The sequence below is a fragment of the Dermacentor silvarum genome, chromosome 11 (genome assembly GCF_013339745.2).
Source record: "Dermacentor silvarum isolate Dsil-2018 chromosome 11, BIME_Dsil_1.4, whole genome shotgun sequence".
In the NCBI taxonomy this organism is placed as follows: Eukaryota; Metazoa; Arthropoda; class Arachnida; order Ixodida; family Ixodidae; genus Dermacentor; species Dermacentor silvarum.
The window spans coordinates 107,973,290-108,039,949 of record NC_051164.1 but is presented as its reverse complement, the minus strand read 5'-3'; the positions used below and the strand labels follow the sequence as shown (position 1 = coordinate 108,039,949).

Here is a 66,660-nt window from a genome sequence, read left to right as displayed (position 1 = left end):
TGCAAGTCCCTATACCCAACTTACACTATCAAAACATATTTCCCTCTTTGTAATGCAAAACTGCTCTCGAGGGAAACATACAGGAGTGAGTTCCATTCGGCATGCATCGATTTTGCATACTATACTCCAGCTTCTACAGCTACACTTGAATGTTGCCGATTCGGCACATTTCGGTTTTCCGTCGTTTCACATTGCGAAGAATCAATGCCTACAAGAACAGACCAACCATGAATAAAGGCCGTATAGTTCGACATGCGGCAGAACGTAAATTTCGATGCCGAGGCTTAGTACAGGGCAACAATCTTTCCATGACGTTCCCCTTCGCGATTCAAGCGACGTACCACTTTATTCAAGGATGACCTTTGGCTCAGAAAAATTGAGTTTACGCAAAGTTGCGGCATAGCACAAACTGCATCGTTATTAGCTACGTTATGAGTGCGCGGTGAAATTGACCAAACCTGCAGACCTACGGTGACATGAAAATTCCGCATGTCAACGCGCACTCAAACAACAATTTTTCAAAATATTTCATACTCTTGAACATGGCCAATTTACCCGCCGCGGTGGTTTAGTGGATATGGCGTGGCATTGTTAAGCACGAGGTCGCAGGACGCAATCCCGGCTGGGGCGGCCGCATTTCGATAGGGGCGAAATGCAAAAAACGCCCGTGTCCCGTGCCTATGGGGGCACGTTAAAGATCCCCTCGTGGTCAAACTTAATCCGGAGTCTCCTACTATACGGCGTGCCACATTATCCAATCGTGGTTTTGGCACGTAAAACCCCAGAATCCAAATCAAAACAAGAAGAATTTGACCGGAATGAAATCGTCATTAGACTCCGTATGGTGGAACCCCGTGCACACTTCTGTCAAAAAACAGATGGCTGTTTAGAATCATATGGTCATCGATTTTTATCAAAGCTTGCAGTTAGAAGGTAAGGGCAGGAGCGCCCGATAGACGATGTACAAAAATGAAACATACCAGCAGAAAAAAAGAATGAATGAATGACTCAATCAATCAAACAATCAATCAAAGGGAAAGTCATTCGTTCCTGTTTGGTTGTTTGATTCCAGGAAGCCAAGACACTTCACAATAGGGAGTATTCGTGTGACCTCACGCAAAGAATAATTTTGTCCTTTCAACAAAGAATAATTTTGGCGAATAATTTTGGTGCGGTGGCACGAACTTCTTTTTACCACCAGAAAAGAAAAAGAAAGCAGTCGCAGTCGTTATTGGTGCTCTCGGTATAGGTTATTTTGATAAAATGTCACGCAGCAGGTCGAAAAACAATGTCAGAGGGACATCAGAACAACGCCGGTGATCAAAGAACAACGAGGCACGTGAATTCCTCTTGATTTTCAGGCCTGCGCATGGGACTGGAGATAACTCTTTATCTAGCAAACCCGTAGGGCTCTCTGTCCTGAAGGGACGGGAAATGCAATACGCTCGCTTGCTTACCCGAAGGAGTTATCTTTGCGTCCGGAATCACACAGCTGCTGCAGCTCCTTGCTCACATCATCCCCTGCGCCCTCTTCGCGAACAAATGTCTAAAATGCGCCGGAGTGGGGCCGCCACCTTAAGGAAACACACACACACGCACGCACGCACCCACCCCTCCCCCCCGCCACACACACACACACACATGTGCATAAGGGTTGAGGAGGGTGCAGGATGGGAAGGAATAGGCTACGAACCGGTGACGAGCAGGCAAACTGCATAAGCCAGACGTTAAAGTTACCTAAAGTGACCAACTAAACTTATGTTTCGAAAGCGCTTGCTTGTGGCGCTCGAGCAGGTTTTGTCGTATGGGTCGAATGTTATAGGAGTAGCCTGATTGTGTAAGCTTTATTCACTCGACACGGCTCTAACTACAAATGTGCTAAGGTGTGGTGATGTTTCTACATTCGATTTTGGAAAATGAGGAGCGGAAGCAGCAAACTCTGCACTCTGAACTTTGTGTTTGTCTTTTTGCGTTTTTTTTTTTTTTTTTTTTGGGGGGGGGGGGGATAAAACGAATCTCTGAGTGCAGCGTTCGTTGCACCCACTCCCTTCACTGCGTTTTGTTTTGTGCGTGCACCCCCCCCCCCCTCCCTTTTCAACGCCCGCGCCCCCTTTTCCTTCGCCCCGACCGAGGAGTGATCGATCACCAACTTAACGAACTTCATGTCTAGAGATCGTGAAGTCTGCGTGACTTTTGCAGATGCGGGTCACTCGTACCTAGTGAAAATGATACCTTGTCTAAAAGGAGATATATCGTATAGTACGCGAATACATAGGCAGCGTCAAATGAAGACTCTGACCAATCTCCGTCCGCATTGTCTGCACGCTGCCAGAAAGTTGAGATTCCTCTGCAGTATAGAATGAAGACGGCCGTGCACAACATTTAACTTCTTCGACGCACTACACTTCGACATACTACAGTGTAGTTTCAGAAACGCCGTTAATTACTGAGCAATCTTCGATGACATATTTTGACAAGCCCATGCACCTACCGACTTGCGAACAATCCTTGCACAAAAAGCGTTGGCGTGTCAGCGTCGAAGAATGCGATTTAAGTTCGCCTTTATGTGGCCAATTTATGATAAATAAAAGGATTTGTTTATGATTAGTGGGCCACTGAATATCAGAAGCTGAAATTTAAAAAGTAGTCATGCCTGTAGCGCTGTCACGCGAAACCTGAGACGGCGATGCAACGTGGTTATGGAGCTGCGGGCACGTAGTGGTCTTCGATGTCTTGTGTTTTACTATCATATAAGCGCACCCTCGAATATAATGACGTAACCTGCCGCGGTATATCAGTCAAGTCGTCTCAATTACAGGGATTTGCGTGCCAAAACCAATAAGTGATTATGAAGCACGCCGTAATGAAGGAGTCTGAATTAACTTGGACCACCTTTGGTTTGTTAACGTGCACATACATTTAGGTAAACGGGCGTTTTCTGCATTACAGGAGTGCCTTTGCATTCCGCCCTGATCAAGATGCCGCTTGCGCGGAGGGGATCGAGCCCGCGACGTTGAACTCCGCTGCGCAACGGCTTAGCCATAGCCAGAAGACGATTCTTCAAAGAGTCTTCGTCGCCGTCCGGCGATACTTTGCCCTCAGGGAGGCCAACTTAGGAATACATGGGCTTACTTTAGGACAAAGTAGCACACATCGACTAGCAGTGGCCGATTATCGGCTCGCTCGCTTTTCCTTTCCACCTCTACACACTATTTTAAATACCCTTGCGAATTGGGGCGGTTCCCTTATTTTAGGTCTCATCGCTCAGATTCTACCAATCAGACCTTTTCAAAGTAGGCGGGACCGTCAGCAATCTGCGCGAGTGTCATGCACGTGACCCCCGGGTTCCAACGTGGGTGGCGTTCACTGCATGCAAGGCTGATTATATAAGCCAGCTTAACTCCCAGGTGGGCAAAATTAATTCAGAGTCCTCCACAACGGCGTGCCTCATAAACCACTGCGCAGATTCTGGTCGTTGAACCACAGAGTTAACATTTTATACAAAGTAATAAATTTGTACAACAGTGATACCAAAAAAAAAATAATAAAACTTAATGCCTGAAACCTCATCGTACAAGTGCAGTTTCTTGAATCAACAATGGAAAGAGGTTTCTAAAAAAGCGACAGACGATGATTCTGGGAGCTGACTTAACAATTTACTAAGCATTAGTCCCATCCCATAGCGCTACCGATAAATTAGTGTGGCGAATACAGGAAGAAAGGCCATGCAACGTAAATGATATAAGATCCATGTGCTCCAAATGGCCTAATCGAAGTGCAGTTTGATCGTGTAGCCCAGAGTAACGGTGATCAGAAAGTGACTGTCATGTTTCTTATGTTAAAGTTCAGAGTACTAGGATGGAATTCGAGTTACGCGATGGTGTTCAGGACAGACTGATTCACAGGCATACTACAAGCAGACTATATTAAAACGTCAGCAGTACATACTTATAGTTGATACAAGCCCTTTTTCTTCGGTTTGCTAAGTGTGGTAAAAACGATGTGCAACAAGGATTGCCAAAAGAAAAGAAACCCCGTCGCTAGAAGACAGCATTACCATCGCTTGCGCAGGAAATCCAAATCATCAGGCAACAACGCTATCGATAGTTGCTTATGCGCGTTTCACCAGGTACGTGGATGCACTCAGCCTACTTTGGCTTACGCTCTGTGATTGGGCGGGTAACCTCGTCCTTATATCTGCCTACCTGGAATGACAGTGTCACCAAACATTCGGTCGCGAACACAATTCTCAGAATGGAGTGCTAGAAATCAGTAAGGTGCCAGCTTCTTCACCTTGCTGTTACAGGCATAGGCAGATCCTTACAAGCATAGGTAGCGGTACAAGGTAGATAGAGAAGTTTTGAGGAAGAAAAAAATAATATTAAGGAGATGTATACAAAAATATTAGAGTGCAAAACATGTATAGCATACCGGATTAAATCAAACAGGCTAGGTGACTTTTTGTAACTGCCCCGTTAAAAAGTGATGCAATAATCATCAAAATAAAGAAGTCATCATCATGTTGTGTTCTCTTAAACGTTCGTTTATACATCTGCTTGTCGCACTCTTTAATGTGTTGAAGCCCAAAAATAACTGGAACGCGCATGTATTTCATCCCACACATTGGGAAATAATATCTCGAAACTGGTGTCATCCTGGAGATTCATTTCAAGTGGATACACTTTGCAAACTCAGCGGCTACATATAGTAAAATTCTATATGTGGCGTAAAGTAATAAATGAATTAATTAGTGAATTCAGTAGTTGAATATGTGCTTGGATATCTTGTTTTAGTAATACCAGCCTCTCCGAATAATCCAGCTCAAGGACAAGAATTATGCTATCTGCCTTTTGTGACTTCGGGGTGAAAGACGAGAGATGGTCTCTTGGAGCAGACGAAAATGAAATTAAAAGCTTTATACAATATGTCCAAAGATAGCAGAAAATGGTGTACATGTCGTGGTAAGAGCGCTGCAGACCGACTGGGTGACTGGTGGTGACCCTCTCATCTAACAATGGGCCGGTTTGCCGACGCAGGCTCGTGGCGCCGAACAAGGTGGGCGGTGTGGTGACGTCACCCACGTCACGTTACTTTTCGTTAGCAAACAGTAAGGTGTTGGTGACCCTTCCCATGGTGACCTTTCCCCGTTTCACGTTGAACAAGGCACTTTCGAGTCATTAGTACTGGGTCCTTCAACCAGTCTTACAGAATGCGGTGGACCTCAAGTAAGCGCACTGAGTGCTCGCTCAAAAGATGTGTGGCCCAACACTGCCACAGGAAATTTCCAAAAATTCCGGGAAACTTAAACATGATCACCGCGTATTACCGCTGTTTTACTCATGGCTGCGTAGTTGATGCGCAAAGCGAAGATGGTGCAGTAAGCATCAATGAAAGATCACAGTTTTTCGGGCTCCTTCTTTCCTTATGTTCGTTGATAGGCCAAGGGTAATGGGGAGGCAGCAGATTGCGATATCGGTGCGGCGATCTTCTCAATAGCATTTACGACAGATATGGCTTCTTATCTTTATTGGAAACGGAAACTCCCAGCGCCTCTATTGGAACGTCAAGGTCACGAATGCAAATGGCAGGCTTCGAAGCTGAGATTTCGGAAAACAGTCGCGCCGAAGTCTCGCGTCTGTTCCGTATCTAGCATCAATATTCCAACCCTTCTTCTACAAAAGTTACAACACCACTAAATACAATTCGAGGCACCTGGCCGACGAGAAACGTGCTGCTCGATTGCTCACGAGAGTGCTGCCGGGTGCAAGCGACGAAACTAGTTACGAAACGTCGCCGAACGCTCCGGGCTGTATCTCCGGTCAAGCAACCTGATTATCAGCGGCGCACGCGCTCGCGGCCGATAACGAGAAAGAGGGGCTGCCTCCTCCAACTGCCCCCACTTCGAAGCCTCCTCACCAGTCCGCCCTCCTCCCTCAAGGACTCCAAGTGACAGGAAGCGCCGGCAGAGCTCGCCCGGTTCTCTCTCCTATTCCCCCTCTCCTAACTCGCCACACGCAGCAGCCGTGTCAGGAGCATTTGTCGCGAGATAACCGCCTGTCGACGCATCGAACTACCACTGCCCTCTCCTTGGATCTGACCTGACCCTCTGGTTCTAGCTTTCTCCAACCGCTGGAAGCCCAACAAGCTGGAAGAGCGTCGTGGAACGCTTGTTAGCGCTGCGCCACCCGCTGTGACTCCCCTGCAGTGCTTGTTGCACCGTGTCTAGTCGACGTCGTTCTTTCGTGCAGTGTGTATCCGTACAGAGGCCGGGTGCTGAGCGTGTACAGTGGTGAAGTTCAAGGTGGATCCCTGACGCGGGAAAATGCAGTCCGCTGCGCGGTTTCCGGATCAGCTGAGTGTGGATCCGCCTGATATCGAGGTAGGTATAGCTAGCCGTAGTCAAATCTCCTCTCCCATCCTCCTCACGTTTACTCTCTCGGCCTTCGTGAAACTGGGTCAATCACTCGACCTTGCTCTCATTTCCTTCCGGATTCGAGGAGGCATGGCTAACGCTCGCTAAACCTTACGTTTGGTATATAATACATTGTTTCATGGCATCTCGAAAAGATGGCGTGGATCCTGTCAAACTATTAGGAAAAATTCCTCAGGAGTGTGGGCCTTCACGTGGCGCTCTTAATTGCCATCCAGTCTAATTTTGTTGCGTGACCTCCGTCATTTGGCTTTACATTGAGACCACCAGCGCGCGCTGCTGTTTTTTAGGTTTCAAAACACGTCGGCAGTTTAAGCTTTCGCAACACATTGAGAACGGTTTCGTAGTAGAGTAAATGCTACGTGCACGCATGCACGCACGCCTATCGGCGGATAGGCGTATCCGTATCACCTCATCTGCAGCACGCTATCTTGCAAAACTTTCGTGCTTCCAGTTCACGTTCTGATTTTTGATGACGCATCTGCTCAGGAATTCTCCAACTTGGACACGCACACTGCCAGGGCATTTACTGTGTCCCCGTATGTTCGTCGTCGTATTCCATTTAAGCTAATTTTGCAAACAGAATTCCAAAAACAAGATAGCTTTTTGCATTCAAGCTCATTTGTACCGGCGCTCCTGTGCTCATGAAGATCACTCTGATTAGGAGACTTACTCCTTCGCAAGGTTCATACACTTGTAGCTAATATGCTACTCCTCCTCACGTTTAAAACTTGTTATGACGGTCAGCACGGCTTTTTTTTTCTTTTCTGTTGTCGCTCAAGCGTCTGTGCAACGCTGCACGTACTTGGTGATACCGAACAAGTGAAAGCAGACCCTGCAAACGGCAGCGTTGCCAGCGGAAACTCGAAACCTAAACACATGTGGGTAGCGAACTTTGCGGCGAGCGGTCGCTACTCCTATTGCGCTGAACATGTAGACACCCAAGGGCGGAGAGGAAAGCACGTGCTTTGTGTGGCGTTTTCCGACGCTTGTTTGGAATGCACGGCTGCGCCGCTGCCAGCCACGGCCGCATCGTGAACTGGCTGGCAGGCAGCCCAAGAAAGCCGGCTGCCTGGCAACAAGCTTGACGGTACAGAAAACGGGTGCAGGGAGCCCTTCGGATATGTAAACTTCGTCGCTGCCCGGCTCTCATTGCGACGGTTCACAGTGGACAAGAAAAGCTTAGACATGCTCGTTTGCAGCATATTTATGAAGTGTTCAGGATCTTTGCGTAGTTCGACGGCAGTAAGACCAACTATCAAGTGCCACGCATCATTAGAAAACAGTGCTGAGCTTTCGTTTAACGCCTGTCAGTTTTGCCCTCATGGCCCTCCTTCTGGAATTCGCAAAAGCCCGTCCCTGCTGCCCTATAAAATATGCCCTATAACCATAAAATCATATAAATTTATATGACAAGATACACATTTTTATACAGGACCACGTAAAATGACATGAGACATATTGATTTTTTATGTGTGTTGAACGTAAACTGATCGCCTTAGAAGGGAGAGAAGTGTCCCGTCGTGGTTTGTAAAGCTCTAGTTATTGCTCAGACAGGTATATACTTCTATTAAGAAATATTCGAAGAATTAAAATGCTTCTCGATCGCCGTAACTTACGGACCAAACAATTTATGAGCAAAACATAGCTTTTCTATACATAGTTCTGCAGTTATTAGATCGCATGCACGGTCACATTTCATGCCAAGCGAAAGTCAGTAGGCTGAAAGACAAGACCCTCCGCAGATGTATGCCAACTTTATAACTGATACGAAGAGACCGAAGCACTACATAAGCGAGTTCTCACACTTGTAGGAAGTACTAGGGGTCGGCCTGCTCCCTGACGGCCTCGCTCGAACGCAGCAGTCGCTGCTGATGAGTTTGAGTACGTTCGTTGCTGATTATTGAATTAAATTCTGGTGTTTCACGTGCCATAAACATGACCTGATTATGAAGCACGCCTTAGTGTGGTCTCGTGATTGATTTCGATCACCTGGGGTGCTTTAGCGTGCACCCAATGCTAAGTACGCAGGAGTGTTTGCATTCCGCCTCCATCAGATTGTGGCCGCCGCAGCAGGGATTGAACCACGTGACCTCGAGCTCAGCAGCCCAATGCCATAGCCACTGAACTGCCAAGCAGACTGTGTTGCAGTACTTGCAGTACCATGACGTCAAATCTCACTACCACTAGCCATACAAACACTGACCTGAGCTCCAACGTGCAACCGGTATAAGGCGACTTGAAAAACAAAATAATTCGGATTATCGGTTAAAAAAGTAGCCCATGAAGTTGTCTATTCGAATGAGTTATGCACAAGGTAACTTTTTAATCAGTGATCGTTAGGTATTAAGTCAAATGTAGGGCTCCAACACACGTTGCGATTCCTTTACATTGGATATTAACAATGTGCCGTCGCACGCCGCCCTTTACCGCCGCCTAAAAACTCACGGGGAACACTCCTTACGACTTCGCTATAGAAAAGAAGAGATGACTTGTTCTCAGCTTGAATGGAACGATTCGAACGCTTATCGCGAAGAGAAACCTCTCACGGAGTTGCTGTAATCGTATCCCTTCGCGTGGCGCTTGACAAACCTCTTTACGTTCGTTCCAAAGGCGGAGAGCCGGAAGTGCATATCATAACAAGGCAATCTACAATATTACACTGGGTTTCGCGCCGCTGCTACATTGCAACACTATCACGAAGAATGAGCGAGTCGTCCTTATCATGGTCCTCGCTGTAAATCAGTACCTAGTGCCTTCGCACGGTCTTTGTAACCGCAGATAAAAAGGAAGCCATTTTTTTGCGTTCTGATAGATGTCCGAATTTCTTTTTTGGTTAACCCTGTTTTCTTTGTTCCCGAAAACATATTATTAAAAAAAGCGCTAGGCAGATAACTTCTGTTTGTGATAAAGAACGAAAACGACTAACGCATTTTCTAACGCATAAATATGGGAGCATATCTTCCTTGCAACTGATATCTCGGCATGTATCGGTCTTGTACTATGGCTATCATCTAAGTTATTGTGGGGCGCGCGAGGGGGGGGGGGGGGGGGGACGCTATCACATGACTAATACTCCCGACATTCGTGAACCAAGTTTGTCTGACCATTCGACCATAGTCTTTTCTCTATTCATTGTTTGACGCGCTTTTTCTTTTCTTTCTTTTTTTTGAGCTCATCTATGAATTAAGAGTAGAGGAGCAGTCGGTGGCGCCTAGCAGGCACCATCATCTTCTTGCATACAGTTAGTAAAAAAACTCGACACACGGTACTCCAAAGGCATTTGTACTAGGGGACATCTACCGGAAAGGCATTTACGCAAGGTGACACATGACAAAGCATCACGTTTTTGGTAAGGGCCCCTTGCAGAAAGGGAGATATTCAGAGAGAGAGAGAGAGAGAGCAAGCGAGAGAGGAAAGGCAGGGAGGTTAACCAGAAGTCAGTTTCCGGTTTGCTACCCTACACTGGGGTGGGGGATAAAGGGGTTGGAGACAGTGCAACTTCTTTATGAGCCTACAGACGTAAATCCATGGGCAGCTTTTCAACAACATTAAAACACGATGAAACACAAGGTTGCCTTACTAATAATTTTGGTGCCCGAAAATCTATTACTTAGCAGTGAGGTAATTTGACCAATTATTGTATTTGTTTCTGACGTTTCGTCAGTTTCATTCTAAAGAAGCAGCTTCATATGCTTTGCGGTGTTGCTTACTGAAAACGCATAAAGAAGACCGCGCCGAAACTTCTTTAGGTTTAGGGTCCTTCAACGTAAAACAAAGGCACTTACGTCAAAGGAAGCCGTGTATCAGGGGTATAACAGACTTATCAAATGACTTTACCGACGCAAGTACATTGCAAGAGCCCGAACTGGTTCACCGCTGATTTATTAACTCGTTTTTATTCGTGTTACTGTGCAAAGCAGCGGGCCCGCTTTCGTAACATAGACATTAAGGGAACGGTTCCTCGCAAGACGATCGAAACATGTCAATGCATCGATTATGCTCAATCTCCTTTTCATTCGCAGAATATACTTGCGCTCAATCCACGCGTCAAGCAGACAACGACGATAACGCCCAGCGCCGACACAAAGCGAAACAAGCAGCACTGGAAGAGGAACAGCGATAAGAAGTGCAACGTAAGTGCATGCGACTATCTCGTGCAGCCTCATCACATCTTCACAGTGTGCCACATTTTGTTAACTTTATCTTCAACGAGATAGACTTGACGGGAGTAAGAATGTTCAATTTAGAAGGAACCTGTAGGAGGTAATTATATCAACCTTGTAGATAATGCAAATGCAGTGAATGGCATTCGTTAAAGTAGGCGGTACATTGCCGTAAAAGACACGCAAGGTTTCTCATAAAAGAGAAAGAGAAGAAATAAAGTATAATATTACTGATATCTACCAAACAGCATTTCGTTCACTTTCCGCTGTTGTCTAAATAAACAGAATTACAATATATCTGTGGGATACAACAGTGCTTTTTATAAACCTGGTGACTGTCTTTATCAAGGTGAAAGCTTCGGGCTATGGATAATTCCTGAAAAGTATTTCTTATGAGATTACGCAGCGGCTAATAATAAAAAAAAGAAATGGCGCATTATACTACGCTGCCACTGAAGACTTTCGCCTAGTTGTGAAAAGACGAAAATTACAACTGTAGTGGCGATAGGAAAACAGCAACAATAGTGATGACCGTTTCCTCGAAGATCTTCTAAACCTCCTTATAGTTGCTCGAACGACAGCATTTCAACGATAGTGGAACGATAGCATTTCCACACACGTCGCATTTCATTGAGCATGGGTCGATTTGCATGCGCATGCTCATTGACTAGTAGCATTAACAATTCCTTTCTCAATTATACTTCGCCTGAACTCTAGTGCAATGAAACTGATTTACAGTCTTAACTTAGTGAATTGTACGGAAATGTTGGCTATTGACTCGTCGGCTTCTCCATCTACTATCTGTCGTTGAATGACTAAAGGAACGATAGCACAATATTAAACCAACAAATTACAGCAACAATGCAGTTTCGCAGGACATGCACTTGTCATTTTCCTTTTTATCACGCATGATTATTGCTTTCGGAGCTACAGATTTAAGGACGTTTTGAGAGCGGGATAGTTAGTGCTCCATAACTAGTAAACTTAAAGCCTGAGAAAAAAATGCAGGTACTACAGGATGCATACGGACAAGCGCTAACTTCCAACTAAACTTTACCTTGAAACGGCACGATTATATGCGAAAAAGTAATATGCACTTCCTATGTAATTCTTATGGTTCTGTGATTTTGTATCAGACACGATCCTTTATTTCAGAGCTGCAAGCCTCTGGAGAAAAACTTCGACGACATCAAGCACACCACGTTGAGCGAACGTGGTGCTCTAAGAGAAGCAGCCAGGTAACGTTGATAAAGAAGCAGAAATTCTGCCCAATGAGCGGCCATCTCAGTGCGTCCCACAGTTCTTTCAAGCGGCAGGAGAGAGAGGAGTTGACAGGACAATTAGTGCGTAATATGCAAGTAAATTTGAATGGAAACAGGTTGTTTCCATAAACAATCACGCATGCATACATGCCTACTGTCGGAAATATATCAGGTACCTTTTCTCCCTGTAACATGTTTGGGCACGATGGGTGAAAAATAGCAAAAACGAGCAAGCAGCCACAAAGAGAAAAATAAGAAAAATAAGAAAACGAGAGAAAAATAAGGCCAACAACGTATGCGTAATTATGAAGCATAGGCGAAATTTTCTGCTGTACTTAAGTTACAGGTTTGACACATAATGGTTGTCTACTTATTTGTCCGGTCTGCTGGTGCTATTATGACATTGACCGCGCTACAGCAACTGGCCGGCACTACTACACTCCCGACAGCCCTTATTTGCTATTCACGCGAGAACTATTCATACTGATTAAATCGCTAAAAATAAAGCGGACATGGTACTCAAGTGCATCGATTCCACATTCGCTAATGCCATCCGTTTACCGTTGTTCTTACAGGTGTTTAAAATGTGCGGATGCTCCGTGCCAGAAAAGCTGTCCCACGCAGCTCGACATCAAAGCATTTATCAGCAGTATTGCGACAAAGGTGGGTGCAAAGTGTCGCTGTTACTGCGCGTGATCACTTTCACTAAACATCCCGTTGTGATTAAGATTAGGAGAAAGGTCTACCTCGAGATGAACTCCCCGATATTCCTGTTTAAATAAACGCCAAACTTACAAAGCTCTCCGCAGAGCAGCAGTGAATTAATTTGTATAAAACTGGTTGCATGTAAAAGAATAAGCCTGATTATACCGATTGAATGAAGCAGAATTATTTACAATTTAAATTCTTTTAACAATCCGTAACTCTGTAACGAAAATAGACATCACATTTCTCTAAACTGCATCTGCTTAAGCATTCGAAGCATAGGAACATGACTTATTATACGCCACTCTGTCTTATAGCACTCATTTGTAAGTAAAACTTCTGCAAAACCTTGCAAATGCAACTATTTCACGTAGGCTGTAACCGCATATAAGCAACCATCCCATACATTAATGTAAAGAATGCCCGAATGGGCAAATTCAGATGTCCACCATGGCTATGAGGATCGGTAAGCAAAAATAAGTTTCTCTCTGATAACATGTATCTATCAGTCAGACAGTCAGATAAAACAGCGCAGTAGCAGGACTATGCAGTGAAAGACAAACACAGGCGCTAACTATCAACTGGTGGTTCATTCAAAGGAAGTACTTATGTACAGGTCGGTGCACATTTCAAGGAAACACTCTTTATCTGCGGCTACCACATTGCTGGCGCTCTAGCTGCAAATGCGGACTGAAGCAATATCGGTGCGCTACACATGGCTACAGAGAAATGCGTGCGCTAGCGATCACACCTCATCTGCTACAAAGCCAGGTGATCGTACGCATGCAAGAGGGAAAATAGGAACCGCACATGCACTAGAGTCATCTGTTGCCTTTAAAAGTGGGCCGAACTGTATACATAGATGGCGGAAAGGTATCAAAATAGCCAGCGCCACATCTGTGAGTCAACAAAGAAAAAATTCGGCAGAAGCTCAAAACTGCTTACGTGGGGGAATGCGAAAGCCTTTTACCGTTTGTAGACCTCGTAACGTCATGAACACGCTCATTTTATACACTCATGACGTGGCGTCATCTCCTCCCCATTCTCTGGGCCGTCACGTGCCCAATTACACACGCGTTAGGCCACACCTTTAGTCAGCCACATGGCTGCGACTTGACGTGTGTAGCCAGAGCTTTGGAGCCGCGATGGCGTCGGGGAAGCCTGCTCGTCTCGCACCCCGGTAGCCCGCGTTCGATTCCCACCCAGACCGAAAGGCACCAAATTTTCTTTCCGAAGGCATGGAACCTTCCTAACAAATGTGATGTCAGTCACAGCATTTATTGACGTGTTTTTGTTCTTTGCGGCGTAGGCCATTTTTGGCACGCCGCAAATTCGTCGGTGTGGTTGCGTAATGGGTTATATAATGCTTTCGCATTAAAGCATTATGAAAGAACGGCAGACCGGCTCGGAATGCTGCTCGACCCACTCTCCCAACTTCACACTGTTGTGCAGAGGCAGTCGTCAGGGAAAGATGTTCTAAACGTACGAGAGAAGTGTTCATGAATGTATAACACTCGCTGTTCATGGGACAATGCTAATGTATTCGGCTGGAGCATGATTCGCGCCTTTGCGTTCAACACATATCAGTCAAGAACTTTATTCAGGTCCTGAGGAGATTTAAGCCGTTGGAGATTCCACGCGGGGAGCTCCTCTGGCCGAAACCGTAGGCGACGCCCAAGTCGGGACGGGAACGTGGTGACGCTCCGCCATATAGGATATTTTATTTCACCACCAAAATGCAATCACGTTCCCAAGGAGCAGCAACACAGTGCTCGTGGTAGAATGGGCCCAAAGTCTGCACCCATCGCCGATATACGAACAACTGGTGAACTAAACACCGTTTCAATCAATAGTACTGCGCATAGGCGCCAACCGTGAAGTCTGTAGCCCCTTCATGCGTGGGTGCCGTGTTGCAGCTGATATTCAACGCGACTGTGCATTTACGTACATAATTATTGCAGCATAGTTCTATATTACGCGATTACATAACTGTATATTATTGTAAATAATAAACAAATGGCAAGTAATGTGGGAAGAGAGAATCCTGCCCACTAATCAGGCGATATTTGCAAGAACCACGCACTTTATATTTATCTTTAATTTATTTCTAAATTCCAAATAAACAATATTTTTTATTATGGTTTCCCTGACTTCACTGTCTGCCTGATCAAGGTTGTAACTGTGAATGTACTCTGTAATTAATTTACACTCCTAAAAGTGAGAAAAGGGTACAAATGTGTTTAATTCACACCCTTACACCCACAAAGAGGCTAAGGGTGTGAGTAATAGACACATTTACGCCCGTTTTCACATTTAGGCATGTAAATTATTTTACAGTGTATAACGCGTATAACTACAATGATTGTATCACTGTGAATTCGTTTAACTGCGTATGAGACCAATTTCACGTGTTTTTTTTGTTGTTGTTATGTTTCCTTCACAGAACTATTATGGAGCAGCAAAAGCCATCTTCTCGGACAATCCCTTGGGCCTCACCTGCGGCATGGTTTGCCCGACGAGTGACCTCTGCGTCGGAGGGTGTAATCTCTATGCTTCTGAAGAAGGGCCCATTAACATAGGAGGCCTGCAGCAGTTCGCTACGGACGTAAGGACTTCGCTTTAAGACAACGCCTTTAACAAACCAATTATGTATTGCTTATATCAGTGAGTTACAAAGCGTCCTGAAGTTCACGCCGAAAGTGAGTGTTAATAGATGTGCTGAAGCGCAAATTGGCCCGGCACGCAAACGCAATTGACATTTCGTTCCCTTTTGGGCACTGGATGTTTAGAAGAGAGGTTCTTCGGCTTGTCCTGAATTTTCACAGTGATTCTGAGTAGAAGTGTGCATGATGAGCCGTGTTGGCCCACGGGGAATAGTTGATGCACAGCCTGCTACTTGTTCTACCACTTGCTTTTCTATTATCAGCTAGATGGCATGTGACGGGGTTCAGACCCGACCGCACTTGTTAAGTGGTGCTCGGGCGGGGGGGGGGGGGGGGGGTGCAATTGCCGGAAACTGTTGAAAGGCTAGGCTAGCCTGCAGCAAGCAAGACTCCTACGCCTTCTCAGTGACTTGTACACTTCCTAGGTAATTCCTACACCGTGCGTCACGGGCATTATCTTATCATATCATATTATCTTATCAAGTTAAAATACCACATGTGCGCTGTTTTACTGAACGTTGTTGTCTATTAACTGCGACGGTATCGGAAGTTTGGCTACTGAGGAGCCCGCTATCCTCAAATTGTAGCTAAACCCATACAAATACAAAAAAAAAGAAACGCTGCGCTATAGGACAGTACAAATAAAAGAAACAATCAGACGCTTTCACAATTGCTCTGTCACTTGGAGTGGAGTTACTGTATATGCTCCCTACGGGAGCAAAGTTGCGCATAGGTCCGCCATCTTGCCCGCCGACGCATCCGTGCTGAGCAGAAAAGCCACTGCTCTTGAATGCAGATACGGCGCGGCTCAGTTGCCGAGTGTGCTTGCTCCTTAATTCCGCGAGGGCCAGGTGGCGCGGCGGGCGGCAGTGGAGGCCTTAGAAACACTATGGTGCAGGCGCAGCCGTGAAGTTGGCTTTCCCTCAAAAGGATGCTTTTTGCGCATGTGACCAGATTTGGTGAATAGGGGTGCGAGCGGCGCGTTCAATCAGATGTGCAACTCTGCTCCCCAAGGGGAGCATATACAGTAACTTGGAGGTGCTCAGAGCGCACTCATATGAACGATGGAAAGATTGGCAAGTTTACAACAAATGCTTTAAAGGAAATAGCTGTTGTACAACTTAACCATGTTGTAGATTTTTCGTTGTTTTTTCCTACCAAAAGTTATGTTGTAAGCCTGCCATTTTGACGTGACGACGATGTTGTCTGCCGCAATGGCAAAACAGGCCTTGTCCCAAGAACAATACGTCAGAATTATGACAGAAGCTTCTGTAGCTGCAACAAAAATACAGGCAAGGCTACAGAATGTTTTTTTTTGTTTGCTACGACAAAAATATCGTCACGGTACCTTCGCAGTCCGACACTCACACACATCTTTACTGCAAAATATTTTGTTGCATTTTCTACGGGGCATGCTGCCTCTTTTTCTCCTTTATTAGGTGTGAAACGTGAAAATTTGGTGACACAAGCAGTCGGATATCCATAAATCTTAGCGCAGGAAAACCACCTAAAGAAAAAAAAGGCAATGAAATTACAATCGGCAAATGTGAAGACAAAATATTGTATCAGCGCACTTGCTGTTTAGATCCCGTTGAGTTCCACAAGGCCGTTGGAGCCTCTCGAAATAAATGCGTCCTCCGAGAGGCCAACGTATATCAGCGGTGATCCGAGATTTCCCAAACCATTTCCACTGCACGAAAGCTACGAACGCCAGTTACACCTGTCCTGCGTCAGTCGATACCATCTTAATCTTATTCCTAAGTTGCAGGAGTTTTTCTTGCTATGACATCTATTAGTTTACTTCTGATAAACGAATAAATATCTGTTCTGTACATTGCAGTTACCCAAGAAAGACTATCTTCTTTAAATATATTTCTTTTAAAAGACTTACTGAATTTTTGAAACTATAGTATACCGAATTCAGAGAACGTATAAGTTTGCAGATTGGACTCTAGAAGAACTGACTACAGTTACGCTTGTGGAAAAGCAATTTGATCATTCCTTTCTTTTTTGATAAACAGATAAAAAAAGACCAAGTGGTGACTTGGAAATAAATTCATTTGTCTTTTTTTTCTTCGGTCTCGTTCAAAGGTTTTTAAGCAGATGCGAGTTCCTCAAATTCGGCCTCCCGAACCTACCACCGCTCCATGACCTTCCGGCAAGTTACAAAGCTAGGATTGCCCTTGTCGGATGCGGTCCTGCCAGCATGAGTTGTGCCACGTTTCTGGCCCGGCTCGGATACTCAGACATTGTCATCTTTGAGAAGCAGCCTTACTTCGGTGGTCTCAGGTGAGCTCTCGTGTTCCCGTGACCTAAGTGACAAGCCGTACGCGATCGGCCCACACGCAATGGCCTGTACCAGCAACTATCTGCTTGCGTTAGTGCTTTTCATTTGATTTTCCTCCTTGATTTCTGCTTCTACTATGTTGGTTCGTTCCCGTTTGTCATTGGCCAATGTTTGTTTTGTGCTTACAACTGATCATTATTAGTTTGATTATAAGGGAATGAATTCGAGCTCTTCCTTGCAGTAACCAATGCAAACGTATATACTTTCAGGAAGTGGAGTACAGTTTATTGTTTTGTAAAATTTGATAACTGGCCAAATTATTCTTTCAAGCAGACGAGACGTAGCACTCATGGAAAGGTGTGAGCGATAATCGCGTAAAGTAATATTACTTTCTAAAGTTGCCAATAGAGTGTTTCGAAAACGATCCTATATTTATAACCACGAAAAGAAAAAAAAAACTAACGAGAAGGAATTAAACGTCTCTTTCAGCTCGGCGGAGATCCCTCAGTACCGGCTTCCATTCGATGTCGTTTCATTTGAACTTGATCTCGTCAGGGATTTAGGCGTCAGAGTGAGTAAAGAGAATTGGTCATTTTCGTGATTTTTGTTCGTCTTCCGATTGTAGTATAGCCATGAGAGATGTGTAGTTAGCGTGATCACTCGAATTTTGATGACACTTAGGTCGAATTCAACAAGGCTCTCGGCCGGGACTTCACTATCCAGTCTCTTAAGAAGGACTACAACGCAGTCTTCCTTGGCATAGGTAAGTATCGCAATATCTTTGTTGTGACTTAAAAGAAAATTTTATGATGGCTAGAACAGCTTTCATAATTGTCGTTCTATTTCAGGACTGCCAGATCCTAAAGTCATTCCCATATTTGAAGGCCTAGACTCAAGCCACGGATTTTTCACGTCAAAGACGTTTCTACCGCTCGTAGCAAGAGCTAGCAAACCAGGTTAGCTTTCTTTTTATTGTTGCGAATTACCGTCAAGTAATGAAATTTAATTAAAATAGCTAGTTGTTACTAAAAAATAGCGCAGTAAACACTAACGAAGAAATACGCAAGATCGACTGGTAGCGTCCTGATCCTGTCGTTCTTGCGTCTGGTTCGGTTCCTGTTTATTGCGCTATTGTTGATTATAAACCAGTAACGACTTTCCTACTTTACTATTTTTCTAAGTGGTATAGTAGACACAGAGATGGGTCTACACGAGAAGGGCGACACGTGTAGGCGCAGTTGCTTTTCTAAAACACAAGGAGAAAATTTTAAATAAAACCGACGTTTAGACTCGGACGGGGTGCTTCGACAAGCAAGCCTGCTCACTACACCGGTATGTTGCATACTGCCCGTTATTTGAATAGCCTTAATAGGGAGTCTGAACTTACAGGAAAGCACACAGCGGCCAGACTTCATGAACGGACCGTCAGAAGGCCCATGCTAGCGTTTTTGTTTCGCTTCCAATGGAGATTCGCAATGTTGTATAAAATAATCATTTTACGACATTTCGCGTAAAAGTGTGTTCTTCAGTTATCAGCAACATTTACTACATACATCGCGCATTCAGTTATTCCGTAGTTCAGTTACATATTTAGCTTACGTAAATTGCCCAGTTTATATGCAGGGTGTTTCATTTAAGTTGCACCAAATTTTTAAAGATTGCCTGTGGCAGATACCACAATAAGGAGGGCGTCAGCATAGCGAGTGAAATGCCTTGTGGGAGCACTTGTGCACACAGTCCGAAATTAATCACAGGAAGACAAGTAAGATTGTCCCGTAGAGTGATAACAGTGTGAGGCAAACCAACACTGTGCGTCAACAGAACGGCGGTGATGGGAGCGAGCACATAATCACCGTCGGGGACTGGTGGAGAGGGCGTCACAGCAACACAAGTAACGGCTTGTGGCGGCAAACGGACGTGCTCAGCAGAACAGAGCCGACTCTTGATTGGTCCGGGTGGATCAATCACACTTGGTAGGTCAAGCTGTACAGTACCAGCGGAACAATCGATGAGGGCGGAGTGGGCGGACAAAAAGTCAAGACCGAGGATGACGTCATTGGAACAGCAGACGAGGACGGTGAACAAAACAGAAGTTTGACGGCCGGCAACACTGACACGTGCGGTACAAAAGCCAGCTACGGGAGACGTACCACCGTCGGCCACACGGACAACACGTGATGGGCAGGGGTCATAACTTTCTTCAACTGCCGGCGGAGGTGAGAACTCATAACAGAAATATGGGCGCCAGTGTCAATCAAAGCAGTAACAGGTAGGCCATCCACTTCAACGTCGATCAAGTTCTGATTGGTAGGGAGCGTCAACAGAGGAATTGGAGAGCAGGTCGGAATAGCAGCATCACCTCCAGGAGCTGCAGCCGTTAGTTTCCCGAAGGAAAACGCCGGGAGTAAGACGGGGACGGGGAACGGCGTGGTGGGGGTGACCGAGAAGGTCGGCGTCGTGGGGAGGGCGAGCGGCTGTAATGGGCGGTAGTAGTAGTGGTCTCGGCAGATGTTTCCTGGTCAGGTTGGCTTGGTACCTGGTGCTGGCTTCGGGGTGGGTAGCGGAAGCTGGATGAGTTGGGTCGAGAAGACGAGGGCCAAGGACTTCGGCAATATCGTGAAATGTGTCCAACACGTCCACATCGAAAGCAAATGGGCTTGTCGTCAGGCGTCCGCCACGCATTCGGGTCGCGATAATTCGGAGTGGTGTAACGGCGTTGGAGAGGGTTGAAGGTGGCCGAAGGGTAACTGTCAGGGTGGTTCACAGAGCAGATGGTTTGAAGGCCCACGTTTGCCAGTTCTTGACGAACAACGGATTGTATAAGGGATATCGTAGGTGGGGCATCACAGGTCTCTCCTCGCATTAAATGTGCGGGCGATGCGGCTTCAATTTCGCGTCGAACGATTCGGGTGATGGTCTCCGATGTTAAAGGCTGAGTCGGCATAAGAACATCCTCACACGTTGATGTCGCTGCCGTGTTCGGAAGGCGGGCGAATTGGTGGGCGATACGTCGGCTTTTAGCATCTTCGAAGCGTCGGCATTCAGTAATAATCTCGTTGAGTGTCGAAGAGTTTTTAAACACGATCAGGTTAAACGCATCGTCCGCGATCCCTTTCAGCAGGTGCGCAACCTTATCGGCTTCTGTCATCTTGGCGTCAACCTTCCGGCAAAGGGTCAGCACATCCTGAATATACGTCAAGTACGACTCAGTAGGCGTCTGCACACGGGAGGCAAGCTCTTGCTTGGCAGCACGCTGGCAGCCTGCAGGTTGGCCAAACAACTCGCGAAGTTTAGTCTTACATACGCTCCAGCTTGTGAGCTCCTCTTCGTTGTTGTCGAACCAGGCCTTCGCCGTGCCCTTTAGATAAAATGTGACATTCGCCAACATCATGGTCGGGTCCCACCTGTAATGTGCGCTTACGCATTCGTAGAGTCGAATCCATTTGTCGACGTCGTCGCCAGCAGTGCCGGAAAAGGTCCCAGGGTCACGGGGTGGAGCCAGGACGACGGTTGGCATGGCGGCCGCCGCTGACGCAGTTTCACCGCTGGTGGACATGCCTAGAGTGGCGACTTGGCGGCCGCTGCGGAGCTCCGTCTTGCGTTATACCCCGCACCTCCACCAAGATGTTACGGGGAGGCAAACACAACAGGAAAACGTATTTACAGTATATTTACAAGGCGATCAAGCGTCAACCATATGGCGGAGAGCGCGCGCCCGATCATCAGCGTCTTCTTCATCGATGTTGGCGTGAATCATATCGTGACAATATAAACTACTCGATGAGGCGGCCATTACGTCCACGAGAAATCAAAACGCCTAATTGAATAATTAACATAATTACGCTAATTAACATTTGATTAAATTATTTTACGGCACATCTTTCAGTCCACGAATTATAGCCGCTGAGTTCACAAGGCACTTGGAACGAATTCTCAGGACTGAACCAGTTTCGAGATAACTTTCAAAGTGTCCGATGAAATGTATGGGCATTCCAGTTAACTTTGTGCTTCAATGCATAAAACAGCGTTTTCCTGAAAAGGTTAACTGGAACGGCCATGCATTTCGTCGGACTCTTTGAAAATTAATATCTCGAAACTGGTTCAGTCCCGAGAATTTGTTCCAAGTGAATACGCCTTGCGAACTCAGCGGCTATAATTCGTAGATTGAAGGATGTACCGTAAAATAATAATTCCAAAACTTAATTAGTGTAATTATGTTAATCATTCAATTAGGCGTTTTGATTTCACATGGAAGTGATGGCCGCCTCATGGAGTAATTTAGATCAAGGATTATAATTGTCCTATCTGCCACCGGCAATTTTTAAAAACTTGGTGCAGCTAAATTGAAACACCCTGTATATACCGCGTGTTTCAGCAAACACTTAATTAGCCCAATTCTAGTTAATGAGCTGGTCTATTCGAAGAGGATCGAGGACATTACTTCCACACAAAATTGAAATGCATAATTGACTAAGTAACAATAATTCACTAATTAAGTTTTTAACTAATTATCTGATGGGCCATACTGCATTTTACAAATTGTAGCCGTGGAGTTCTCAAGGCGGATCCACTTGGAACGAATTCTTGGGATGACACCAGTTTCGTGATATTAATTCCAGAACTTTGTGGTGAAATGCATTGGCGTTCCAGTCACTTTTGTGCTTCAATGCATAAAGCGACGTTTTGTTAAGAAAACAACTGGAACGCCAATGCATTTCACCACAAAGTTCGGGAATTAATATCACGAAACTGGTGTCATCCCGAGAATTCGTTCCAAGTGGATCCGCCTTGAGAACTCCACGGCTACAATTTGTAAAATGCAGTATGGTCCATCAGATAATTAGTTAAAACTTAATTAGTAAATTTTGTTAATTAGTCGATTATGCATTTCAATTTCTTGAGCAAGTAATGTCCGCCTCTACAAGTAGACCAGCTCCTGAACCAGAATTGTGCTATCTGCCACAGGCAACCTTTAAGAATTTTTGAAAGTGTTCGCTGAAACACCCTGTATATTATAATAGCGTGAAACCATTTCACTCGCTTCCCCCTCTTCCTATTCCAACCGTCACTGCACTTACGACACCTTCTCAACACTCGACAAGTTTACTTAATTTACGCTTTACTTGTACGACTCACCGGCACGTGTTTCGTACAAAATATACACACAACTGTACCGAGCTCTAAAGAGCCTATACGTAGATGCCACGAAAGCACAGAGCCCAGCTAGAAGTGTAGTCATGCATAGACTGCGCGTTCTGTCGACAGGAATGTGCCACTGCAAGCAGTCACTGCCCAGCCTACACGGCAGCGTAATTGTCCTGGGAGCTGGAGACACGGCATTTGACTGCGCCACGTCCGCGCTTCGGTGCGGAGCCAGGCGAGTTTTTGTCGTGTTCCGCAAGGGCTTCACAAACATCCGCGCCGTCCCAGAAGAGGTGAGTGTAACGCCATCTTGGTTCTGACTTAATAAAACCGGGTAGTGTTGTGGAGGCGGCGTGATGGAAACAAATTGCTTGAGTTGGAAGACGTCTGTCTCATGCAATGCGGAGAGAAAGCGATGCGCACGAAATTTACCGGAAAGTAAGAAGTTTCTACCAACTATAGACGATTTCAGCGCGCGAGAAAAGAGGTTGCGAAATTAAGACGTGCATGCTAAGCAATCACAGGAATCAACAAATGGGGTTGTATTAGCAGAAAAGGGCAGAATTAAGCAACGAAACGATTACGACGCAGCGTTTTAGCGTACTTGAAAATGCAGGACGTGCTTGTAACAATGTTCACGAATATATTTTAAGAAAGGATGCGTGGATTTAAAACCAAATATAAAGCGACATATTTACGCTATAGGTGTTTGCAGAACGAGAGTGCTAATGGTGAGCCGTATAGGTCGATCTGGTATGAATGGCACGCAGCCTGTCTTGCACTTATGAAGATTCCTTGTGTTACTAGTGGTGCGTTCCATTGGGTGAAAATGAGCATTCAAACGCGCCCCCGATGTGCTCTCTCATATGTATAGCTGCGTTCCAATGGGCGAACAGGAGCAGGAGCACTGTGATCTAATGTCAAATAGGAGCAGTTTGGCGACGCCGAGAGCAGTTCGAGCTGCTCCCGCACGAAAAGCCGAGTGAGAAGGAAGTCACGTGACGCAAAACGCGTCATAGCCTTTTATTAAGCATGAAATGATTTTAGCTCCCGTTTAGCTCAAACGAGAACAAAACGATATCATCCGGGCAACCAGGCAAAACTTCAGAAAATGCTGGCTCTGGCCCCCAACTCATTGTACAGGGCTGCACTACATATGCTAGTTACTGCCCTAACAAGTTAAAAAAATAGTGCTTCTGATTTCTTCCTAATGTTTCTTGACGATATCATTCAAAGTGTAACTTATAGTACGCTTAAGTTTTATTTGTCATTTCCAATAGACACGTTCAAAAGGCAGATACAGGGCACCATACACTTGATTGTCATCTTTTGGCGCATAGACAGGGTTGCCGGTGCTGTTTTCAACGCCAGCGGTCTGTGAGTTGGCCGCACATTTGCAGCCGACCATTTTGACGTGACAAGAAGAACAAGTAGCGACAGACGCTGAGTGCGCTGAACTGTTGGAAGTTGAAAAGTAGTTGAAGTGCGGTCTCGAAGGAAAACAAGCAAACAAGCAAGGCGGCGGCACCACAGGCAGCAACATACGCCATGTGGTAGCCATTTCATGCTTACATCTACTCTCGATTACGGGAGAGCCGTCAATGTTTTTGGTTGTGTTTTCGTCACTTTGGTTTGATGTACGGCAGCAATTGTGGCTGAGTATCGAAGTTCGCGGGATAATCGCCGCTGCTAGGTAAACTATCTAGTCACGTGATACACCTTCGCACTTGCACCTGCTCTCGGAGAGCATGGAACGTTTCAGTGGGGGAGGAAGCAGTCACACTCTCGCTCTGCGCTACTGCTCTGCTCCTCTTTGCCTCCGCTCCTGTTCTGCCATTGGAATGCGCCACATGTGCTGTTGTACGTGCGTGTGTGTTGTATGTGTTGTATGTGTGTGTGTGTTTTTTTTTCGGAGTGAAAAAAAAAATCGAACCTTCCGGTTGAGTTACAATTTGGCGAAGAAGTAACGTATTTTTGTTTTGGTTTTGGGGTTTTGGTTCAGCTCCGGTTTGATACCCTACTGGCAAAGTGTACTTAATTATATCGCTGCCTTGCAGATGGAACTAGCGAAGGAGGAGAAGTGCGAATTCCTTCCCTTCCTGTCCCCGCGCAACTTGCTCGTACATGATGGTCGCATAAAGGGCATGGAATTCCTCCGAACGGAGCAGGCCGAAGATGGTAGCTGGATCGAGGATGAAGAACAAGTCGTCCGGCTTAAGGCGGATTTCATCATCTCGGCCTTTGGCTCAACTCTCGGAGATAATTCAGGTAATGTGGAAAGCCGTGATGACGTGTTCGGAGTGGCGCGCTTAGAAGTGTTGCGAAACACTGCTTCAGATTTAAGCAGGAACGTTTATCGGGCGGCTAGAGCCTTGCGCACTCTCAGATTACTGGACACTAATAACGACACTTTGTACGACACTCGAATGAGAACACCGTTGTGACACTGTCTGCAGAGGCTTGTGTCTCTCGCCGTTGACGAAATGGCTAATTCTGGACCGAATGGCTGCGAGGAAAGATTTATCCCGGGGCACAATTGGCCTTGATACCCAACGTACCAATTTAGGATCTGCTAACACAATCCCAACGAGAACGCTGTTAGGTCACGCCTTCGCCAATACTGTGGGAAGTGTCGGGTCATAGCTTCGGCTAGCCAGTGGCAGTGAGTCCTGCTTCTCCTTTCAACTTGGCTGGGATGCTCACTGCTGCCGTCCGGCGCGCCGGATGAGTGTACATGAGTTTCTGCAATATGCAGCCTGGGTCCATTACCTTGTTTTATGTACAGAAGAAAAGATTAATCGCAAATCCCAGTGAAGGAAGAAATATATACACTAACGCTTCGGATAACTCTTGCTAGATGAACGGTAAAAGTGATGTGGGAGTAATCGTATTCTATCACAGAGTGGCTTAACATATCATAGCGCGTGAGTAGTGACGCTACTTATTCGGCAAATTCAAGTTCCGGGATTTGAGCTCAACGGAAAAAATTTATAAAACATGGTCCAATCAACTTGTAGGTTGAGGGCGGATAAATAGGCCTCATTGTTTATAGTTTAAGGTATCCCATCGTGGCTAATCATTGGGTAAAGCAGGAGGTTATAGTATGACATCTAGAGGAAGAGGGATGCAAATTTCAGGCGACGGCGCTTTGTACCACCACTGATTCTTATGCCGCTTATTCTTGAAAAGAATTAGCCGTATAGGTGAGCTGCACAGGTTTCATATCATGCTTCCATCAAAACTAGGCTTTCATGACTCATTTTAATCAAAACAACGCTTCGTTTGTCAATATTCGACACTGCCATGATTGTATGTAATACTGTCAAGGTTCGCAGTTATGAGACTTATGAACTTTGTTTTCAGTTGTCGAGGCACTCAGTCCGCTCAAGCTAAACAAATACGGGCTGCCGGAAGTTGATACCAAGACGATGCAGTCGAGCGAACCCTCGGTGTTCTGCGGTGGTGACATAGCCGGCGTCTCCGAGACAACAGTTGAGGCCGTCAACGATGGAAAGACAGCTTCTTGGCACATCCATAAATATCTGCAGGTAACAAAACCTCGAATGATTTGTTTCAAGCTAGCTGCAGTGTTCTTTTTTTTTTACTAGACATCATGCACTCATTGAAAGGAATTATTGGAAATAAGGTTTCAATTTTAGTTCATAGCTACGGCTCTCACCTCCTTCCCCCTTTTCTATCGTCGTTCTATACAATAATCAATATATTTCGCGGTGTTTCGCAATTAGTGAACAAGCGTCATCTTGGGTGACCTGCAACTTTCTTTGTTCATCCACTGTCGATCACTCTTGAGTGATAAAGACCTTGAAAGGTCTTTATCCCCCTGTGACCCCTTTCGTCTCCTTTGACTACCCTTCGAAGTGATTCCTTATTGTGTTGCGTGGATGCAGTCGCTGCACAACCTGTCCGTACCGCAAGTACCCGAGTTGCCCCGGTTCTACACTCCGATCGACTTGGTGGATCTAAGCGTGGAATTCTGTGGACTCAAGTTCAAAAACCCATTTGGCCTCGCCAGCGCTCCGCCCACAACAACCAGCGCCATGATCCGGCGAGCATTCAAAGCTGGATGGGGATTCGCCCTGACCAAGACTTTCGGCCTCGACAAGGCAAGTGGTCCTTAAGGTCCTCTACTTAAAGCCACAACCAGTACGCGCTGCACTTCGTTTTCGTACTTTACTTTCTGGGTTATATGTGTTAGAGACGGTTGGGCGATCAGTGCGTGAAGGGAGAGGAGGGGGATTACACAACGCAAGGAAGTGACGTTAAAAGAACGATAGAACGACAAATGTATATACAAAGGCTTGCGCCTGCAAATAATCCGGGTCACAAAGTTCAATTGTGACGCGTTGTGCATTGTGCTTGCGGTAGCTGAAACACCAATATGGACGCAGAAGTAAAACGCAGAGAAACAGGTCCTGGACGGTAAATCATTTCACAGTGTCCAACTATTTCTCCGTGGTCATCTTCGTCAAGCATAGCTTAATGGGTCTGCCATGGACCCCAAGGACAATGGTAATTTAAAATTCAAGCCTTTGTGACGTACAGTTTATTGCACCAAGCGAAGGTTTAAATTAAGGAAAACAGAGCTCATGAGATATATCTTGCATGGCGAAATTTATTTTAAAAAGAAGGGTATTCAAATGCTTTGCAAATAACGAAAGTCTTGTTTATTTCATCCCATTCTATATTGACATCGATGATTGTATTATGGAAGCACTGCATTGTGAAAGGCGCAGTATTGTTTCTGATAATTTATTCGCTCTCTATTAAAAGAAGACCGATATTCTCTATGACATTCATATACAATAATCCCATATAAAATATGAAAACATATCATTTTTGTATAGGATCTTGTGTTTAATACCTGAATATTGGATGCGAGGTTATGCAGTATGCAACATTTTTTGGACAGGGTGGTACCATTATTTACGAAATTTCATTTTGCTTATGACGTATGCGATGAACACTTTCAATATCTCGGCTGTATTCATGTTGAAATATATGGCATTCTGCGTCGAGCCTTTGTAAACTACTAACATTTTTACTGTTGAATAAGTTTTTTAAAAATTGAAACAGATCATGTACTTTGCTACTGTGTTTCTAGCTGGCATGCAGTTGAATCTTAGCGGTCACTCCAACTATGTTCGTTTATCGACTGAAACTGCATGCGCCCAGGACGTCGTGACCAATGTTTCACCTCGCATCATAAGAGGATCGACATTTGGTCACACGTACGGACCGGGCCAGGGATCCTTCCTCAACATCGAGCTGATCAGCGAGAAGACGTCGGCGTACTGGTGTGGCAGCATTGCGGAACTTAAGAAGGATTTCCCTGATCACGTGAGTGCTTACGCCAATTTCATTACCAAGTGCTTACTGCCTACATCTCAACTAAGTCCATAATGTGGAAAATAGCGCAAACATCACTCGTGTCTGTCGTCTTACAATTCTTGACGTTTTTTTTTTTTTTTGCGCTGTTTTTCACAATATGGAATCGCACCAACAAGCCCCGCTCTCAGCCATGGCTAAACTTTATCCTCTTGCTGGATAAAAAAAGCAAGTCTTTCTACCTTCTTTAGCAAGCAAAACTGCCAATCTGCAGTAATAATGCCTTTCATTCTCCAGCATTTGATTTATTCTTCTCGCGTACACTTCAGCAAATATAGCGCTAGATTAACACTTAGTAAGGAAACATGTCTGCAAAAAAAAAATAATTTTAATTCACAACAGCCGTACAGCTGAAATTTATCCACCATTAGGTACCTTCGTGACACAAGTTCTCAGTCAGTGCGAAGCAATAAACGTGAATAGCGATAACATTTGTCCTCCTGAGCAGGTTTAACAGAGCAATTATTATTAACTGTTATTATTACGTGTGACATGGAACACGTTTGAATTCTACTTAGTGACTGTGTAAATATCGTGTAACATTTAGTAAATCTTATGCTGAAACCGCATGTGCTTGAACTACCGAAGGGAGGCTGGCCTTTGTCAGGTGCTGCAAAACACCTTTAGCCAAATCTTCCTCGGTCTTTAGTGCATACTGGGAACCGAAATAAAAAGTTTGTTAAAAAATTGTGTTACTGCCGAAACAGTCGACTTTTGTGCGTTGGCTTCTTATGATATAAATCAAAATCAGGCCCCTCGGTTCCCTTAATTCTTATACATATATAGTTAAAAAAATAGTTGCACGTAGGAGAAACCTATAACAGGACTTTATTGGCGTTTCGGCCGGAGTTCGGCCTTCATCAAGAGTGCCTGTATATATATATATATATATATATATATATATATGAACGAGACGAAAGGGAACCGAGGGGCACAATTTTTATTAATCATATCAGATCATAAGAAGCCAACAAACAATGGTACCAAGGACAGCATAGGGGAAATTACTTGTACTTACAAATTGCATCAAAGAAATTATAAATTCATGGAAATGAAAATGGATGAAAAAACAACTGTCCGCAGGTGTTTGTTGGCTTCTTTATATATATATATATATATATATATATATATATATATTCGAATGAGCTGTTCTGATCAACTTCACATTATGCCTCTTTTAGATTGTGATCGCCAGCATTATGTGCACATTCAACGAGAAGGACTGGACAGAGCTCGCGCAACAAGCGGAGGTGAGGCAAATTTTGTTACCTTGAAGGATCGCAGCCCAATTTATCACAAACCTGTTAGCACTGATTGAAACGGTGGAAAACGCGATACAGGGTCAATTGAAGGTTCATTGCTCCTTTGGGGACACTAGCATACTTACAAAACTGCGAGCTCTGAAATTTGTAGAAATCGTAAACATTCGTAACTTCGGTGGAAGGGGAGGGGGGGAGGGAGGAAGACACGAACTATTAGGAACTGCAAGAACATACCTTTCGTGGCGTATGTCGGCACTTTAGACGCAGCACACAAGGAGAAATTAAACTTCGAACAGCAGAGACTGACAAGCCACACATTGTCTTGAGATCGCAGCGACCATTTTAGCAACTTTACTGTTGCCGATACTGCCTGCTTCAGGAACTATACTGAATAATATTGCTGGTAGCAAATGCACCATTGATACACGGCGTCTTGCACTGCTACAAGGCGGAGCAAGCACCATCTCAATTATTAATGCATTTTTTTTTGCAATCTTGCGCCAACCCACATTACAACACCTATGAAGCTTCATCACGAACAGAAGTTATTTTTCGTAAAACATCAGCCAGCATTCGTAAAATCGTAGAACGAGCCAAAATTCGTGAACATCACGAAAAAGTCGGGGGATTTGGCAGGTACGCCCTAGTACAAGTGATCAATATTGACCGCACAGCATTGTGTAGAGCTATGATCGTGTCATTAAAGCGTATGCATGAAACCTGGAGAAAAGGGTCCTGGGACACTGGCCGAGACCATCCTCAGCACAGATGCCTTTGGAAGCGTTGTTACGCTTCTTGCGGAGAATTGGTCTTCGAGACAGACTTTAAGCAGTGCCGTACTCTCCTTTTCTTTTTCTCTCTTTTTTTTTGCTCTTCTTTCGTTTTTTTGTAACATCTCTTTTTTATTATCTTTTATTCCCCTTACCCCCTTTTCCCAGTAGAGGGTAGCCAGCCGGTCTGAGAACTGGCTAACCTCCCTGTTATTCCGTTTATTCCTCCTTCCTTCGAGTTGGTGAAAGGGTAAATTTGTCATCCGCCCGAGAGTAGACAAATATGCTAATTAGACGTTTATAAACTGCGCAAAAAACGAAGACACAAGAAAGAAAACACACACGACACCACGAGCGCAGTGGTGTCGTGTGTGTTTTCTTTCTTGTGTCTTCGTTTTTTGCGCAGATTATAAACGTCGAAAAGCTATGAACCAACTAGCGCGCCAGAAAGTCCTACTAAATATGCTAAGAAAACCCTTACCGGTTTCTCAGGTAATAAAGCTCCGAAGTAGAAGAAAAATTCGTCCTGCCCGGGTTTCGAACCCGGGACCAATGCCTTTGCAGGACGGTCGCTTTACCATCTGAGCTAACCAGGAAGGCTTGCAGATAGCAGAGCGAGGGTGAATTAATTGACTACTCGAGGCGCAGGGGCACTGAATAGCAAATCGATTCTTGCAAGTGATTGTGCAACTGCTTTCAGTGTCTTTCTGGCACATTCTCGTGGTTTCAATTTTGTTTGCCACTATGACGAGGAGAAGCCGGGGATATCCGAAGTGCCAGCTTCTCCTTCAAGATCACGTTAACGAAAATATTTTTCGCGCTCCTATGCTACTAAAGCTTCAGCGCGGGATGATGCGAGTTAAGATAAGATCGCAATGTGATAACGTTCCTTCTTCATCGCAGAGAGCAGGCGCAGATGCGCTCGAGCTGAACCTTTCTTGCCCTCATGGGATGGGTGAAAGAGGGATGGGATTGGCTTGTGGTCAGGTAAGACAAATCTTTCGTGTGACAACGAACCTGTTATGTTCCAGAAGGGTAAACACGGTAGAAAATAAGGACTGCCCCCTTTTCCCCGATCTCTGAAGGATCCAGAGCTGGTTCGAAACATTTGCCTGTGGGTACGGAAGGCCGTGAAGATTCCATTCTTCGCCAAGCTGACGCCAAATGTCACCAACGTTGTCACGATTGCCAAGGCAGCCTATGAAGGTAAGCGAATGTGAACAGATGTCCAGCTATTTAACGTAAAATAACCTTCCATATTTAAAGTTACACTAAGAGTCACAACTTTGAAGTTTCGGTAATCATAAGTTGCACAACCATGCACGTGTCCTTCACAAAGCAACGACGGAGCTGACGTTTCAAGGAGCGCCTGTTATTGGCAATAGCTACGAAACTGTTTCTAGCGGGGCTGGCATAAAGCTGCTCATGTAAAACGATGCACAATGTTTTTGCAGGCTTTCCGCAGCGTGCAGGCTTTCCGCAGCGTGCACAATAAATAAATATAATAAATTATTTCATTGCAACTGAGCAAGATGCGTTGGAGTTCAACGGTAGTGACGAAACAACGCGATAGGGGCCAGCGGAACTAAAGGCAAATATCTCGCTGAGTGGTACGCTTTGACTACGCAGCATTATGAAATTGTTGTCAAAGCTCGTTAGTTCACAGGCATGGAGGCAGTTTACAGAAAGCAGTGAAACGCAGCATCCCCTTTAAGTGCGGGCGTAAGATATTGTGAAAACGTGGGCAGTGCAAGGTCATCGACCTGTGTTCTTTATTTTTAAGTAAAGTAAAACGTCTTCTAACTTTTTGTTTTTCGAGGTGGGCTGCCGTAATGCACAGTATAATTAAAGAAAAACACACAAAAGACGGACAACCTAAGGAGAATAATGACGGAGGCAGCAACAGCACTAGCACTAAGAGCTGCAAGAACTGTAGAGTTTGCTTTTGCTGAGAGGTAGTCGACGAGAGGAAAAACGAAATGGACGTTAGATGCACCGGTCATCCATGTTTCGCTCTTGGTAACTGGAGGAACAAGAAGGCCATTTACCAAGGCTCTTTATCTCTATACTTGTGTTTATGCGTTTTAGACGGAATTCGCAATTTCATATCAAGGTACACAATGTACTCTCTGACGTAGTCAGCAGGTGTTTAACCCTTACGTTGTTAAGAAAAACTGAGGAAAAACAACATTATACCCAACAATACACCCAATGTGCTTTCAGTTTCCGTATCAGAAACCTCTACTTTTACAAGCTTGTAGTGACTCATCCAGCCGTATTAAAACTTGAAATTTTGCGCAAGGGCTCCTACACTATATACATTATCTGAAGCTAGGCTTTTCACGTGGACCAAAATGTCGTTACACTTGGCCTTAAGCCAGAAAAGTGTTTCGTTGGCTACCCTGCGCTGAGGAAGGGGGACAGGGGAATATAAAGAAGAGAGAGAGGGGAAGGACATATGCGGTGAATGCGTGCACCTGAGTAGACGACACTACGCGGCCAACGACGTCCAGTCCCCCTCAAGAAGCATAAAATCCCATTGTCTCCGTGAATGAGCTCCGAGCAACAGGGCAGCAGGAATCGATAAAGTGTGCCCATTTTCAATTCACACGAAGGGCATCGTTATTTAATACGAGTACTCTGCCGTTTGTGTGCAGGTAAGGCTGACGGCGTCACGGCAGTCAACACGGTGTCCGGTCTGATGGGCCTCAAGTACAACAACGATCCGTGGCCGGCGTTCGGCATAGAGAAACGTACCACGTACGGTGGCATGTCCGGTAACGCTATCCGGCCCATTGCACTGCGTGCCGTGTCCGCCATTGCCCGGGCTCTGCCTGGATTTCCGATCCTCGCCACTGGCGGAATAGACTCAGCCGAGGCTGGATACCAGTTCCTCCAGGCTGGAGCCTCAGTGCTTCAAGTAAGCTACTTAGCCCTTTGCGTATTCCAATATTAGGCTAACTACTTCCTCATTGTTACTATAGCCCATGGCATGTTTTAAAGTGGGATGCTTCTGGTAAAGGTTATCAACGACGACTTGAAATAATGAGCTGAATAAATGGCAGAAATAAAGACGTTAAAGAATGGCGTTTGCAAAAGTCCCTGACAATTACTTTAATTGAAAAATGTCTACAATTGAATTTTTGGCAGAATTAAATTGATTCTAGCATTGTTTCAAGCTTTCTGGGCTTTGGCTTGACGGTTACTTGGGCCTATGTTACCTGTCGCGAATGATATGGCGGTTGTTTGTTTTTTGATTCGCAGAAGAGGACAAGTATTTCAGCTTTGAAGTTTCCTCACTTAGGAGCCTATGGGGATTTGTCTTGCCAACTATGTGGGAGGCAAATTTTTGCTTCCTTTAGCCCTAATTAAACCAGATCGGTCAGTTTCATATAGGTTAGGTTGCGTACGACAAGCGAAAGATACTCGAATTCAATCCTGCATTTATTTCTATAACAAGGCAATACACTCGCACGCCAAGCACTTGTAGCATTTGCACAAACAGGTTTAAAATAGCTAGCTTGTCGGAGTGGCCGCACGCATACAGCTTTCCCACCTCTAAGACTGTACACTTTAGCAGGGGCGTAAATGCGTATTTCCGTACGCCAAACCATGTATTTGAAGCGTGAAACGTTACTTCTTATTCAAACTGTAAATAATATTCTTGAAATTAAAACTACGAGTGCTAGAAAGTAATTTATCCAAAGAGGTGGACAGCCATACGTGGAATAGAAAGAAAAATATTCCGAATTGTTGTAAGATGAAGAAAACTAATCTCATTAAGTTGTATCGATCATTACGAGTTGATTTGCATTCTATCTACGGTCAATTCAACAACGTACAACGATTGGTCGTTCTAGGTGTGCAGTTCCATACAGAACCAGGACTTCACGGTGATCGAAGACTATCTCACGGGACTGAGGGCAGCATTGTACTTGAAGAACCTCGAAGGAACGGAGAACTGGGAGGGCCAATCGCCTCCGGTACGGCCGCACCAGAAAGGAAAGCCGATACTCAAGCCTGCAGGACTGGGAAGCCAGGTACTGACTTTCAAAGCGTTTTTCGGGTTTCAGTGTACAAGGGGCGTTCATGAAGCTCGCATTATCGGCAACATAAATTTCCAACAGGCGTACATGACAGGTATCGAAATGAGCGCACCCTTCTCTAGATTTAGCGGAATATTAAAAATTTTGTTCTATATAGCACCAAAAAACACCGCTAGGGCACCGACACAAAGATGGCCGCGTCCACCGGAATAGTTGGTTGCAGTACGAGCAATGATCCGGCTCTCTGTATTTCAAGGGATACAATGCCACAGATATTAATGCCGAGTTGGTGGCGGTGTACGGTGATGGTCACAGTGCACCGCCACAAGTACAGGTGCCCGCCCTACAGGTAAGCATTGTTTGGGAGACTCTTGGTCTTTCAGAATAAAAAGCTGCACATCAACGACAAATGCTAGCAACAGCGATCGATACTTAGCTTGTACTCTCTGACGAAACTGCTACTATTATAGTGGGTGGGAAAATGATACAAAATCAACGTGATAGAAATCAAGAGCATGAATGGTAAATAATGTAGTGATGATTTATCGGTAAATGCGAGTGAAATGCGTTAGCATTATGTAGAACCCCTTCGAGGTCCAGGATCCATGATTTAAACCGCGCTCATGACATTGCAAAGTGGTGTTCAGGAACTCACTCGACACACGTCCTGCCGCTTCGAGGAGCGAAGTGAAACTGACCGTGGTTAGTTAATGTACTAGCACTGCAGCTGGTATCAGTGCGCATTAAATTGCTACACGTACGATCTCGTCATGTTGCCAGGTTAATCGGCTGCGTGCAGAAGCGTTTACGCATAAATAGGACGAAAATTATTCATTTATTCATTCATTATTTACAACATACTTTACAAAATACAAAAGCATTACTGGACCCATAGCCATTGTCTAGTCCCGGGTCCACAGACAACTTAGGGTATAAAACGCAGCACGCGAGCAAACAGAAACAGAAACAGAAGACATAATTATAAGATGTTAATGCTATTTGAAACCACCGCAGCACGTCAATAGGTCCTCCCCCTCCCCTCCCCGTAAATGAGTTCCGCATTATATATTAAAAAAAAAACACTGAACTTTGTTTACCCCTTACAAACTTCTTAGTTTTTTTTCCAGCAGTCCACCGTGCGGCGAAGATGTATAAGCTTCTAAGTTGCATCAGGCTTTTTGCGCCATTAAAGTTCCTTTAGTGAAGTCTGCGTTCAGTATTGTCAAAAATTTCATTCGCTCAATCTTGCAGACGCTGCCAAACTTCGGGCAATATCTGCAGAAAAAGGAAGCCCTCGTCGCCAAAGAGAAACTGACGGCTGACCTGCTTTCGGAAGACAAGGTAGCAGCGACTAACCGAGATATCAGAAAGCTCAAAGGGAAGATTCCGAACGTTCAGGTAAGATATTTCTTGAAATGACCCTTGATGTTCATTTCTAATTACGCATACGTATGCAACCTACACTGTGCAATCACGCGCTGGCAGGTTCCGGAGTGCCGTACTGAACCTTTTTTCGTTACGGTTATCTTGTGGCGCAGCTCCGGTTTAACTCCGGAGCAAAACAAATAACGGTTCAAGCTGGCCCTGCTTTTGGTCTGCCAATAAAATGAGACAGTATGGTTGAGCGACAAGTGCAGGCAATCCATGGATGAAAATCCCCTGAGAAGGGGACCAATTAACCTGATATATATATTTCATATCGGTTTCCTTCTGGAGTGACAAAGTTTGTGGCGTTCGTGTTTAGTTCCGGTTAGATACCCTGCGAGCAGCACTGAGTGCCTGAAGCCTTTGTGCGATGTCCGCCTGAACATTTTTGTCAAGGCTGGCCACTAATGGAACTTAGAACGTTAATGAAGCGGAAGTCACCGTGGTCAATAAATGGCGAATAATTAGAAAATTGCAGAAGTGTTGTAAACTCTGGAGCCTCTGCCTATGGTTGGAGTGAATGCATCAATGCATCATACTCTCTTAGACTTTGTACACTGTGGGGCTTATCTTGTCCCGCAACGATAATCGTAATCTGCCTTGCTTGCCTTTCCTTTCTTCAAAACTCTGCGCTCTGCGCTCGCTACTTTCCTGTCGAGAATGCTTTGTCACGCTGATAACACGTACGCCGTTCGTGACATGGAAGGAAAGGCGCAAGATAGATGGAGATTATTTTTGTGGGACCACATAAGCCCCAAGAGGGTGCAAACTTTTCTCAGGGTGTATTTCAGCATAGCTCTTTAGGTCTTGTTTCAACTAGCGTTGTGTTGTCTTTCACAGGACGTGATTGGTGCGTCCCTGAAAAAGATCGGCACCTTTGGAGACCTAGACATTACTCAACAAGTGGTGGCATTAATCGACGAGGTAAGATTAAGTTTATTATGCATTTCAGTTTGTGGTGACACTTCGTTCCTAAATTCGCTACCGGGAGCGCACATCGCATGGTGGGCAAAATGAAGATTCGCGCACGGCTTGACATCACCGGAACTTGCAGCTAGCATTTACTCATGGTTGAGGCCACAATACTAAAAAACTGTACAAGATTTGTTGTCATTAAAAAAATCAGTCTAGGCTCGAGCGTTATGAGCAGTTATAGAGAAATGAAAAGATAGAAAACAGTGCAGACAATTCGTCCACAATAGGAAAGTACGATAGAGTCTGCAAACTGGCCGCCGCTGGACGGCGTAGATTGCAGACATTGTTTTGTACACTTGCTGAGTCTATAGAGCAGAAGACAGGGTTATCGCACGTTTATTTCTATCAGTAGTTGAGCTTTAGCCAGCTACCTGAGCTATGGAGCAAATGAGATTGGATGCCGAAGCGAAGACAGCCCGTAATGAAACATTATGGTTTATCCCCCACAATCAAAATGGCTGATATCGATAGTTTGGGTCCCACTGGCGGGGTGATCAACAGGCAATGCCAGGATATCTTACGCACGGGTCCGAGTAGTTAGCTTGTGTCTTCTGGTGCTTGTAGCAATGTCCAACGCCAACAGGCATCGTTATAGGAAAAAATGTAAGCACTGCGGCGGAGACAGCGCCGCAATGCATCTTCGCCTGCACTTTTGCGGCATTCAGGAAGGAAAGAGTGGAGAAGGAAAGGCAGGGAGGTTAATCAGTTTAGCACAACCGGTTTGCTGCCCTACACATGGGAGCGGGATGGGGGAGAATGAAAGATGGGGAGGAGAGAGCAAATAGCACAGCACACACACACACCGTCAGTCACAGCCTTTGTGTTATACTTACGTGCATACACAATTACGTGAAAGAACTGGGGTGTCATTATGCTGCGCCTCAAATATGTAAATGTCATGACGGACGTACGGTATTACTGTGGATTGCAATTGTCAGCATAGCGTGACAGACGCACTTGGCGTTTCACAGTTGCGATTACTCGCTGACACCACATGCGAGTACCTTAAAAGGTTCGCGTTACAGCGAAGAATGACTGGTGTTCAATTACTATTTGATTTGAAAACGCATATACATTTGACAGGAAAGGGAAAGCGAGGAGCAGACTGGCAACTGCCACCGGAAGGGGCACAACACCCGCCTACTCTTCAGAAAGGAGGAAACAGAAACATAAAAATGGAAGATAGGAAGAAGGCGAGGGAGGAGGAAAGAAAGAGCAAGATGACAAATCTCAAATAATAAAGTAGAACACACAGTACAGGTCACACAGTAGGGCCGGTCACCGCAGGTCACCGCAGGTCACGCTACTAAAAGTGTTAAATAGAAGAAATAGTCTCTCAGTTACAACGTGAACCTAAGCTAGTTAATTCTAGAAAGCAAACGAGATCATAAAAATAATAGAAAGAGAGAGAGAGAGAGCGAGAAAAGGAGAGCCAAGGCCGGCACATTGTTCAGCATTGGCACGTCGAGAGGATAGCCTGTGAACAAACTATCAGTGCGGCCTCCGGTAAAGAATTAAACTTGCAGAATGATCCAGTCGCAACGACGCATACGACTCCATATCAAAAGAACAGCATGTTTGCGTTTTTCACAGCCTTCGCTGTCGCCCTTTCTCCGCAGGACATGTGCATCAACTGCGGCAAGTGCTACATGACGTGCAACGACTCGGGCTACCAAGCCATCGAGTTCGACGCAGAGACGCACCTACCCACCGTGACGGACAGCTGCACGGGCTGCACACTGTGCCTCTCCGTCTGTCCCATACCGGAGTGCATCCAGATGGTGCGTCGCACGACGCCTGCCGCGCCAAAGAGGGGCGTGCCATTCGCACAGACCGAACAGTTCATGAAGGCGCGATTCCCTATGCTAGCGCAGTGACCCTCCTGTTGTGACGTTTACGGCTATTGATGAAATGGCCGCTGGTGCTTCGGATGCGCTTGCGTCCAAACACGTCTCGAGACCCTCCAATGGCGGACGCTATGGTAATAATAAAATCGAAACAACGATAAACCAGATTCTGTCATCGCTACGGATCATCCTGTTATGACATTTACGGCTATTGACGAAATGGCTGCTGGTGCTTCGAATGCGCTTGCGTCCACACACATCTCGAGGCCCTCCAATGGCGGACGCTATGGTAATAATGCTATCGAAACGACAGTAAACCAGATTCTGTCATCGCTACGGATTAGGTTAATTATGATGATGATGACAAAACATTCGTTTAGAAAGGGTCGCACTTTGACTGCTATTAGGAAGAGATAAGGACACGGTGGTACTCTATGACAGAAGCGAGAGCTTGCTACTAGGCGCGGTATCTACAAACGGCACATGCCGTATCACCAACTCCCCGGCGAAAGCCAAGAAAATGATAGGCTGAGCAACTAATCGAATAGAATCCTCTTGACCGGCGAGAGAGAGAGAAAACAACTTTATTTGACCCGTTTTACAAAAGAGGGGGGGGGGGGGGGGAGTCGAAGACCCTCCTGCCCTCGTCACCTAGGAGACGGCTGAGATATCTTGTATCTCGGCGGCTCTCTCGGCCAGTGGGTTCGGCGATCTCATCTTGCCGAAAGTATTTTTTGCGTGCTACATCGTGGGCTCTGAAGTCCAAAACGAGGTTCTCCGTGGTAGATCTAAATGGGCTCTCCGCAGTCAGTGCAGGTGTAAAAGTGCCGCGCGTCAGCTATACTTTCGTCTAACTACCGTTTTCTCGTATGAAGCGCCCTGGTGCTTTCTGGAACGCCCCCTTAAAGGAGCCCTGAAACACTTTTTGAACATAGTAAGAAAACATTTGCGATCTGTTAACGAGGCTCGTGTGAACATTTGAATCAAATATTGACGGCATGCAGCAGGTCATTTACAATCTCGCTTGAAAAGCAGTGAAAGATCGCTTGCTCTCTCCTTCGCAATGTCGTTATGCTGCGTCATCGGAAGCAGTCGAGCCCACATTAGCTATTGGCTGATTTCGGCATCGCCGAGAACATTCGCAGTAATACAATTATTTCTCACTTGAGTTAAATAATATGTGAAAGCTGTATTGGGTCTGTGATCGCAAAACGTGGGAGCGGCCCGCTGCGCGCTGAGTCGAGTACCTCAGGACTTTCATTAAAGTTTTACATCCATCCACCCATCCATCCCAAAACGACAGAAGAACCATTTCATCTTTGCACAGCCGGTCACACACACGACGGTTTCGCGTTGCTGCCACTGCTGAGCGTGGCATCCGAGAAGAAAAGCGTATAGCGCAGATACCGCTTTCGCCACAGGGTGCCGCCACGAGCCGTCTCGCTGCAGCCTTTGGCGGGGCCAGCGGGGCATTGCTACGGTGCCTCGATGCCCAGCGCCGCTTTCTCTGGCATCGAGGCACCCTAGGCATTCCTCCCTCGCGCTCCCTTGCGCACCCTTGCGCCCCCTTACCGTCTCCCCTGTGTAGTTTCCAGAGCACTAGTGGAATGAAAGCCGAGAGAGAGCTGCTCATCGGTCCGGTAACTACGTCAAACTTCTCCTTTTCTCTTTTGTTTGTAGAGCATTCTAGAAAAGGCTGGTATGAATGGCGTACGGCAGAGACTGACGCACAAGCACGGGGGGGAAAGAAATATGTAGTCCCCTCTTCCACTCACTATATTCATTGGTCTTTCCCCTCGCGCACACATACAAACAAAACAAGTTTACACCAGCCTACGTGAAACCTCGTACCTCTTGTATCACAATCTTCTGTAATACTCCGCTGCTTCCCATCGATCATTTTACCCTTGAGAAAGGAGCCAGGTACGTCTGCTGTACCTGGATAGTTCACTTGCTGATTTCTCGCCGCACGTTGACAAAGCCTGCTTGTTGTCATGGCGTGATGTATGTTTGCATTTGTATTCTGCGCACCTGATGTTGTCAAGCTACTCTTGGTAGCTTTTTAGGGGCATTATTTTTTTTAGTAATTTTAGACTTTGATAGCACCTTAGCCCAGATATAAGTGTGATGGAGTAGTAGCAAGAAGCACTCGCTTCCAACTTCTCCACCAGCTGACCCCTTAGCTATAAATCTATTTGTTTTAAGTCTATTCCCTAACTGAATGTGTCAAATTCTTTCTTTCTTGAAAGAAAGAGAGAAAGAAAGAAAAAGACCATGGCGAGTTAAGTAAGAAGCGCAAGGGGCGTACGTTCAGTTGCGAATAATGGGAAGCCACCGCAGGAAGACTTCACCACTAAGAACAAGGCACACGTAATACCAGACATGAAGAAGCTGAGGACAGGAATAAAACGTCCCTGAAGCGGGAGGTGAAAGAAAATGAAAAAAGGTGAGCATCTGACTACCAGTTGCCCGAGGGATGCTTGACATTAAACAATACATTTTAGTGTATGTTGCGTTTTTGTCTTTAATTAAAATGTGCTTCAGCGAGGTCGTCAGCTCAGCTATAATGATGTTTGACAGGAATGCAGAGAAAACCCAAACGCAAGGAGCTTATGCATAAAAAATTAAAAAAAAACACCGTTCTTAAACAGGCTGACTCACATACCCAAGTGAGGCTGAAGTCGTGCATGTTTACGCGAGAACGCGAAACAGCTGTTTTCGTGTACAGGTGACACTTTTCCTGAAGCGAGTTTAATTTGGCAAAAAGAAGAAAAAAAAAAAAAACGCTCGTGGAATATTTACGACACCCACTAAAACTACTTGCGAGAGTCGTGCGCGTACGTATCGCAGCCATTGCCCGTAAATTAAACCCTCTCGAGTGTGATTGACCATTAGCGAAAGTGCGTGAAGATATGTATGCCCCGACGCGTCAAGCAAGGCGATTGCTGGATAATTTTGTGTCTATCGATACAGTGTTGGTGAATCGCGGAGACATTACGAAGCGGGCAGTAGCGTGCAACAGAAAACAATGACGCAGCTCCTCATACCAATGACATTGCCAAGAACGAAAGATAGATTGCCGCATTGCGCTGTTGCACGGCTGTGTGATCACATCCTTATCCTAAACAGATTAAGGCCAGTGTGTTAACCTGAAAACAGTTCTACGCATATTTATTGCGCTGCAATAGTTTCTGGTTAAAGTTGCCAATCGCAGAACGCTTGAGCTGAAAGTGCATTGTCAGCTCACACAAGGTTCGCTAGTAAAGCATTGCCCTCGTATAAAATATGAGAGGGCCAAGCCGCAATATGCAATAAACTGTCCATAGAGGGGCAACAATTACGGCGAATATTAGGCTCAAAACGTTAAAGACAACAGTTACATGGAAGATATTCACAACTCAAGTTCAAATGCACACGCTGCGAGCAATTGTTGCTTGAAAACAATATCGATTCACCGTGCCCTATTGATGACGGCTGCATTTGCTCCCGGGATAGTAGGCTCAAACTTGAAAAGAGTGAGCAAGAAAAACGAAATAACACAAAGTGTGTGCCGGTGGCGGGCTTCCCATGCCGGCATGAGCGTTGCGTGCACAAACATTAGGGTCCCTGCTGAGCATCTGTGTGGATGCGACACCCTGATGCATATATACAGTTGTATACACAACGCAGAGTTAGCGTCAAGCTTACTCCATCTAACCCTTTCTCTGTGCCCCGACAAATGCCTACGGTTTTCTGTTGGTCTTATCTCGCGCACCACCAGGCACAACGCATGTGACGCCACTGCCGGCATTATTCTTCGTGCCAACGTTAGGACACGCCTGGTATTTGATAGGGCGTTGTTCATACTGCCCAAGTTCATACTGCTTGACTCGCGTGTTGCATCGCGCCTTGTCACCTCCGCGTACTGTTAGAACACACTGAAAAGAGCTAGAGTGTCACGCTTCACGTTGCTATCGCTTTCCATGCTCCGCCTTTGTGAGGAACTTCCAATTTTTCAGCTTCTTGGTTTACAAAGTGCGTCGTATGTAATGAGTGCCATAAACGGCGCCGTAGTACGCATTAGAGAGTGACCTCGTATAAACACCACGGCGAGACCAATTTCGTGTGTGATAATAGAGAGAATGAACAGCTTGTATGCCATGTAGGAATGGTTGCATACATAAAATGCAAGGATGTCAAATTGTGAAGTTTACTCCAAAACGACGTGACATTGACCTAGTTGCTGATCTCCAGATCTGAATACGTTGGGCGCGGGAGAGGGGCGACAAATTAGTTGTTCGTCTCCTTCGCGGTTTCGGTCCAACGCCCAACACGATCAGTTCTACACACGAGCACACTTAATGCCAGGCAAGTTAGATTAAAACCAAAGCTCATAATCGCTGCATGGTTTTACTGGGAATGAGTTCGGGGAGTGCAAAAGGGGCAGTGGGAGCCGGCATGATGCCGTAAAAGGTGAAAAACTGTCGGGGCCGCCGCGACAGGGCTCAGGTTTCACATCCGTTCCACGGAAAAACGATTCCTCGTGAGGGGGCCCATAAAAGCTTTCCACAGCGTCGACACACGCTCTTCACGCCGACGCTCTCAACCACACACACACGCACGCACGCGTGCACACACACACACACACACACACACACACACACACACACACACACACACACACACACACACACACACACACACACACACACACACACACACACCCGCTGTGACGAACAGACGCAAATGCACTCACAAACACAAACACACACATATATACACACACACAACGCGTGCCATACGGCTGTTTTTGACGTAGCCTTGGCACGGATGTCGCCACGAAGCCAAACTTCCTTTCGCTAGCGCCTCTCGAAGCTCGCAGTGAAGACGTGCGAAGCGTGCCGACAGTTTGAGGCCCTCGTGCGGCGCGATATTAGAATGTGTGACGACGCGGGAGCGATTTCACGAAAGTTGTTGGAAGGGGGCTGACGCCAAAGCTGTGACAAGGAACGGCCTCTCAAAGATGGCGCTTCTGCTTTACGAGTCAACATCGAGACAATAATGGCGCATTGTTTGAATTCTTGGGAACCATATGCGCGTTCGAATGATGCCTGCACGACTCGGAGAACAGAAGTTATAGCTCCGCGAAAATAGTTGAGAGGAGCTTGAATAAAAGAGAATAAGTGTGTATCAGGACTTGGTTCATCGGAGCTGTCGCGCGATTGTCTGAATTTTATAGAGTCCCAGTATTTGAGCAGCTGTGGCACAGAACAGATGGAGTAGCACACAACCTTCTTCTGAAATTGATATCATGATCCAGGACATGCACGTCATAACTCGATGAAAACGCGGAAATTGCCCGGCGTAAAATTAAATTAAATTCTAGCGTATTACGTGCCAGAAATACCATTCGATTATGAGACACGCCGTAGAGGGGGACTCCAGGATAATTTGGCCACCTGGAGAGTTCTTTGACGTGCACGCAATGTGACGTGCACGAGCGTTCTTGCATTTAGCCCCGATCGAACTGGGGTTGCCGCAGTTGACCTCGTGCTTAGCATTGTAATGTTCGAGCCATGCACTAAGCCACCACAGAGGGTTATGGCCCCGCTTGAGCCCGATTTACATAAAAGGTCGAGGTGCTTTTTATTAACAACGTGCAATTTTCCCCCCAGTATCTTGAAGCTGGCATTGGCCTCACGCACGTGATGAAGACTGTCGCATTCGGACAGTTGGGTGGACGGCAGTCTTTCGTTAAAAAATCAGACTTTTTTCAACTTGCAAATTTATCCGGAAACTATATTTTTTATTTATTGTTCCTGCAGTTCTAGCTGACAATTAATTGGTTTTCGCGCCACCACCTGGAGACCTGATTAGATCATTTGGTAACTGGACTGCTTGGAAAAGGACGTGGGGCCGATTTTTGGTTCGATCAAAAATGTTTTATTTTTGATACGCTGATTTTGGCCCCTAAAACTCTGATTTAAGCCCTGGAAACCCCATGCAGGGCCCATACACGTGTTTTTGATATACCGGAGGGAGTTCTCAGTTGTGGATAGTTCTGCAAATCAATTACTAATTAATTAATTACTGTACTAATTAATGTGTGCCAAATTATTTTTTCATTCTTTTCTTTGTACCAATATACCCCCCGATAGCCGTAAATAAATGTGAATAAGCTGTTGCAATTTTCTTTAATGTGGAATAGCATTCGGGCTTTGTGGGGTTAAGCATACCTTCATCTCTTCAGGCTTAAATGGACACTAAAAGAAAATAATAAGTTAGCTATATTGACCGATTTATTTGTCTGAAAGTATAACACTTAGTTGTACACAACATATGCACCGAAGGTGGCGCTGGTGCGCCTCAATTTGAACCACCCGCGGCAAAACGCACGAGTTGACGTAATATCCACGTGACCTCGCCCTATACCATTCTCTATGAATCATTCAGTGATGACGTCACATGAGAGGTACCATGGTCCACAATCGGTGGCGCCATTTGGATTTTCCATTTTCGTAATTCTTTCGCTTACAAAACTGTTCTCGCACCGAATGACGAATTTGTTATGACAAACTAAAACTTTCAGTTAAGTTTTTATTTTAGTCTTTAATTTGACTGACAGACTCGCGTTTATATTTTGTGTGTAACACTCCTGGGGACCTCTTACATCTGCTACGTGTATGTTGCCGCTATTTGTCCGAGAAACATAGCCACAATATCTGTAGGCCACATTTCACTTGTAGCGCGATTCGAGATTGGAGCTGCGGCACATTTTCGGCCTGTGGAGATCACAATGCAACCGCGTTTTGCGCTGCAATACAACTGCCCTCTATGAACCGCAATGCAACCGCACTCTAGGCCTTACCGCTGCTGGTGCATCTAAGGCCTAAAGCCTTTAACGAAACTCTTCATAGCTTTATTGTATGCGCACGCTCGCGTGCGTGTGCGCGTGTGCGAGTGTGTGCGTGCATGCGTGCGTGCGTGTGCGTGCGTGTGCGTGTTTGTGTTTGTGTGTGCGTGTTTTCGTGTGTGCGTGAACGCGCGCGCGCGAGATCACCATGCATACCATAGTTATCACCTAGTACCTGTAATATAGCATACCAGGCGGTCAGCCGGGCTACCTTCCCCAGCTTGTCAATAAAGTCATCATCTCAGCGTAGGCGATTATGACATGTTAGGCATTACAGTGGTAAATGCTATTAGGCTTCGCGACCGGGTTTCGATGTAGGGCAAACGCGTTTGTGTGCGCGCGCGCATCACTTCCATCTTTCCTTTTTTTTTCGTTTTTCCACACTTCTCTCCCCCCTCAGCGTGTAGGGTAGCAAACTAGGCGCAATCTGGTTAACTTTCCTTCGTCCCATTTTCTTTCTACCTCCCACAAGCCATACACGCCATTTCCTACACACAACATTGCCAATTAGCACCAACTCCATGAATTGCAGTTCCACGAAAACGAAGCAAGCGATGGCAACCACCTCAACCCGCTGCGGCATCTTAGTGGCTATGTCGTTGCGCGGTGCCACTCGAGGTCGTGGGTTCGAGACCAGCCGCGGCGGCTGCATTTCAATGGGGGCGTGTACGCTTGTGTACTTAGATTTAGGTGCACATAAAAGAGCTCCAGTTAATCAAAATAAATCCGTAGCCCCCCACTACGGCGTGCCTCATAATCAGGCCGTGGTATTGGCAGGCAAAACCCCAGATTTTCTTACCTTTTTTATTTTACTACTTAGACGGGTGCTTTCTGTGCTTTGGTCTCCGAAGCACGCGAAAGGCTAGGCGTCAGGTTGAAAATAAAAAACCACCCGCGGCCGTCGTCTATAGAATTCCTACCTCATGCATTATGCATACGAAAAGCGAAATGGCCTGAGGCTACAACCCAGACAACTTTCCCGCACCTTGACTGCGGAGTTCTTGCGATCACTTTTTCCAGCTCGATCCCGTTCGGCACTCGCTTATTATTTTTTTTTCTTTGGCACGGAGTTGAAGCCGGTGTCGAGAAAATTGGTTGCGCATGCATTTGATGCCATGCCGGTAATTCAATTTCGGAGGCAGTCATTTCTACGAAACGGGAAGCGAAGGAATACATATTTGACACTGCATAGCTCTACTGTCAAAAAAAGAAGGGGGGGGGGGGGGGGCTTAACCAAAGACGTGCGTTGAACAAAACCCACATACCCGTTGTTGCAAACGAACAGCAAGAAGCGATTTTCATCCTTTATCAATAATACAGCGAATGGCTGTGAAACTCACAGGTGTGCTATAAGGTAGTTGCTAGTTGGCAAAAGATGACCTTAAGGTGGCGGTCCCACTCCGGTGGCAGGAGCCCCCCGTTTTCAGTACTTTTGGAGCAGCCGGGGCGGCTCTTCTACTTAGGACATAAAGTTGTCATATATACCATAAAAAAGCTTAATTCTTTTATATTACAACTATATATAATATAAAAAATCATTAATGTGATTTAGAAATAAATGCTAAAGAACAAGCATGAGATGCATGGTTTTTGCGAACTGTGTCGCAGTTGTGCAAAGGATGCAACGTTTCATTCGTGTACCTTTATTATATATAGTTTTAAACCACAGCTTCGTAGCTTTAGTACCTTCCCGCAAAAATGGGCAAAGGTAGGACCAGAATTATAAATATTGCTTAGTTTCCGTCGCATTATTAGGAAAACTAATATAGGCACATGAATGAAATTTTGCGTCCTAAATGGAACTTCCTTGATCTCTAATTTGTCCAAAATTTAGCTTCCTTGAACGTGTAGCCGCTGGGCTGTTTACAACAAAAATTTGCGATGTTTGGCAATCTTTACAAGCAAATTATCCCAAAAGTAAAAATTCAACATTATTTTCCTGCGCCTAGGAAATAGATAAATATGTCCTAAAGCTACAGAGAAAGCCGCAATGCAGTGAATGCGGTAGTTTCTTCTAAATATGGTCACAACTGAGACACAGTTCGCAAAAACCATGTAACTCATGCTTGTTCTTGAACATTTATTTCTAAATCACAATAATCAATTTTTATAATATATATAGTTAGAATCTCCAAGAATTAAGCTTTTTTATGGTATATACGATAGCTTTATATCCTAAGTCGAAGAGCCGCCACGGTTGCTTCAAAAGTACTGAAAACGGGGGGCTCGTGCCGCCGGAGTGGGACCGCCACCTTAAGCAGCGAATTGGCTGCTATACAGGATGCATGTTGATGAAGGAACATCGTGGCATGCATTATGACCACCTCATAGGTAATATCGTTGGCCACCACAACTAGCGACAGCACAGGAACAGTTTGATGATGAAATTTCCTGACGTGCGCGCAAATCTGTACCTTTACACAAATGCCTATCACGGATCTGTAGGTACTCTACACACATTTCTCTCTACAAATTCTACACACTTTCAATACTCAATTGATATAAAAATGCTTAAGAATGGTTCATGGACCTACCTATTTATCAATAAATGTTATAGTCCCAAAGCTGCTCTGTGGGACTTTTGAGGAATTGAAGTCGACATTGCATTCTGGGAACTTGAATCGAAGTAGACAAAAGTTTTTTGCGTTTCGCATGTACGCCCATTAGATTTGCACCCGCGACCTCCTACTAGGCAGCATTTTGCTATTGGTGACGAAGCCAATGTGTCGATGAGGTGGCCAATATGCGTATATATTGTGCTACCTCCAGTATAGGATAACAAACCGGATTTTCCCTCGTTTAAACTCCCTGCCTTTTCTTTCTTTCATTTCTATTTCTCTCTCTCTCCCTTGGAGATGTAATTAATGAATGCAATGGTTATAGTTATGATTGAGTAACACCACCTTACACAACACTGCACGTTCTGGAGAAACAGCGTGCTGCTCTTCGCATTATAGATGTACCTGTCGCCCATGTGTGTCCCTTAAATGTCTTTAGGCAAGCGTACATGCGCGGGCAGAAAAGGAGCCCATCTCTTTCCCGAGGATATACGTCGTGCTCCGTATGCAAAATGCCTCCAAGTCACGTCCGAAATCGCTCATGTTCGGGGAGGCAGCAAAATCCCATTTCGTCGCATTTCTCGGCGATTCCGCAAATGGAAAATGTCCCGACGACAGATCTCCGAGATGTTGCGAAGCTGGGACGTATTTCTGCATGATCTGCACTATTTTGTAACGCGCAACTCCCGGTCATATTGTACAGTCGAAAATTTTCGTTGATTTGTTTGTCTTTCAATATACGATACTGGTATATACCGCTTCATGCACCGAATATGACGTTACTTATTCGCACGTCGCTTTTTTTCCGCGGAAGAAGGATTTTGCGTCGCTGCAGTTGGTTATGTCACGTATTCATGGAAGACATTTCTTAACGGTCATTGCGAGTCCTGAGCCGTAATTACAATGGACATAGAGCAGTCGTGAAGCTTTATTTTTGAAACTGAGAAAGTGCTTTCGACATCTGAGGGCACGGTGTGGCTTTCTTCAGAACCGAGATTTAGCGCGAGGGATCTCGCTGAGCAAGTAGTTTCGCGTCATGGAGAATGTACGAATGTGTTGCATCATATGGTACCCGTGCAAGATCTGGAAAATTGGCTAGTGCAGTCTAACTTGGCATCTTATCTTCTCCCCACGTGATATAAGAACGGTGGATGAGATTCCGAGCTCGTGATCCTGCCAGATTGCGCTATTTTCCTCTTCTATATGTGGATTACAACTGAACAATCACTTTGATCTGCTTCGCGAGAAATGCGCCCGCAACGCAACTGATCTTGATCTTTAAACGACTGGTGTCGTCACCCTATACTCTACTCGTGCCTGTACTCTTTCGTGACGTAACGCAGTAATTTCCCACGAAATCGGTAGAGCCTGTGTCGCTGTGTATAAGGCTGCCCCTGCCCAATGGGAAACCTCTGGGTCCTGCTAGAGACAGCGACACGCAGCGTTTGCTGCTCCGGCTTTGCAACGCGCTGGTGCTTAGGCATCGTTATTCTTTATAATTACGCTTAGCGGGGCGCTTGTGAATGTGCCCCGGGATCACGCACTACTTCCCCAATAGAAGACGCATCTTGGGGCGAACAGCACACAGCAATAAGCTAATTTACAGCATCATAATCATCAACCACGTAGTCATTGTCATCATCAGTCAAACTGGAAGGCACGAACATTCCTTGTAGAATAAACTCGAGTTCATAATAGTTTAATTGAAGTGAGAAGGAAGAGACGACCTTAGACAAGAAATGCGAAGCGGGGAAGGAATAACCGGCGGTGTGATAAGTGTAACATTCCGCATATCACGGAAGCGACGAAGAAGTTGCCGATGAAAGCTATTGATGCAGTGTGATAACTTTCCAGAAATGTACACTCAGAAAATATAGCCACTGAAATTACACGTCGGAAAATTTAGGGCTGACAGACATTATTTGCTTATTTCGTAACTACAACATCGTGGACGTGCCGACTTGGGCAATACTGTCTTGGACATGACAGCCACAATGGCCTCCAAATATAAAGCGCATTGTTATTTCCTCATTGCAAATATTTCAGGCGTCAGCATAAAAAAAAATGGTGTGGCTTAGTGCACCCGGCGAGTTGGACTATATAATCAGCTATGAAATGGCGATCAGGTTACGTAAAATTTTAATCTACACCCATCCAGGGTTTCTGTCGTGCATAGAAAAAATATATTTGTAGAGTTCTGCATATTTAGTTGGTTGTTTGGTCTTCGACATTACTTTCATCCTGAAGCGCACTCACGATTGAACAGGGACGAAACGGCAGAAAACACGCCGGATGGACAGGAACTGTTACCACTGCATCAGGTGGCTCGAATGGCATAGAACACAATGGTTTTGTGTCTTATTATTGATTTGAAAACATCTATACATTTTACAGGAAAGAGAAAGCGAGGAGCAGTCTGGCAACTGCCACCGGAAGGGACACCACGCCTGCCTATATACTCTTCAGAAAGGAGGGGGATAATGACACACACGCACACCAACTTCCGTCAAAGCACCGGCGCTCGACATTTCAGTACCGTTGAGCTGCTCATAGAAGACCCAAAGTGTAAACCCGTCGAAGTGTACTCATAGTCGTCGAAGGGCAGCATTGTTCAGGAGCGCGGGTGAAATCGCGTAAGTACACTTGTGTGACATACGACACTCGCGTAGTCAAGCAAAGCGCAAAACAATAGGCCTACTAAGCAGAAAGATAGATTATCAGGCTTTGTTTTTTTATGTGTGTGTGTTTGGTGCAAATGATGGGACATTCAGTGTTTCCTGACACGCGCGGTCAACTCGCCGCTAACGCTGGCGATAAGTTTTTGTTCATGGTACCATAGTAAGACAAACGATAAGCTCGTTTCCCGGCTCACGTAGGGGGGTTACGCGTGAGCCGATTAGCATAGTCACGTCCCTAAAACTCTAACGAGGAAGTGTCGGGGTGATTAAGTAACTTGTTAACAGATTTTGAAACTCGAGCAAGCCTGAGCATATTGCCTGACGTGTCCAACAAGCCCACCTAAGCGTAATACCGGAATAACTTTATACACAAAGAACGGTGCCAACGTCTCCTTTAATTTCACATGAAAAAAATAAAATAAAAAATAATATATATATATATATATATATATATATATATATATATACTTCTACTCTGCCAACAACCGCGCTCGCCGCTCGTCCGCACCGTCTCTTATCTCCACACGGCTCTGACCTCTATGCGCCGTGCATTCGCCGCTCAGTTTCCGTTGAAGCGATAGACCGCAAGTACCTTCGCCCGCTGCGGCGTATGCTTGCTGCCAGCGTTTTGACAGTCGTTGTCTGCAGTCATTCAGTGTGGTCTATTCGTGTTTGTTTGTGCGCGCTCACACCACGCTTGTTCATTCAGTTAGTAATAGTCGGGCGACATTTTCCAACGCGCGCTACACATGCAATGCTGCCCGGATCGGCAGTGCAGCGCTACAGGTGTGTCCCTTCGCACGCGCTGCCCACGGGAAGCGCTTCTCATCAACACCACCGTTTCACACGCGCCTTCTCGTTGTCATCGAGTCTCTCTTCATGTCGGTCTACTTACGCCGCAGCACACCTGCTTACTTAATCAGCTCATGTTTACTACAATTCATATTGCTACCAAAGCCGCTCACCTTACTTCGTATGACATTGCTGTGTTGCTATCGCATTCATTGCTTCGCCCTTAGGGCGAAACTGTGACATTTTTTGGTGATAGCGGTTACGGGGCGGCAGCGACATCATCGCGACCAGAAACAGCTATTGGAATAAGCCCATAACAGCTTACGCTGTAAAATGTCTCACATCAACGTGAATCGAAATGTCAGAGTTGTCTTAAGGTGGGCTTCTGCTTTCAGTACTGCAGCCCCAACAGTAAACGAGTCATAGACTAACGTGTCATTAGGCATTACAGCGCTCCATTCTATAAGCCCTAATAACCTGTTTTATTGAAACAGATTTTGTAACTATGTATTGTTACTTCTGAAGTCCTAGTGTCTATTTTCTACTATATGATCATTCGAATTGATTTGGCTGATTGACTTCTATAATTGCAGAAACTGCACATACGAGCCGTTACGTCGCTTTTATTTCTATATTCCACTGTGAAATCACTATTGCGAATTATTGTTTGTTTCTGGAACGTTTTTCGTATTCCCTAATCTTATCATCCTTTGCTGAATGAGATCAAAGGATAATTAAAAAAGACAAGTCTACTTGTAGAAGCGTTGACTGCTGCTTTCACCTTGTTCTCGTTTTGCTCATCATTTTGATCAATGAGCAATTGTTTGTGGAGAAGCCGACGACACCAACAGCTGCCATCATTTCCAATTTCATCTAAATAGATCTCTCACAAATAAGTACTCAAACAATGCATCTGTATCTTCACCCACAGATTGCAGAGTGGCCGAAACGCGCCACTATATTATGACCAGCGCGCAAAAAAAAAGCTATTACTTGAAAAAGTCCTCGTAAAACGTATTTAACGTTGCCCAGTGCGTACATATCTCCGGGCATGATACCGATAGCATCAAAAGCTAGGTGAGTTAGACCATGTAGCACCATGTGGCACCCGTATATAACCCACACTTAAATCCATGTGCTCGCGTGCTTTTGTATTTCGCCTCCATTGAAGCGCGGCCGCCGCACCCAGGATTCAAACCCATGACCTAGTGCTTCACAGCAAAACACTATACAGCGACTGAATCACCACGGCGGGTACAAACGGACACACCTGTTGAAGTTTATGAGATAGGAAAAGGCAATGAATCCACTAGTTCAGTCTGGTATTTGCTGTGGAGTCTTCAAGAACTGCTTAGAAAATCATACAAGTTTGCATAGTCTGTATGGTGCATTCGATACTAACAAGGAGCTGACACATATCAGCGTTACACTTGATTTATTTCGTGTTTCGTGCCGTTGCGCGGAGGCATAACTCTTGACACTGTACTTTGGGAAATAGCACAAAGAGTCAACGCAGATGGCAAGTTGTGCTCGTGTTCAAACATAGCTTCAGTATACCAGTAATGTTCAGAAAAAAAAGGACACGTAAAGTGTAATGTAAAATATGAGGACATAAGATTCAGGTTATTTCGGAGAACCGTGGGAGTAGCTATCGGTGGAGATCATCCTACGGCTCGTCCCTGCAAGAGAAAAAGTAATAAGTTGACGATTAGAGAGGAAAACCTATCGCTTAGGACATCATTTATAATCTAACAGACAATTTTTCTGCGTAGGAGACGTCGCTTCGAGCCAATACACACGACGCTCACTTTCGGTGCTAAACACGGAAGCACAATTGGTCTGAACATTTTGTAAGATAGAAGCACATGCAAATACTATGTGTGGTAATTAATTGTACGCATCCATGATGTTACTACAAGTCATAATTTTTAGAGCTGTAATGTTTGCACCCGTGCGGCCTTTTAGGAGCGAGGCTGGGATGACGCAATTCGAAGCTAGAAACAAATTCGCATTCCTCCTCGATTAGTAGTAGCCGTATAGCAGTCATACTAATAGCAGTGGTGCAGTGGTGGTAATAAAAGCACTAGTAATGATGGCAGTAGTGGTAGTAGAAGTAATAGTGTTAGTAGTCGTAGTAGTATAGGAGCAGCAGGACCTGAAATGGTGGTGCTGATAGCACCAGTTGTACAGCTGCAGTGGTCATGCTGGTAGTGGTACTTTCATTGCATTTACGGTGGGCAAGCAGTATATGGGAGGTGGCATTGCAGGTGCTAGCAGAGTTATTGTGATTTCAACCGTTATTTCTAATAGCTATACTGTTATTTCTAACAAAGTACCATTTCAGTAGCGTGTAAACTTCAAGGCTTATATTTAACGTTTGCCACCATGGTTGCTTGGTTGGTCAGCGAGCGTACCTATCCGCTATCATCACACTGGCGGTTGTGCACAAATACGGCAGCCCGCTTTCCACACTGTACAATAGTTTGCACCCTTAAAAGTGAATGAGCGAAAATGCGTCTATAACCCACCCTTAATTATGCCCGTTATGGGTGTAAAGGTGTCAGTTAAAACACATTTATACCATTTTTTTCATTTTTAAAGGTGTTCATTTTTAAAGATGTAAGAATGTGAATCAAATACACATTTACACCCTTCTTCTTTTTAAGGGTGTAAATAATTTTACAGTGTACTCCCCTTTCCAAGCGACCCATGGTTAACTTCTGCCTTCGTGACTCACCGTGTAAAGGGCAGTTCCCCTGCAGCAGTTTTGCGAAATGCAACGCGCCTCGGTTACGTTGAGCGTTCGAGGAAGGTACACCTTGGCGAGGAGAAAAAAAAATATTCAATCAACCAAATCATTTAGTTCGGTCTGTCAAAAGAAGAAAGCAGCAGTTTACGCAAACCGCTGAACGTTCAAGGTACGTACCAAGTTGAGGCACATCTGAAGCTAAAACGAAAGAGAAGTCACGTCATCCCGTCAGCTCAAGAAGCAACGCTAAACGGTAAACACCCTCGCCACTCCCCCACCCTTATTCTGCCACAAGGTCAGAAACAAAATACGAACCAGTGATAGTAAGTCTGTATACGCTTTGCAGAAAAGACTTGGACTAATATTTCTAATTTACGTCAAATATCCTACAGTGGTGTGGACAATATCTGTAGAAGACGCCGATTCACTTTTATGCCAAATGAAGAAGTGATTCACTATTTTATAGCAAAATAGTGGTGGATACACTTCAAGATTTGTATATCTAAACTTGATTTGCCGCTATTACTAATATATTAACGATTCAGTTTTTCTTGTTCCTTCCATATCTTCTCAGTCATCTCCATCTGAACTATCAAGACTTGCATACAATAAAGCTGACGTCTGCGGGTTTTATTGTCTCTCGCTCTCAAAACAAAAACAAAGATTGAAATGTGAATTATCATAGAGAAATAATTATTGATTGCGATGCCTTAATAAAAAGAATGCGGTGCACGAACCGTGTCCCTGAAGTCTTCTCTTGAACACGTGCAACAACGGGACTAGATGCACAGTGTTGGAAAGAGAAAACAATAAAACAAGTATACACAAGATTATTATGAAGATCTTAGATATTACAAGAACTTATTAAGATCGGTGGCCGACTATACCCCAATTCCACTCACGTTATAACGCTTTGAAATAACTCGCACCTTTGATTGCATCAATATTCCTTTGGATGTCTCACTGTATGCCAGCTGATTCCCATCCTTGCGGGAAAAAAATACATTTCAAGCGTTGTATTGTGTATTTTATACGATAAGCGCTGATGTCCCTATAACGCTCAAATAAAGTAGGCGACCCTTCTTAGCCGGTCATTTACTTTTCCCTCCCTTGACAGCTTCAGACACCTAGAGGATGTTGACAGCAGCCTGTTAGAAGCCGCAATATTAAGCCTTTCATTACGTCACTCGCAGCTCATGAAACAAGCGTCCGTATAACTGTAAGGCTAATTATTGCGTAGCGGTATTGCTATTGTCAAATATGCAAAGCTTACGGCTTTTGTTTTGTTTGGGTATCGTGGATCAGTACTCGTGCTTATAATGAACAGATTTTAGGGACCCCAGTTCGTACCCATTTCTGGTGTTTAATTGAGCACGTCATCAATTCCTCTACGGCATTTAGTTTTCTTCATCATGACGAATCCTGAGCAGTTCTACGAAGTTATGCCAAACTCGTAAGCAAACGAAGAAGACAACACCGACAAATCTATTTTTCCTTAATACAAATAACATATTCTTCGTATAAAACGTACCCCTAGCGGTACATCCGAAAAAGCGCGCCACCGAAATATTCGCTATGACTTCTCAGTAGGGACAGAGAAGCGTAGTAAGGCTTACCTCGAAGGAGTCCGTCTCGGACCTTAGACAGAAGTAAGCTATTCGTCCTGGCGACAACAGCTGTAAAAGAAACCCTCGAAGTAATTTGCAGAAAAAATAACAAACTCTGTTTTACGTCCGAAACGGCACAGGGTGTTAAGAGGGTAGCCAGATGGGAAGACTCTGGACATTTGACCGAATGGTCTGTAACGTGCAACTAAACCATAGTACACAAGCGCTTTTCGCAATGCGCGCCCCCATTGGAATGCGGCCGCTGCGACTGGGACTCGAGCCTGCAACCTCGAGCTCAGCAGCGCAACGGCACATCCATTGAGCCACCTTGGCGGTACAGTACACGCGCAATTGTCCGATCATATAATTGAGTTTCCCAGAAATTTCAACAAACTCGATTACGCGACCTGCAGGCACGCGGGGCTCTTCCCAATATCATGCGACACTATACAGCTAGGTGCAATAATGAGAAAAAATTAACACTGCGGCTCCACTTATGGGAATGGCTATAGCAGACTGACGCCGTAACGTCCTTGCCCTAAATTTCATGAAAGACATTTCACCTCAGCATCTGAAACTTAAACCTCACTGCGATCTATGTTTCGAAACTTCCAGTTTTTCGCATTTAGTAAAGAAGAACAAGGAGTCATGAATCAATGAGCCCATGCAAAGTGTCCGTAATGATGATGATGATGATGATTTATTGGCATCCGGTTTGAAATGGGGCGATCACAAATTGTCACCTAGCCTGCTGGCTACTCTGACATCAGCGTCCCCCTGTGGCAGCGTTCCGAAGCCCAATCATAGTGCAAGGAAGCATTGTTACTTCATGTGGAGTTAGCGGGGTAAACTCAGTGAGAAGACCTGCTAATAGAGGCTTTCAGATTTTCCGTAAACTTATGCTTGCGTACAGATTACCGGTTTACAGGATGCGCGGACAGGAGTAGCAACGCTGGTAGCGACAGGTTGCGGCGTTTTGTCCAACTACAATTCAATCAAACACTTTTTTTTTCTTTTTTTTTTTTGGGGGGGGGGGGGGGGGGCTCGAATGATGTGACTGTTGTCGTCGAAGAGGAAAATCATAAAAGGACTGCATACTACGGATTATATCGCCCACAGTTAAGTAGAAAAGTGCTCACCGCAGCATTAGTTTCTTGGGCTCTGTGGTTAAACGCTGTGTCGCGCAACATTGCCGCCAGCGCCGTTGCTACCGTAACCTTCTACGGTGACGCGGTATCCAGCAAACGGTGATACCTTTACGGGCAAGCTAGGACTCTTTATTGTTACATAAAAATAGCCCATACGAAGGCACATTTAGAGCAATATCGATGCGCGGATTATGCAAGCTCAGTGGCGTGCCCAGGTGCCGAACTGCCTCGAGGTCAGAAAAACAGAAAATAAAGAAAGACGCATTCTTCCAACAAAAGCGCGAAAAAATAGGTATCTGTCGCACGCGTCACACCAGACGCTCGAAGTAAGCAGGGCTGACAATCCCGCCGTCGCACGCCTCACAAATAACGTCTCGCAATCAGCCGCCCTGTCACCCGTTTCTGTTTATAAAGATCACAAGAAGCCGCCTCCTATAGCCTGCGAGCCCATCGAGCGCGTCCATTTGACGGGCGGAAAGCCAATTAAAGACCCCGAGCGGCCGCGTCGAATTGTATGAATATTCAAGCGGGCGGCGTTGATTGCGTGGCGATGCGGCATCCCTTGATTGCAGTAAACATGGGGGAAAGCGCTATTCGGGAGTCTGATTTAAATATTGGCCCAGAGCGACTTTTTCTTTCCTTTGAAGGTATAATAAAGGCTCCGAGTAGCATTTGAAACATTCTTAAAGGGCATTATAGTCAACTTGACGAATTAAGTTTCATTCCGAAAAAGAAAAACCTAAAAATAAAAACGAGATGCGGGTGAAAGAAAGAAAGAAAGAAAGAGGGAGAAAGAACAGAAGGAAAGAAGCTACAAAATGTGAGTCAACTTTTTTTTTTTTCTAACGATGTAAACAGAAAATTGTTAGAAAATTATGACCTTGTGTGTAAAAGCAGAAGCATAATTTCTTTTTCCTTAATAACAATCGGTACGGATCTTTCAGCAAACTTATTGTGTCTCTAAAGTGTTTAATTTGTAATGTAGAACCGACTTAAGTTAAACATTGAGACGACGACAAAAAAAAAGATAATTGAAAGGTGACACACAACAGAGGAATCTACACATAACGCAACCATGAATCTATACCAACTGGTCCGGTTTTCCACTATCCTGCACACAACAGAAGCACGAGGCTTAAGCTAATTACTGTTAAGCGCCAATTTCAAAGGAGTGCATCGCCAGCCATTGAGATATCGGAAGTTCGATGTTTGGTAAATATCGGTTTGATTGCTATTCCGTATCTTCGGGAAATCATCGTATATGACCCCAGGAAGTTGCAGAGAGCACGTTTTTCTCCACCAAATGGAGCGAAAATGATTACGGAAGTGTTCGAGTGAAAATTGCCCAATCGCTCGATAGAAGACTGTTTTTTTTTTCCAGAACAACCCGAACGCTTCTCACCGACGCTCCGCGTGCGTGACAAAGTGCAGTAAACGTTGACTCCTATCTGGCACTTTAGCTTCAAGGACATCGTTTAGCACGAAAATGTAAGTTTGTGGGCCCTTCTGCTTGGTTAGACGCGGCGCACAATTTTCGTGAGCTTTTTTTTTTTAATTCTAGAAATTGCGCACCTTTCTATTACAGCACCACATATATTCCACTACATTTTCTACGTAGGAACGTAACAAGGGTGAAAGAGAGAGAGAGAGAAGGGAGCAAGGAAAGGCAGGGAGGCTGATTAGACTTTGCGCAGTCTGCTAAAGGATGTTCAGTGTTGTATTGATCTGACGAGGCATGACAACTAATGGCTCGAAATTTCGCGTACCCAACGAAATGTATCTCTTCCTCACTACGCCTATAAGCGGGTAACCAAAAAACTTGGTTTACGGAACAGTATGACATGAAGGGTTCGCTTCAGCAGTGGGGAGGGCGCTCGTACTTCAGGTGGCTAAGCAAGCAAGTAAGCATTTCATCTCACGTGCAGCACTTATACTAAATGATTACCGAAAGCAACGGTATGCTTACCTTGAAGAAAATGGCAACCACCAGTTGGGGTGTCAGGAGAGCGACGATAACAATAAGCCGGACACCGAGTTGCATTCTTCACAGCCGTTCATTTGCCTGGATGCAGTTCGACACAACACGTCGTCAAAGCAAGCCGAAGTACATCACTCAGCATGAGCCTGCATAACCTAACAGTCAAATGATACCATAAGTCAATAGCTACGACTAAATTATAGCTAAAATGCAATAAAGGTCACTGTATGGTTGGTTAACACACTGATTGACTGATGGATGCATCGCGGCAGAATCAAACGTATTGCCAACTAATGGTCAACGAGCCTCTGTAACAGTAAACTTTCGAATGAGTGCACGAAAAGGATAAAAAAATAACTGATGTGCATTCGTCGCGGTAATAAAGCGTAACTCAGAATTCACGTGATCCAGCTGTCTGGCTGAAAAGACGAAGACCAAGGCGCTGCATGAGCATTCTACAAAATATCCGCAATTAAACCCACCAAATTGAAAGCACGAATATACCGAGGAGCAACCGCAGATTTACTTTTTCGAGTTTCAAAGCTAAGAATCTAAGAATATTGAAGCACATACGCCTGTTACTCTAGAGCCACCGTCAGATTTAACCCGAACGATGAAGATACATATTTTGAGTGATTTAAACTTTGCCAAACGCGAATGCCCTTTGGAAGGAACACACATTAAACAAGTACATTCCAGGCACCACAACGAGAAATATTCGGCAGCTTCATTGCACCCACAAACTTCACAGTACGCATATTCTGTGTGATTCCCTACGTTTCAGTGTACAAAGAAAACGATCTGCACCATTATCGACAAGCTTGACAACCGTTCCTTACAAAAAAAATAGAATTCCCGGAGCTTGTTCTCAGGCTATGTCAGCCCGAGTTGCTATAAAAGCATCGGAAATGAATGAAAACTGTATTGTGCACGTGAATTTCTAGTGCTCGTGTGGAAAGATTGCCTTCGTATCTTCTCTTATCTTTTAATCTTTTCTAACCCTTTCTCTTTCCGCTAGGGCCAGTTAGCCAGCTGGACAGCTACTCGGATTTGCCTCTACGCCCATTTCATCTTTTCTCTCTCTCTCTCCAACACCATCCGCAGGAAAAGTACAAGGGTGTTTAAGGCGTGTTCGGCTTAAATCTGACGGTGACTTCACCTCCTTTGCTATAAGCCGCGAAAATCTGCGCAACTTCATCTACTCACGATTTTGAATCTCAGAACAGAACTCCTTCACACTTACCCGCATCGCATGTCCACATTCGTTGATCGGCGACAGTTCTCACGCCGTCAGCAACAAGGGTTACTCGCAAACCACTCGATGAGCGTTACACGAAGCAGCGACTGAGGCGGACCGGGAACGAAGCTGGAAACTTTTTTTCCTTTGGCCAGGTGAGCCTCGATTTCGACACCGCTGAAAGTGTAACGTACGCATTTTCGGGACGCACGCCACCAACGACAGCTGGAAAAATTCCTCAGTGTGTAAATGGCGTGTCGCTGCATGAGCAGCGTTTCCGCTGGCACGCTATAGAACTCGGCACCTAGATCCGTGCGTCGGCGCTAAAAAGCCGACAGCCGATTTTCGGGTGGTCTAGCCGTGGGATGCATGAGAGGATTTACTCAGCGCCTTGAATGGGCGCGGCGAAACAAAGGCCACAAGGAGTGGGTGCGGCTGAAAGCGTAGTGGCGGTGTTCTTGAACTAAATAGGACGGGTACGCTTGCGCAGAATGCTTTAGATTTGAAATGCGACCTTCTTGAGGGCCCAGAATGAGTCGCAGAAAGAACTAGGAAGATTAGACAAGCACCCCTAGCTCTCTGCAACACAAAAACCCATTTTGACTGCCGTGAGCGATTCATCTGCACCAAAATTCCAGTGTACGAGACAGCAGATAATATTTATAGACTCTTCGAAAACGGGTCGATGACTTGCACTTTTCCACATTGGTAATTGTCGACTGATGTTTATTTAAAACGAAAACTAGCTAGTAAGCATTTAAGTTTTCCGTATTTGGTTCCACAAAGGGATACTTGGAAGTGGTTGTATCTTAAGTTTATTGCTTGCTAATAGATAAGTGCCCATTATGCCTTGTATTAAGTCTAGATACAGGCTTCCGAATAAAAAAAAATGGTGAGGGAATGCATTTTTGAACCCGTGCCAAATGCGTCGTGGAAAAATACATGGAGATGGACGTCGAAATTAGCTTTCCTGAAACAACTTCGAGCGTCCAAGTATCGGCAGCACTTATCTTGGTAATCATTATCTTTGAAGCATCTTCATTGCACTTAGGAGAACAATGACTGGGCTAGTTGATGTTGACTCATAATTACTACAACGCAAACTACGAAGACGAAAGGGACACATGAAACGACAGGTCCATGCGCTCAGTTTCAACTGACGTTTTTTTAATTTTTTTTATTTTGGAAACAATTGCGTACTGCAATATCGCGTTGACAGTGCAAATATTCTGCTCAAAACATCTTACGCAACGTTTGTCGCCTGTTTAGGACAATGTAATTGACATCAATATCATGCTGATGAAGCAAGAAAAACATCGGAACATGAATGAATGAATGAATGAATGAATGAATGAATGAATGAATGAATGAATGAATGAATGAATTCTGGAATTTTACGTGCCAAAACCGCGATTTGATTATAAGCCATGCCGTAGTGGGGGACTCGAGATCCGGATTAATTTTGACCACCAGGGGACCTTCAACGTGCCCCCAATGCACTGAACACGGGTGTTTTTGCATTTCGCCCCCATCGAATTGCGGCCGGGAGGAACATGATGAATGTATACAATTTCTGTGACATAGTTACTACACGAACAAGGCTAACGGAAAAAAAGTTGGGACAGGACCTAACGCTCTGTCTCTAGCGCTCTGTCCTGTTCCAACTTTTCCCCCTAGCCTTGTTCGCGCTAGTAACTATGGCCCAGAAATTGAATCACCAACTAGCCCAGCTCTCTTCTATAATTAATGAATGTATACAATAAAGTAATCATTGCATTCATAATCTTCCAATTAACAGCTGAGATAAATTACCGTATTAGGTCACCTTGTCATTATCAGATTTTTCTTTAAGATCTGTTCACTCCGTGCTCCTTTTATTGGCATTAAGAAATCCCACAGTAGGGTCCCTCGGTATTTATATGGACCGACGCCACTTTGGCCTCTATGGTCATTCTTCACTGCCTACTTTTCTTACTTGTTTAATTATACATAATGTTTTCCTTAACATGTTACAAAACCGGGTGAGTCACCCATGCTAAAGAATTCGTTCCCAATTACTTCCATATACATTTCAAACTTCCAACTATTACACTAGAACGTCAGGTGTCAAACCTATTCATCAACCATTACGGTGCATTTTTCCCTAGCAAGAACGTTAACGAGCCAGTATTTGCACCTTCAATTCACTCACACCACTATCGGTTTGCTTACGAAAGCAGCCCAGTGCTCGAATTCCTCCACGTGGCAGGCGAATAATTGCTGTCAAATTCAATAGAAAACTTGAAATTTTACTTTGGGCTACATACGTCAACCTTTTACACGCTGCAGCTGTGCCGGGAATACGACGGTAATCAAGAGAGTCCTTTTAAAAACGCCGCACGATGCCGCGTCGGACTGGCTTGCGACGCTGTCGAACCGGTTCGTTGTTACACGCTGGTCTGCTTTCCTTGAAAAGTAGGACTCTTTCGCGGTAGCTTTTAAAACCGGTACCGTTACCGTTTCTGATTGTCCGGGGGTGTAGCTCAGATGGTAGAGCGCTCGCTTAGCATGCGAGAGGTACTGGGATCGATACCCAGCACCTCCACGACATTTTTTTTTCTTTTTTGATACTGACAAATGGATTGATTTGCTAGAACCGTAGTTCGGATTGAGAAGGCCACGATTGTGAAGAGCTCTTGGTTAATTTCGACCACCTTGGGTTCGTGTGGCTGGATTTACAACGAATAATAAATCACCAATTTTGCAACCGTCCACATAATTTATTAACCCTGAAGGCGCTTTTGGTGTGTGGGCCATAAAAAGGAGAGCGTGGATTAGTAAAAATTTGTACGAAAACACAACGTTATACACGAAAATAAAAAAAGACGACAGAACTTAGACGGTTTGATGAGGATGCGGAAAATTTGTGTCTTCCCGTTCGCGCCACGTAGAACTTGCGTCGCCGCAGAACATGAACCACGATCGATTCTGTAGTCGCTCGCTCGCAACTGGCAAATCTTGGAACTTTTGTTCGACTCCTAATTATAAGGTCTTTGCGTCGACATGACGGGACAGCCGCGTCGTATATTCTTGATAACAAAAATGTTTGCGGTTACAACAATTGCTGTGCAGTGTTCTCTGCAGTTCGATGTGAATAAGATGTAACATGTTTCATGTGACCCCCCCCCCCCCCCCCCCCCCCCAATGCCTGACTGGATGAATGAATGAATCCACCCACTTATCGCTCATCCCGGATTGACCATAAACACAAAGTTAAAGGCATTTTTTGCAAAACAAACACATTTTATTTTTCTTTCATACCGCACACATCAAACGATTAAAACCATGCACCTACCTGACGACGTTGTTTCAATTTCTGATCATTCTCTTTTTTCCGATTATTTATCTGCGCACCTGCATTGTGATGGCACTGCTTAATCATCTCATGCATCTCTCCTCCCCACTTCTTTCTTTCTGTCTTTTTTTTTTACATGTGTCGCGATGCCTGCAATTTCGTTTGATTTTCACGTTTTTGTAGCGTTAGCTACACTGGCCTAGCCAAGCCCGTTTCGCGCGGCACATCAAGAGCCGTGCTGCGCATGCGCAAGGATCAGTGATGTCACACGGCTTGCGCACCGGAGCCACCGGAGCCGGCACCTCTCGCGCACTCCGCCGCCGCCGCGCGCGACTCACCGCCGCCGGTCTGCGCATTCCAGAGGAGTGACGTCGTAGCCGTGGTAGACGCACTGGCGCCGGCGCGCGCTCGCTGTGCAGTCGCCGTCTGACACTGCGCTGGAGCCGCTGCGCTTCTGACTGGCGTTTGCCAGTGTGGTATAGCCATGGAGAAGGAGAGCGCAAATGCTGCTCAACAGCGCAGAAGAACGGAGAAGCTAGACTCATCGGATCCCGAAGTAGTTGCCTGGCAATTAGCGGTTGAGCGTAGGAGGAATGAACAGAAGAAGGCTAAACGTGCTGCGGAGACACTGGAGCAAAGGGACGAACGTCTAGCAATTAAAGCGGCGTCGCCAGGAGGCTGAGCGACTTGCCCGACCACCCCTGCAGCAACAACAAAACGCCGTCGATGACGTCAAGGCTCGCCGATCGACTGAATATACTGTGAAACTCAGCGAAAGCGCCAGTGCCACTCGGACCTTCCAGACGGACTTCGTAAACAATCCGTTTGGATCTGTGTGCGACGTGTGCGAAAGACTATGGCACATGAAAGACTTGACGCCGCTGAGTAGTGTGTCATTGTGTGTGTCATTGGAGCAGCAGTAAGCATGACAATCAAGCTAATCCTTGACAATCTAGACAACCAAGAAAGCTAAGAATAATCAGCTGAACCTTTGCTAACGCTACGTATATCCTGGCATAGCCGAGCTAAGCCACTGCAACATTTTTTCTCATGTTTTCTTTTCTCCCTTTCCCAAATTTGTTACTTTCATATTTTGCCACTAGTATTGTATGACATGATGTGTTTATTTCTGTTCAGTTAAGTTATATTTGTTTTAGTACCCTTCTGTTATTTTTCATTTCACTTTTACAATTTGTCGCTAATACTGTATAATGCTGCATGTTTCATTCTGTTCTTTTCTTTTTATGTTACCCACTTTCCTCTGCAACGCCTCCGCGATTGAGGGTATCGAAAAGAAATAAATAAATAAATAAATAAATAAATAAATAAATAAATAAATAAATAAATAAATAAATAAATAAATGAATGAATGAATGAATGAACGAACGAATGAATGAACGAATGAATAAATCAATCAATCAGGACCAACGCCTTGCCAAATGCATTATATTAGCCTTAAAAATTTGCCTGTATACTGCGCACAATACCTGGAAGCCATGCGGGCCATGGTGCGGCGCTGCTAAGCACAAGGTCGCGGGTTGAAATGCCAGCCGCGGTGGCCGAATTTCGATGGGGGCGAAGTGTAAAAACGTCCGTGTCCCGTGCATTGGGGGCACGTTAAAAATCCCCTGGTGGGGAAAATTAACCCGGAGTCACCAACCACGGCGTGCCCCATAATCAAATGGTGGTTTGGGCACGTAAAACACCAGAATTCAATTCAAGACATGCGCAGAACCGTGGTACAGTAGATAGAGTAATAAAAAGGGAACGTGAATCATTTTATGGTTTCATGCCAAAAGTTATGACAAGTGATATGGGGTTTATTGGCGTTTAAGCCCAGTCACGCTACGTCCAGCTCAAAGAGCACCCGAGCAGTTCCAGCCAAACACCAGCACGAGGCAAAACCAGCGACACCGATCCTTATGTCTTTCTCTTCCTCACTTCAGGAGCCATGCGACCACAGCGACGTTTGTGCTACCTTCATCATTACACGAGGATCATTCTGATCATTGCAAAGGGCCACAGACGTGTCACTTGATACAAACGAATCTTCGTTTTTCTTGATGCATCTGCTAGACTTCCAAAACGTTTCTCGCAATCTTATCCTATGCATGAAAGTTGATTAGCATGGTTTACTGTTCAAATTATTTCGTGAAAGCAGCCCGAAGAGGTAGCCGCCGCGAGCTGCGGTTTATTCAAACCAGCAATACACGATGGTGATGGCTACGAAAGCGGCAATCATCAATGAGACCACGCACGCTCGCATGCTTTATTTCACGTGGACGTTTTAGAAATAGGGGACACAACGTTAAGCGAACGCCTTCGACCAGGCGTACAAAAGAATGCAAACACAATACAAAATAACGAAAAAAGAGCACGGAAGGTGTGGGAGAGTAGGGGAGGAGGGTGTCGGTTGAGCTGTCATGCGTAAGCTGTCGCGCAACCGAGGCGCGGAGGGGGAGCGTTCCGCAAGCAAACCTTTCGGATGGTTAGTTCGTGCAGTCGTTCGTTCGTTCATTCGTTGGTTCTCTGCCTCGTTCGTTAGGGCTTTTCGCTCACATTGCTAATCATTGTCGATGGTCAGGCAAAGTTTTATTTGAGAACTAACCATGATTTCTCGTGTCTAACCGCTTTCTGGAGTCGATACTGAAGACAATGCAGTCTAACGTAGCGGCAAAGAAGCACGGTGTCACCACCTTTTTTTAATCCATCGGCCGTGCCTGTGGCACGGCACCAACATGCTGAGGCACTGCTGGCACGGCAGTAAAAGGAGCGTTCTCGGCTTCTCTCGCGACAGCAAGCGTTTAGAGGTGCTGTCGTTGAGAAGCTGCGCCTCCGGTTCCTTGAGGAAGTGGCGCTCCAAGTACCGGTTGGCTCTCGCGTACGGGTAAGGCACGGTGTAAGGGGAGCTCCTTCCATAGTGCAACGTAGTGTCGCAAAAAAGTACCTCCCAAAGCATGCTGAATGCATTATTGGATAGCAACCACGATTGTTTCTTCGCAACTTTTGAGCGAAGCTTTATATGCTCACAAGTGTCGGTGGTGCTGGTGTCACGCTGAAAAGCGAGCCGATCGTGGTGATCGTGCAGAAAGGACCCAAGCTCAATGGCACATACCCCTGTAATGTGGGTTGATCCTGGTGATTGTGCAGAAAGGATCCAAGCTCAATGACACACACCCCTGTGTGCTCGGGGACCTGTAATGCGTGCTTGAACTACCCTTGTCACACGTGGGTCCCAGAGAGACAAACTCACCAGCCCTTCCCCTATCGAGAAAATGGGGTAAGCGAAGCTTGTCGTCCG

The 66,660-nt window shown here is 45.3% G+C and overlaps 1 protein-coding gene, 1 long non-coding RNA gene and 1 other non-coding gene across 4 annotated transcripts; 2 read left to right on the top strand and 1 right to left on the bottom strand.

The window, feature by feature from the left end:
* The first annotated feature begins 6,033 nt into the window (after window positions 1–6,033).
* LOC119433732 (dihydropyrimidine dehydrogenase [NADP(+)]-like) lies at window positions 6,034–38,548 on the top strand. Its single transcript, XM_037700992.2, is given in 23 exon segments — window positions 6,034–6,379; window positions 10,456–10,566; window positions 11,752–11,834; window positions 12,434–12,521; window positions 15,007–15,168; window positions 17,318–17,374; window positions 17,376–17,515; window positions 18,003–18,084; window positions 18,195–18,276; window positions 18,362–18,469; window positions 22,779–22,948; window positions 24,713–24,923; window positions 26,019–26,203; window positions 26,564–26,779; window positions 27,849–28,013; window positions 29,243–29,311; window positions 30,997–31,080; window positions 31,179–31,299; window positions 32,751–33,013; window positions 33,954–34,133; window positions 35,391–35,537; window positions 36,405–36,488; window positions 38,159–38,548. Coding segments are annotated over 23 exon segments (3,123 nt in total). The 5' UTR covers window positions 6,034–6,322; the 3' UTR covers window positions 38,417–38,548.
* A 15,994-nt stretch (window positions 38,549–54,542) lies between these two features.
* Window positions 54,543–60,197, bottom strand: LOC125941519 (uncharacterized). 2 transcript variants are annotated; one of them, XR_007464408.1, is made up of 4 exons: window positions 60,032–60,197; window positions 58,777–58,872; window positions 55,672–55,731; window positions 54,543–54,834 (listed from the first exon to the last, which is right to left on the bottom strand). It is a non-coding gene; the product is annotated as an uncharacterized LOC125941519 (long non-coding RNA). The 2 variants fall into 2 exon arrangements; XR_007464407.1 differs by lacking the exon at window positions 60,032–60,197 and having other exon boundaries at window positions 58,777–58,918.
* Window positions 60,198–62,536: 2,339 nt separating this feature from the next.
* On the top strand, window positions 62,537–62,609 carry Trnaa-agc (transfer RNA alanine (anticodon AGC)). Its single transcript has one exon. It is a non-coding gene; the product is annotated as a tRNA-Ala (tRNA).
* Window positions 62,610–66,660: the final 4,051 nt, after the last annotated feature.